The sequence below is a fragment of the Gigantopelta aegis genome, chromosome 7 (assembly GCF_016097555.1).
Source record: "Gigantopelta aegis isolate Gae_Host chromosome 7, Gae_host_genome, whole genome shotgun sequence".
Classification (NCBI taxonomy): Eukaryota; Metazoa; Mollusca; class Gastropoda; order Neomphalida; family Peltospiridae; genus Gigantopelta; species Gigantopelta aegis.
This window is the reverse complement of record NC_054705.1, coordinates 41,676,495-41,734,751: the sequence shown is the minus strand read 5'-3', so window position 1 is coordinate 41,734,751 and position 58,257 is coordinate 41,676,495. Positions and strand designations below refer to the sequence as shown.

Here is a 58,257-nt window from a genome sequence, read left to right as displayed (position 1 = left end):
TTTCAATACATTGTAACAAACAATATAACAAAGGTCTTGGTTCCGAAGAAAATGCTGTTGATAAAATTAAACGCCAGATGGAAAGGAGTTTGTTATAACGAGAGTCTGACTGCACTTGAAATATTATTTGTGTAATGTCCATTCTTGTGTTCACATTCCTTCCTCTAGTTATCTTTGACTGTTTAAATGTAGTGTAATTATAGTTATGTAATACAGTCGCATTGTATAATGTATGCATATAGTAGAGGGTCTCGCAAAGTGTCAAATTTGTGCCCGATTCTTTTGTTCTCAATCAATAAACTTTGTTCAATACTGAACTATCTATCTATCTATCTATCTATCTATCTATATATCTGTCTATAAGCATCTGTCTATAAGCAAGATCCTGTAATGACGTTGTAAGCATCTTTCTTTCTCAGCTGATCTAACATTTAGAAATGGCTAGAGAAAGAAAGAAAGAAAGATTTTATTTAACGACACACTCAACACATTTTATTTACGGTTATATGGCGTCAGACATATTGTTAAGGACCACACAGAGTTTGAGAGGAGACCCGCTGTCGCCACTACATGGGCTACTCTTTCCGATTAGCAGCAAGGGATCTTTTATTTGCACTTCCCACAGGCAGGATAGCACAAACCATAGCCTTTGTTGAACCAGTTATGGATCACTGGTCGGTGCAAGTGGTTTACACCTACCCATTGAGCCTTGCGGAGCACTCACTCAGGGTTTGGAGTCGGTATCTGGATTAAAAATCCCATGCCTCGACTGGGATCCGAACCCAGTACCTACCAGCCTGTAGACCGATGGCCTACCACGACGCCACCGAGGCCGGTCGTTTATCACAAAGAGGCTAGTTTAATATATGTTGATATTTTGTGTGTTAAAAGAGGCTTGTTTAATATAAGTTGATGTTTTGTGTGTTAAATAGGCTAGTGTAATATATTATAAGTTGATATTTTGTGTGTTAAAGAGGCTAGTTTAATATATTATAAGTTGATATTTTGTGTGTTAAAGAGGCTAGTGTAACATATTATAAGTTGATGTTTTGTATGTTAAAGAGGCTAGTTTAATATAAGTTGATATTTTGTGTGTTTAAGGAGGCTAGTTTAATATATTATAGGTTGATATTTTGTTTGCCAAAAGGGAACATGTTCAGGTTTTTAAATTTATATTTGTGCGCCAGTGACAAAAGAAAAATCGCGGCAAAAACAAAAGAAAAATGCCATCGGTAAAGCCTCTGACCCACGGCAATTCACATGACAGCTACGGCAACTTCCGCGAATGCTGTCGTTATGTTCGAGTCCTGCATGATAATTAACTGTAGATAAGACACTCTATATATACTCCAACTCAGTGTTTCGTCGTCAATCCTTGATTTAAAAATAATTTGCACATAGGAAATGTCATGGCAAGCGTATTTCACAGAAATAGCAGCCAGTGATTTACCAATGTTTGCCCAGTACAAATGTGACTGAACCTACATGTATAAAAGTGCATACTAGGATAGGATAGAATAGGACAGGATCAGAGAAAGCAAAACCCATTAAAACTAGCCTGGTGCATCATGAGACCACACTAAATATTTTAGGATCAAACTTCGCTAAGTGGATTAGTAGTGTTCATGTAAGTATACTAATCAAAATATGCATTGGGACCATCTGAATTTTGTCTTCAAATTCAAGATGGCGGCTAAAATAAAAACATGGCCGTTATCCTACATTTGACATGTAGTTGTCAAACAAGGTAAACTTAGTGTCTAGTCATAGGTTTTGTAGTAATTTGTTGCTACATATTGAAATATTGGGTGTAGTCAGTGTATTACAACAAAGGGGAAACCCCCCAATTGTCAGCAAATTGTATCAGACGTTTGGTTCAGATAGTCTGGTGATCGGACAGTCGAATGTGTTTAACACATAACGCTAAAAACGTTATTTCTTTGTAGCATGTTGCTTCAGCCATTTTGAAATGTTGGATCAGCTGTGAAAGAAGGATGCTTACTATGCAATAGATATCCACAGCAATAAAAGTGTACAATGCACGATAGTAAATTCAGAAGGCATAACTTCATTACAGGAGTTTGCTGATAGATGGTTCAGTAGTGGAAAAGTTTATGTTCTGAACCACCAAATTATGAGTTCTAGTAAGTGAAGAATTGACAATCTAAATTAAGGGAACATACACTTGTGCATACGGAATTAATTTCATATATTGACTTAATAAATATATATATAAAATGGCTGCAATCGAACAGATGTTATATATAATAAAAGATATTGCACAAAAGAAAAAGAAAAATCCATAAACAAAATTGCACAGTTAACTAAAAAAAGTGGCTATGGGTTTTGTTTGCAATAAAGTTTCAATACATTGTAACAAACAATATAACAAAGGTCTTGGTTCCGAAGAAAATGCTGTTGATAAAATTAAACGCCAGATGGAAAGGAGTTTGTTATAACGAGAGTCTGACTGCACTTGAAATATTATTTGTGTAATGTCCATTCTTGTGTTCACATTCCTTCCTCTAGTTATCTTTGACTGTTTAAATGTAGTGTAATTATAGTTATGTAATACAGTCGCATTGTATAATGTATGCATATAGTAGAGGGTCTCGCAAAGTGTCAAATTTGTGCCCGATTCTTTTGTTCTCAATCAATAAACTTTGTTCAATACTGAACTATCTATCTATCTATCTATCTATATATCTGTCTATAAGCATCTGTCTATAAGCAAGATCCTGTAATGACGTTGTAAGCATCTTTCTTTCTCAGCTGATCTAACATTTAGAAATGGCTAGAGAAAGAAAGAAAGAAAGATTTTATTTAACGACACACTCAACACATTTTATTTACGGTTATATGGTGTCAGACATATTGTTAAGGACCACACAGAGTTTGAGAGGAGACCCGCTGTCGCCACTACATGGGCTACTCTTTCCGATTAGCAGCAAGGGATCTTTTATTTGCACTTCCCACAGGCAGGATAGCACAAACCGTGGCCTTTGTTGAACCAGTTATGGATCACTGGTCGGTGCAAGTGGTTTACACCTACCCATTGAGCCTTGCGGAGCACTCACTCAGGGTTTGGAGTCGGTATCTGGATTAAAAATCACATGCCTCGACTGGGATCCGAACCCAGTACCTACCAGCCTGTAGACCGATGGCCTAACCACGACGCCACTGAGGCCGGTAAATGGCTAGGGAGACATTCTGCAAGCAAATTCCAAGTTTAGCATTTTTGTTAAACACATTCGACTTTCAGATTACCAAACTAACTAACCTGACCCCGAAAACCTATGACTAGACACCACCTTTACATTTGTATGACAGTTACAAGAGAAATCAATAAAGGATGGCAGCCATTTTGGATTTTGGCGGCCTTCTTTAATTTGAAGATGAAATTTAAAAGCATATTTGTTTAGTATACTCATATGAACACTAATCCACGTACAGAAATTTGACCCTAAAAATATTTAGTTTGGTCTTGGGATGCAACTATTCCTTTGTCTTTCGACAATTGTCTAATACAAGATACAATCGACAGGTTATGAATGGGTTTGATTACATGGGTTGTCAAGACAACAGGCATGTTTAAATTGTCAACATACCACTCGGAAAACGTTCTGTATGTTAAATAGAATAGCACTTGTCGCACACAGCTTGCAAGCATTCAATACAACATAGCAAAACTTTAAATATATACAACTGATATTGCATTACCTTTATCCTACAATACAACAGCCAATATTACATTACCTTTAATATATGCAACAGCTGACATTGCAATACTTTCTATATGAAATTTGGGCGACTGTTGGTATCTCGCAATACTTTCATGACGCAGTACATACTGGTTCTACACTATGGCATTATTGTATTGTTTTAGCCATTTAATTGTGTGAACATGTAATTGTGTCAAACATTCTATTTCCGTGGCAACTTGAAGCTTTCTCAATGTTCCTTCTTAAAAGAAATGAAACATGTTCATGCTATTTTGCTCTTTGATGCATAAGCGCACGATACGGAGAGCAGGGGGAAAATATCCTCAAATTCGGGCAAAAACAATAGAAAAAGTCTGGCTAAATGAACTGGCATGAACACTTTTCATCATGTATTTACATCATTCTACCCACAATATTAGTTCAATTCAATTCTTTATTTCATCCTTGAACCCGAGGTTCATCGGCACAAAAAAAAAACCCCCAACAACAACAGAATACACATTTCGAAAAGAGTCTAATGCACTCAGCCATTAATGAACTAATATCAGAAGTAATTGTAGGGAAGCGTTGTGAACAGAGCATCCGCTGGACTGGAACTACGTTTACAGCAGACATAACATTCGGTAGGCCTATCTATTTTTGTCTTCGGGCGATGCTCGGGATTTCGTTGTGCTAGTGAGGGTTGCCACCGGTGAAGCAGGATATGCTCATCTTTCGCGAACACCTAATATCATCACTGTTTTTACAATGATTCACGAGTGCATGCCATCGCAGCTCTGTATATATTCCACAGAGCTCTATCATGTGTACGTTTGGGTTTTCTAAACTAGTCTTGAGTGGCAGTCTTCCTACAGATGGAAGAAACATGGGATCTATTTCCTTGGGGCGTGGCGGTCCTCCTAAGGACGAACACCTGATAGTGTACCATGGAAGCAATCATGAATTTGATCACGAAAAACGGTGTTGTCATTCAGATTTAGTGATTAGACTCACAGGGTTGTCCCTTTATACATAACGATTGTTTTAACACAAATAGCACTGCAGCGTAAAACATACTTTAAAGTATTTTCATTCGTGGTCTGTTTAATCGATATAGTCATAGAGCACATTGAATTATCAATCATCGGCTATTGGATGTCAAACATTTGGTAGTTTTGACATATAGTCCCAGAGAGGAAATGCTACATTTTTCCATTAGCAGCAAGTGTTATTTTGTTTCGATATAGCACATACCACGGCCTTTGATATACCAGCCGTGGTGTCCTGGCTGGAACGACAAGCGATTTGTCACTGGTCTACTTCCCGTCCACATTATCCGTTCATCGAGTCCCATCAGAGGACGGAAAGTTATGTTATATTTTGGTCTGGCATATGGACGAGATTTTCTGTGTCCACTCAATTAAACCCACTGGATAATTTCCATTCCATAACAATGCTTAACAGCTGGTATATAACGGCTGTGGTATGTGCTAACTAGTCTGTGAGAACTTGTAATTAAAATATAGAATTGATACAGAATACGTCTTGTAGTTGGTGTAGGTTTCTCCCCTCAGATTGTCCACATCAAGTGTCACAATTGCAGTTGTTCGTACAGATAACTCTTGTTATCTTTATTCGTAATTAGTTTTGGCGAGTTGTCTTTCTTGTTGAAATGGCGGACGGGATGTAGGTCAGTGTTAGAGCGCTCGCCTGACTTGTGACGAGTTGTAAGATCCATCGCCTTCGGTAAAGATATTCCGTTTTCCTCCCCCGTCACAACCCTTACTTCCACGGCTTGTTAGTCACTGACTGATCAATGTGATGAGATCATTTTTGTACCGATAACTCGTTCTGCCCTAATTCGTAATTAGAGTATGCAGAGTTGTCTTTCTTGTTAAAATGATCACGATTGTTATTAAAATAACTGACGCAAGATGTGGTCCAGTGGTTACAGCACGCGATGAGACATAATCTGGATTACAAAACTCCAATAATATAAAAACCGTATCTCTGCACAAAGCAAAGTCGAAAGTCGTGATTGCTTCCATTATGTGGGGCGGGACGTAAGCCAGTGGTAAAGCACTCGCTCTATGCATGGTCGGTCTGGGATCGATCCCCGTCGGTGGGCCCATTGGGCTATTTCTCGTTCCGGCCAGTGCACCACGACTGGTATATCAAAGGCCGTGGTATGTACTACCCTGTCTGTGGGATGTTGCATATAAAAGATCCCTTGCTGCTGATCGAAAAGAGTAGCTTAAGGAGTGTCAACAGCGGGTTTCCTTTCGCAATATCTGTGTGGTCCTTAACCATATGTCTGATGCCATATAACCGTAACTAAAATGTGTTGAGTGCGTCGTTAAATAAAACATTTCTGTCTTTCTTTCTTTGCTTCCATTATGCAGGTTGATCATATGAAGAAGCTGTCAATTTGGTTTACAAGTTCTTTTCTTCTAGGTGGTAAAGAGAAAGTTAAAGTTTGTTTTGTTTAACAAGACTACAAAAGCACATTGATTTACTAATAATCGACTATACATATAGTCTTAGAGAGGAAACCCGCTATATATTCCATTAGTAGCAAGGGGTCTTTTATATGCACCATCCCACAGACAAGATACATACATACCACGGCCTTTGATTCGCCAGTCGTGTTGCGCTGGCTGGAACGAGAAATAGCCCAATGGGCTGGTAAACAGAAACTAGATATGTATAAAAAAGGACGTTTTTTGTGACATATATGGGGAGCAGGCCACCTAAAAACCACTGTTCGCAAGCTATGCGTCTGCGATACCTGCCGTATCAGGGTTCGCTCGCCTTAATTCAGACTCATTACTTATACAAATTGCATTGGCACAGTTACTGGAGAGAGGCATTAGTAGTTTTAGTTGAATATTATCTAATTTAGCCATTTTGATCACTCTTATACAAATTGCTTTGGAACAGTTACTGGAGAGTGACAACATAGTTTTAGTTGATACATTATATTATCTAATGTAGCCATTTTGATGAGTGTTATACAAATTGCATTGACACAGTTAGTAGCGAGGGATATTAGTAGTTTTAGTTGATACATTATCTAATTTAGCCATTCGTATGAGTCTTATACAAATTGCTTTGGCACAGTTACTGGAGAGAGACATTAGTAGTTTTAGTTGATACATTATATTATCTAATTTAGCCATTTTGATGAGTCTTATAGAAATTGTTCTGGATCAGTTTTACCCCTGCAAGTACTGTAACCTCACCGTGTTGCAGGGGTGAAACACATTCAATGAGAATTGCTAATACAGTACCACTTCCCTTTTGGGGCACCTTGTCCGCCGTGAGGTGCATCCCGTAATGCTGGATAATGGGATCCTGGTGGTTGAGTTGGGGGCATATCTACGGGTATGTTTTCTGGAAGCACACTACTTTGGCCTGGAGTTCAGCCAGACGGGTGGTCAGGGAGGCTCGACCTGATCAATCGGCTGATCACGTCAAGCTCGAGAGCAAACAACCTTTATTTTGTTTATATTAGCCAAGAATATACATTGTTTATTTATCTTTTGTATTTTCTTGCTCTTGGGGCAGTGGCTAGGGTCAATTGGGTGATTCATGTTTTGTTTATTGCCCAAGTATATCAACCATGTATCCCTGGCATGGATGTCTGCTGGTTATCCACAGCACCATGTCCCCTTGTTGGACTCGGTGGTGGGTGGGAGCACTGATGGGATTCTGAAAAGATTCTGCACCGAGGTTTCAGATTCCTCCTTCTGATGAGGAATCCATGTCATCTAGTTTGACTGTGAAGAAATCAAAAGTTATCTCTTTGGATATTTGGCCAAGGTTCCTCATTATAGAATCTTCAAACGATGGAGCCTTGCAAACATTATCACCTTTTTTGCAGTTGAGAAGGGACTCCAAGGATTGGCTGGCGAGCCGAAGAGTGTAAAGAAGCTACATAATGGTTCTGTGTTTGTAGAATCCACAGTGCTATGTAATATATCCATCAAAGTCCAAGTCCACAAGTCCCTTAATTCATCAAAGGGAGTGATTCGTTCACGACATTTGGAAGGAGTGAGTGAAGATGAGATATGTCAAAATCTCTCGCTTGTTAAATGTGTTCGTCAGAATAATGAATTGGTTCCAAGAAACACATTTATCATAATTTTGAATACACCTCTCCTTCATGAATCCATCAAGGCTGGGTATCTAAACATACCTATTGTATCATTCATTCCAAATCCCTTGCAGTGTTTTAAATGCCAAAAATATGGACATCGTCAAAACACCTGCCGTGGAAAAATCACATGTGCATCAGTTTGACCACGAGAGCAAGACATGTTATATTGATATATCATGTAATAACGGCAAGAGAAACCATTTTGCGCACTCTTGAGAGTGCCCAAGATAACAGTTGGAAAAACGGATACAACAGATTACAGTTGAAAAACGTCTGTCGTTTCCTGAAGCCAGACAGTTGGTGGAGACCAAGTCAACTGTTGCTGTGGATACATCCTATGCTGCAGCAGTTAAGGTCTTTACCAGAAGCACTTCAGTTCAGACGGATTTAACCTCGTCTAAGGGTGTTGATCGATATCAGAAAATACTGGATATAAAGAAGGCTCAAAAGTGGGCAGCAAAGGCTGTTCAGATGCAAACTGCTGTGTCCCAAGTGTCCTCAGATCCTAAGAATCCACCAGCGGTTTCACCAGCTGGACAACCAGGTTATAGCAAACCTGTGACCAAAAAGAACACCAACTCCCACCCCCCAACCAGCACAAAGGTAACTTGTCAGATAGACAGCGATCAGTTTCAACTGGTAATTCATTTGAGGTATTGGATGATCTAGAAGATGAGATGGACATATCACAAGATTATCCAAAAACAAAAAGACCACCACCAAAGCCTAAGATAACCCCCATACTTCCACTCAATGACAAATAAATTTCTACAGTGGAATTACAGTGGGCTTAGGCCCAATTTTGATGAATTAAGTCTTTTAATTCAAAAACATAATCCTCTTGCAGTGTGTCTTCAGTAAACTTTCTTGAAGGACACTGATCATATTACTATTAGAGGATTTAACCTCTATCATAAATTAGAAACTGAAAATAGAGCAGCTCCGCGTGTTTCCATTCTTGTTAATGAAAACATTCCTCAAAGTATTGTGCCACTAAATACTAATTTAAAAGCTGTGGCTGTAAAAGTTACAGCTTATAAAACTATTACTATGTGTTCGGTTTACTTGCCACCTCGTAATCATTTTAATTTTAATCCTAAGGGCCTTCAAGATCATCTTGACCAGCTCCCTACTCTCTTTATTGTTATGGGGGATTTTAATGGTTACCACACTTTGTGGGGATGCGAGGATGTTAATATTAGAGGAAACCAATTTGAAGACTTAATGATAAAAAATGACTTACTTTTATTTCATGATAAAAGTCATACATATTTTCATTCTGCAAGTGATTCTTTCACTTCTATAGATATAACCCTTTGTAGTCCATCACTTGTTGATTTCTCCTGGAACGTTTGTCCAGACCCTTGTGGTAGTGACCACTTTTCCCATTATTTTGGAGAATGATGGACCTTCAACACTTGAAAGGGTTCAAAGGTGGAAGTTGGTGAAGGCAAATTGGGGTCAGTTTCATAATTTTGTCGATTTCCAATATTGATTTAGCAGACACTTTGGAAACTCCTTCATATGGTTTTTTTACCACCTTGGTGTATTTCACCACCTAAAATTGTGTTCGATCTTGCACATCTGAAGAAAGATCGTACAGATGCTGTTGTGTACAAGCAATTTTTGATGAAGTAACGTGATTACATTCCTGTTTATACAGACGGATCACGGGGTAGGGATTCTGTGGCTTGTGCTACATTTTTTCCATCAGACACAATAGTTTCTACGAGACTGCCTGACTCGGCATCAATATTTAGTGCTGAAGTTTGGGCAGTCATTAAAGCCTTAGAAGAGATCAAGGATTCGATTGCATCCAAATTTAGTATTTTTGTCAACTCACTTTCGTGTCTCCAAGCTTTACACAATATGAAGCTGGACCATCGCCTTAATTGGTATGATGATACGAAAGTGTGTCTTTTTATCCATTGCAAATAAAGATATTTTATTTTGTTGGGTGCCCAGTCATGTTGGTATCAGGAGTAATGAAAGTCTGCTTTGGATTTGCCTCAAGCCAGGGTTGGTGTGCCGTATACTGATTTTAAACACAGTATCAACCAATGTATCTTTTCAACTTGTCAACATGATTGGGACGGTGAGGTTGCAAACAAGCTTCATGCTATCAAGCCAGTCTTGGGAGAGTGGCAGTTCTTTTATAGGCAGTGCAGGAAGGATGAAATAGTCGTGTGTCGTGCTCGCATCGGTGATACTTATAGACCGTGGGCCCACTATTTCTGATCAAGGTGAATGTTCCACATAATTTTCAAAAATATTTGAAAATAATTCTGGACTATATCACTGCTTTTTCTTTAAAGCTGGGTTACTGGTGAATGTATTCCACCAAAAAATAATAAATTTTTGGCATCTGAGTAAGCATGGTGAGTCAATGAATTTGAAATGTCCTGAGTATTACAAACATAGTATATGAAAAAACTGCATGGCAATGTTGAAGTTAACATGCATACATATTTTGAACAGGTTTAAGACCAAATTTTTAATGCTATTCATGCTAAATTACATGTTCATAACAACAAACCACAAAACAATGCAATATATGTGGTATGGATATAGTACCGGAGGTATACTCACCAGCAAAAGTTACACAGTTCCCGATATACGTAATTCTCTATGTATATATACATACCGTATCAAAAACATTCTGATCCTTTTATTATTGTATTGTATTTAATATCTGAAGGCAGCATTACTTAAATATGGTGCAGTACATGCTGTCTAAACCATTTGCATGGATATTTGGAATATTTTTATATTACACACAAGACTTACAAACATAAAAAGAGAATTTACATACCATTCTAGGCAAGTCTGCATTACATATACAATTTATCTATCTCACAACAGTTCATCTTACACTAGCTAGTTTTTTGTTGCTTTTTGTAATATTTTAGAATTGCCGTTCTATTTATATTATGCTTAACTTATGTTTTGGTGTATATAATTGATATCTACATAGAATATTGTCATCAGGCAAATATCTATCGCTATAAAAATCTAACTTTAATTCCCAATTCTCAATCATTTTATGTGACCCAAATATGATATATGTGAAGTTTACAATTTTCTATTTCTACATCCTTCCTTTTATTCTATAAAGTAGATGTTAATAACAATTACAAAACAATATAATATGAGGTATGAATAATTATATACTTCTCAAAATAAATTATTAGTAAGCAATGCCAGAAATGTATTAATTTCTATGTATACACATACTTAGGATTGCCTGAAGCTTTTATTATTAAAAAAACAAATTGACCTGGGGGTTTTCTATAACATATTGAAGCTTCATTATTCAAACATGGTTAAGTATATGGAATTTATATTTTATGTTCGCAAATTTATGAAGATGTCCTTCTGTTCTTAGTACCAGCCAATTATAAGTATCTTTCCTAGCCATGTGTGTTAAAACATTTACAATTCATCTATCTCACAGAAGCTTGTACTATTTAAACAAAAATATTTGTCTTTAAATTGTGTTTAATTTATGCTTAGGTTTATATAACTGACATCGGATATAGTCATCAGGCATATCTAGCACTTGACTTTCTTTCCTATTTCAGTCTTATCATCTGACTCAAATATAATGTCTATCATGTTCACAATATCTGTAATTTCTTATTTTTCCTCTGGGTCTTTGCCCATGTTCCTCCCTCAGTATGTCAACAACTCTTGCATTATCAGATCACAAACCATCCAATTCAGCTTCAGTATTTCTTTGGACATTTCTCGGCCATTTCTATGTGGTTGAGGAATACCCTGGACTTTGTGATATGACTAATACCATATGAGACCATGGCAGTTTGCTCTCTTCCAGTTTGCTCTATTGGTACAGCATATATTCAGGGAATATCTACTGGATGGAAGGTTTGCAACTAATCCACAGTAGCATAATAACAGCATTCGTGGTTTGGCACTAAATGTCTCATGTGAAAGAGGTTCTTCCAAGCCACACTTGATCTAAGGAATCCCTACAAAGGTCTTAAGAGACTGGAAGACCTTTTAAATGAAAAAAGAAAACACTGCCCCCAGCTTCTTGGGAAGAGGGTTCTATTTGTGAGACAAAGTACATGTTTCAAACGCAAACCATGTCTGGGGGTGTTGTAAAGTACACAAGAAGATGCAGAAACAAAGATTATACTTCAATATCTGTACATTGCTGCCAGTTCACCATCCCAGATACGAAATGTTTTATACACTCAACTTGGCAACAAGAGGCATCTTATAGATGTGCACAGCATCATTAAGGGTGCGGGGAAGACACCAACTAGCAATTCCAGCTGTGCTTGCCATTACTGGCTATGATACCAACAGTGCTTTTATGCAGAATGGAAAACTGGAGGTTTTGAATATTCTCAAGCAACACCAAGACTTCCTTGAAATGTTGTTAGCTCATGGAAGTTCAGCAAAAATTGATGTTCATATATTTAAGAAGCAGATCATTTCATATACCTTTTCTATGGGAGTGCAGGTGCGAATAACATAAAAAAACATCATGACTTGAGAAATATCTGGAAATGTTTGTTGCCAAACCAAGGATGTTAATATTGAACTACAGTAGAATATAAATCAGCCTTCTCCACTCTACATGTATGTATTCACTAGAAAATACTCTGAGAATGCACATAAAGAGAACAAATTGCCAAGTTGTCATTTGGTATCAGTTATGCCAGGCAGTCCAGGCTATTCCCCAACCAAATTGTCATATGGCTGAGAAATTTCAGAAGGAACACTAGAGCCGAGTATTCAAGCGATAATATAGTCAGAAAAGGGAGCGCTTCCAGATATGTATGCTAAATAAATAATAAATGTGTTTGTACACTGAACGTGATGTGTATTAGGGATGGGTCCATAAATATCGTATAAACAAAGATTGATTATATATATGGTTTAATTGACAGTTTTTGTTGATATCTGTTAAATAGCTCAGTGGTTAACCTCTGTGACTCAAGTGCGGAAGTATTTTCTATTAATTATTATTGTTTTAATTAAATTAATTATTGTTTATTTATTTGTTTTTATTTATTTGCATATTTATTTATTTATTATGTTAAAAACATTTTTCAAGCATCCTCCTTTTACCATTGTACAAGCAGCCTCTATAACCTGCAGGGCGGGCCTGTATAGGTGGTAACAGCAGTTCTGTTAATAACATATTTTGTTTTTGCAGAAACCTCTCTAAAAGATCTTTACACTCATATTATAGATGTCCTCAATTACGCTTTAAAAGGAACCATGTTCTTAGTAAAATATTGGGTGGAACTTAGCCCATTGGCAAAGTGTCCACATGATGCGCAGTAGGTCTGGGATCGATCCCCGTCGGTGTGTCCACTGGGCTATATCCAGCCAGTACACCACGACTGGTATATCAAAGGCTGCGGTATGTGTTATCCTGTCTGTGGTATGGTGCATGATATGCGCATGCATGAGAAGGAATTTAAGTAAAACGGTAATGATGTTCGTCATTTAAGGTAGAACTTTCAGAGAAAGAAATTTAGAATAATAAGACTTAAACACATATAGATTTGGGGACACAACTAAAAATAGAACACACAATGTATTCCAAAGTACACCAACCAGGCACAGATATCACTTTCTTAATGAGTGTGGGGTATGAATGAATGAATGTTTAACAACACCCCAGGACGAAAAATACATCGGCTATTGCGTGTCAAACTATGGTACATGTAATGGGTGTGAGGTAACACCAATATAATGTACTTAAGTTTGATGGCATTAAAGGAGTCTTATCTTCTTATATAAAAGACAAAACTAATTTCGTACCCCCTGCCCAAATCCCGTACCTGTTAACATTCTCCCCCAGAAACGCCTAGCCGACAAATATATTTTATCTTGCCTTCATGTAAAATTCTTTAATCTCATTGGTTGTTTGCCGTTGGACAAATCTCTTATACCCCTGTGGGCGGAGCCAAAATCTCTTATACCCCGTCTGTAAGTTCTAACAGTTTCCAGCCACCCCAGTTAATGCTAAAGTAATAATTAGATTATAAATAACATTGATAATCAATCAAGTATATTAATATCTGTTTCAGACAATTTCGTATTACAAACATTTGAAGTTAAAAACTCGTTTATCGATGAACTATTTTTCGTCACGGGGTAAAAGAACACACAGACGGTACATAAAAAGCCATATACCCCTCGTGATGCTTCTACAACTTATAATACACGTATCTGCACTCACTAAAACGAAATTAATTAATTATATGTTTATCCATTGATCTTTGTAACACTTTGAATATACCCCTGAATTAGCACCTGATAAAGTAAATTATTTTAAAAATATAAATATATATATACTCGCGGAAACAAGTTCTTATGCACCAAATAATTGCATATAGAATATAATTTACTTGAAATCTGGTCATAAACATTTCAGTAAACGAACGTGTAACCACTCCCATCGATATTCCTGTGGTGTCCTGTCAATTGCATGAACTATTCATGCTTTGTGACCACAAGTTGCATTACTAGCATTATTGGTCACGTGCTCCTGTTTGACGTCATTTTTCTTATCATTGGACTTTAAAACTATTGTATGGATTCTCATCACTCAAAAAAATATTGTTGTTGGTATCTGATTGTCGTCAGTGTGATGCCACGCCTCCCACAAAATGGACTCCTTCGAACGATGGGTATGATTGAGGTTGGAATGGCACAAACGCTGTTGCTAGTAATTTTGGTATTCATTGGTGTTCATCAGAACACTATGCAATATCTGCGGAGATGTTCTCGACAGTTTAGGGGTACGAGAGATCTTCCATGTTTAGGGAGTCGACACGTGACACCACGTCAGCAAATCGTCAGTATTAAGCGGGTACACATATGGAATCATTTGGAAATGATACGTTTAACATCCTAATGCATCTCTGAGTTAAGGCCAATCAGTGGAAGAACTGAACGCAACCGATTAGGTCATAACAAAGTACGACCATGACCGTACATAAGTACGTTGTTCTGTTACATCATCACCGACGGCGCACCAAACATTGTGCAAACAGTACTTCAGGTTCAGAAGGCAGGATTGGATCACCGTAATCCCTCCCCTCACCCCCGATATTTCCTGGATCCGATCCTGCGGCCAAGTCAAGCCTGTCCACCCCACTGATGATGAATTGAACTTTAACACCATTGTCTTTCGCTCATATTTAGTACCAGTATTCCAGTTGACCCATGCTCTGGGGGCCTATTTCATGCCCGGTCTCCCCTTCCATAAACCATGTATCCATCTCCGAAGTAGGGAAGCATAAACAGTGGAACTACATTTCTACGTGAATAATAATTACTATCATGATTGCGACTAGCGTACGGAGTTCCACTTATATAGCCTTGGTACAATTAGTTGAAAGTGCTAGCCTCCTAAGACTGAGCAACAACCTTATTAATATACACAATTGCACCAGCTGGGATAGTACTATATATGACATTCAATCGCTTCTAAAAACATTTCCCCAAAGTGAATTCAGCGGATTTTGGATATTTTGTTCTACCAGAAAATACTCTTCGCATGCTATCAACATAAATTTTATACCATTTATTCCCGGGTCAAACCCTTCAACGACCAGGCTAATATTGATTGCAGGATACATGTGACATACCTGCATTACCACTGTAACCCAGAACAAACAGTCGGTAGTGGTCGGTAACAGGACCAATGGAGAAGTTTTCGTACTCGGCATATCGTTTCACTCCCTCCCAATCTTCCATGTCCACTCTCAGCATGTACGGTCTTTGGTGGGTCAGGCGATGGATATTTTCATTACCTGAAATTGTTACAAACAGTGTTATGACGTTTATGGACGATACGAGAGCGACGCGGGCTGTACCTCGGTGGTAAAGCGCTTGGCTGAGTTGCGATAGGTCGTAGGAAATAATCGACCTAATACACTCCCAACCATTGCTCCATGACTGGTAAATCAACAGCCATAGCATGTATTGTCCTATCTATCAGATACTTATTTTTATTGTTAGGAGTCAGACAGATCCCTGTCTTTCTATTAATCAATTAAATGAACTAATGTAAAATAGCCATATTATGTTAGAGATAAAATAACTGTAGATTTAAATGTGTCATGATGTTAAACAGTGATTAGGTCTAGAGATTTGAAGTGAGTAAGTGAGGATCAGATTTGTAAAATTCTTGCCTCATAGGGTCTTCTATTGGTCAAATGGATAAATGTCCTTGGGCATAATGCATTTTTGAACGGTCCGCCGAAATAGCAAAGAAGGGAGCTACGTATATAGTTTTGGAATTTAGTAAGCCGAGAATAGCTTGTTAAGGGGACCTATATGGCGTTGAAGTGTCTCCCTAGGTTTTCCATAGGGCCGAATCGAATGGGCAAAATAGTGGTTGATTCCACGAATCTCTATCTAGTACTTCGTCTATAGGAGGACAGACACCCCCGGGAAGCCTTTACTGGAGATTACATACTTCTTGCACCGCCTCCAGACTAGTTTACTAAATCAAAACTAGCACCAGGCAGAACTCTTTGGAGTAAGTAACAATTGTGTTGGCGTACAATCAGGAATCTCTGTCAAAACAGTGATGCTATCAGGTGTTCGTGAAAGGTGAGGATATCCTGTCTCACCGGTGACACCCGTCATGAGTACTGAAACAACAGCTGTCAAGTCTGTCACTTCATCTAAAATCATTAAAACATAAATGTGTATGAGTTTTATCAAAGAGATGAAAACGTATGCACAAATTCAAATTGTGAACTAGCTCCATCCATCATGTTCGTCAATGGTGCATTATATTTGGTTGATTTAGCCTACAAATGTCTAGTATAAAAACTTTTGAATTCCCTCAGGAGTCCCAGTACCTAATGGCCATGATGGAACAACTTCAGTGCCAGAATCATATGGCGTTGTTTGATTGAGGTAAAGCACCGATCGGGTTTATTTAGTGGCGACACATATCTGGGCGGGTGAGGGATTCGAATTAGGTTTCGTTTTTAGGTATCAATCCAAAGACGCTGACACGAACTGTCGGGTACAAACAAACTCCAAGACAAAGAAGACGTGAACAGTTTGTCTCTGTAAAATGAGGGGCAGGACATAGCCCTCGCTCGATGCGCGGTCGGTCTGGGATCGATCCCCGTTGGTGGACCCATTGGGCTATTTCCCGTTCCAGCCAGTGCACCATGACTGGTATATCAAAGGCCGTGGTATGTACTACCCTGTCTGTGGAATGGTGCATATAAAAAATCTTTTACTGCTAATCGAAAAGAATAGCCCATGAAGTGGCGACAGCGGGTTTCCTCCCTCAATATTTGTGTGGTCCTTAACCATATGTCTGACGCCATATAACCGTAAATAATATGTGTTGAGTGCGTTGCTAAATAAAACATTTGCTTTCCTGTAAAATGAGTGTCGATGTAGAGGTGAAGAACCGTAATAGCACCATCATGTTGTGTTGTGGCACTGAACTGAACATCTGAAAAACCTTATTAAAATACTCTTCAACAAAAGCAGGGGAATAATACAATGTACACAATAGTTTAGTTTGAAATATAAAGCATTATTTTGATATATACATTGGTATTGCCTTTTACCCAATTGGTTTCAATTTTATTTAGTGAATTGAAGAAAATATACATGTACGTGACTGTAGGAAACCAATCAGCAAGTACAAAATTAGACTGACCAGAAATTAACCGAATATGTTAATGTATGTAGCTATATTGTGTTTCTGAAACAAAACGTTATCAAGGCTAGAGGCGTAGAGTGGACCCTTTATTATAATGATTAATGATTTTTGTTATATTTTAATTTCTGCCGAGTTCAACGTCTACGGATAACGTACACAGTCCGTGTACAAGAAACCCCTCTTATGTTGAAGTGATAGCGACACATCCTGAACATTCGATCTAACCACAGCTCGACATAAACGTCGTACAAAGTGAGAAACTAAGTCTGCGTGTTAACAATTCACTTTATTTCAATCCAGTTAGAGCAACAGTAGCTCATACTCATTACAGTTAAAGTGCTCATCGTCGGGGATCGATCCTTAGTACCGTACCTAACAAGTAATACTACGTGTCTGTTTCAGGTGACAGTTTTAGTACCGTACATAACAAGTAATACTACGTGTCTGTTTCAAGTGACAGTTTTAGTACCGTACATAACAAGTAATACTACGTGTCTGTTTCAGGTGACAGTTTTAGTACCGTACATAACATGTAATACTACGTGTCTGTTTCAGGCGACAGTTTCAGTACCGTACATAACAAGTAATACCACGTGTCTGTTTCAGGCGACAGTTTTAGTACCGTACATAACAAGTAATACTACGTGTCTGTTTCAGGTGACAGTTTTAGTACCGTACATAACAAGTAATACTACGTGTCTGTTTCAGGTCAATGTTTCACTACCGTACATAACAAGTAATACTACGTCTCTGTTTTAGGTCACAGTTTCAGTACCGTACATAACAAGTAATACTACGTGTCTGTTTCAGGTCACAGTTTCACTACCGTACATAACAAGTAATACTACGTCTCTGTTTCAGGTCACAGTTTCAGTACCGTACATAACATGTAATACCACGTGTCTGTTTCAGGTGACAGTTTTAGTACCGTACATAACAAGTAATACTATGTGTCTGTTTCAGGTGACAGTTTCAGTACCGTATATAACAAGTAATACTACGTGTCTGTTTCAGGTCACCGTTTCAGTTCCGTACATAACAAGTAATACCACGTGTCTGTTTCAGGTGACAGTTTCAGTACCGTACATAACCAGTAATACCACGTGTCTGTTTCAGGTGACAGTTTTAGTACCGTACATAACAAGTAATACTACGTGTCTGTTTCAGGTGACAGTTTTAGTACCGTACGTAACAAGTAATACCACATGTCTGTTTCAGGTGACAGTTTTAGTACCGTACATAACAAGTAATACCACGTGTCTGTTTCAGGTGACAGTTTCAGTACCGTACATAACAAGTAATACCAAGTGTCTGTTTCAGTTGACAGTTTCAGTACCGTACATAACAAGTAATACTACGTGTCTGTTTCAGGTGACAGTTTTAGTACCGTACATAACAGGTAATACTACGTGTCTGTTTCAGGTGACAGTTTTAGTACCGTACATAACAGGTAATACCACGTGTCTGTTTCATGTGACAGTTTTAGTACCGTACATAACAGGTAATACCACGTGTCTGATTCAGGTGACAGTTTTAGTACCGTACATAACACGTAATACCACGTGTCTGATTCAGGTGACAGTTTCAGTACCGTACATAACAAGTAATACTACGTGTCTGTTTTAGGTGACAGTTTAATGAGGGTTCATCATGGATAGAATTTCAGTGCCAAAAATCTCGATAAAAATAGCTGTGCTCAGTCATATCGTGATGGTGGTGGTATCGTAAATGGCATGATTCTAACCTCAACGGCCTCTACCTAAACGGAAATCAGAGTACGGATGGCAAAGGTGTAAACCGGCAGTCGTTTAGAACAAACTACTACTCGTTGTGCAAAACGGAAATGCAAATACGACCAACAAAGCCTCTTCTTACAGATTAATACAACAGAAGAGAAGATGAAAGCCAGATCAGTACAGCATCTTATTACAGAAAAAAGAAAAAAGACAGAGTATTACCAGTATAAGATGCATACTATTCTTCGTAAAAGAAAAACGTAGGATTAAAGTGACAAATTATGTCATCTAGTAGTATTACAATATGTTGACAGAAGTAAAGGGTTGTTGCAGTTATATTCTTAATTTGAATTCTTTCTTCTTCTTCTTCTCTCTCTCTCTCTCTCTCTCTCTCTCTCTCTCTCTCTCTCTCTCTCTCTCTCTCTCTCTCTCTCTCTCTCTCTCTCTCTCTTTTTCTTTGGTCTCCTTTTTGGAAGAAAGTTTATTATATAAAAAAACCCACCAAGAAACAAAAACAAATGTAGTAATGCCCTCGTGGCCGCCCCCCCCCCCCCCCCCCCCGTTACACCACTGACTGTTAACTACAACTCTAGCCATTCGTCACCCATCATGCTATATGCTATATGTAATGTATCTGTCTACACTGCATTATGTCTTAAAGCGTGAAGACGTGGTGTAGATATTCGTGTTGACGTCAGTCGATCCAAGAGGTGATGAAACGTGATACGTGTTTCTGTATGGGCAATGAACAGGATGCTGTGTAAAACCCACAATATTAAAGGTACTTCGTCCTCAAACTAATTTGTTCAATATTTCTGTAAAATACTTAAGCTCCTTGCTTGAAAACAGTAAGCTCGAGGCAAAGTATTACACAGAGTTTCCTGTAGCCTTCCCCTACATATCAATACCAATAAAGAGAGGGCTAGAGGTCACTCGAACAGTCTCAGTGTTTGTGATGGGGATCAGAAATATAATCAGGCGACCGATTTGCCACTGGACTACGTCCCGCCATTGCATATACATAGTTATACCTATCCTTAAAGGTACCATTCAACTGATTGTTTTTTTTCTCGTTCCAACCAGTGCACCACAACTGGTCAAAGGCCGTGATATGTGTTTTCCTGTCTGTGCGAATGTGCATATAAAAGATCCCTTGCTGCTTTAGAAAAAAAATGTAGTGTGTTTCCTGTGATGACTACGAGTCCGAATTACCAAATGTTTGACATCAAATAGCCGATGATTAATTAATCAATGTGCTCTAGTGGTGCCGTTAAATAACACAAGCTTTAACCTTAAAGGTAATTCACCTGCTATATGATCCCCAATTGAGGGGATTCGAACCATAGACTCACAGAACGAGAGTGCAGCGCTTTACCGACTGAGCTAATAGGGGAAATTCCCACTACCTACTGCCAGTAGGAGCACTTTATACTAGAACTACTCCAGAAAGGTTTTTCACACCTGTACTAGCGCGCGCTATATACTTGGTAGAGTTCCTACAGACGGAATTGGGGACCACACATCACGATCAGCTCTATTCTTTAGACAAAGCTATTGGATGTCAAACATTTGGTAATTGTGGCATATAGTCTTAGAAAGGAAACCCGCAAATAGTTTGTATTAGTAGCAAGACATCTTTTATATGGGGGCGAGACGTTGCCCAGTGGTAAAGCGCTCGCTTGATGCGTGGTCGGTTTGGGATCGATACCCGTCAGTGGGTCCATTGGGTTATTTGTCGCTCCATCCAGTGCACCACGACTGATACATCAAAGGTGGAATGTCCTATACTGTCTATGGAATGGTGCGTATAAAAGATCCCATGCTGCTACTCGAAAAGAGTAGCCCATGAAGTGGCGACATCGGGTTTCCTCCCTCAATATCTGCGTTATCCTTAGCCATATGTCCAACGCCATATAACCGTAATTAAAATGTGTTAAATAAACCATTTTCCTTCTTTTATGTGCACCATCCTACAGACAGGATAGCACATACCTCGGTCTTTGATATACCAGTCGTGGTGCACTGGCTGGGACGAGAAATAGCCTAACTGGTCCCACCGACGGGAATCGATCCTAGATCGATCGCGCATCAGCCCAATGTCCTGCTCCTAATGATATAGATTAAAACAATAGCCGTTCACACTACAGCTCACTTCACCATAAAAAATATCATTTCAGGTCATGGAAAATGCCTTGAAAAAGCCATGATAAAATCATGGAAACTAACAAAATAATCGTCTGAAGCCTGCTATATTTTACTATAACACGAGATATTTCGAATGAGGAATTCCTACTTTTATCTTTTAAAAACATATATTTTTCTTTTATAAATAACTGGAACAATCAGTTCCTATCAACGATATAGGTCCATCTTTTATACAGTATTGTAAAAAGAGTAAATGCATTCCTTGAAAAAGCGTTCCCATAGAGAGTGTGTTTAGTACGACTGGTGTCAGTGTATCGTCTCAAAAAGCCAATTTGAAATGTGGACATGTTAATTCTCCTGACGACGAACATGAAGCAGTAACGTTGTGTGGGACATTTACTGTTTTCTTTTGCTGATGTCAGGTATTCACATCATTTTAGTTTTATTTGCCTACTGGAAACTGTTTTAGAAAAAAAGGAGCGGGATTTAGCTCAATCAGTTGAGTGCTCGCAGGATCGAACCACCTCGGTGGATCCGTTCATCTGATTGGTTGTTTTCTTGTTCCATCCAGTGCACCACAACTGGTCAAAGGCCGTGGTATGTGCGTTCCTGTCTGTGGGAAAGTGTATATAAAAGATCCCTTGCTGCATTAGGAAAAATGTAGCGGGTTTCTTCTGATGACTACGTGTCAGAATTCCCAAATGTTTGATATACAATAACTGATGATTAATTAATCTATGTGCTCTAGTGGTGTTGTTAAACAAACTTTAACTTTAAAAAAAAAAAAACGACAAGACAACAACAAAAGAGACAGATAGCAATTTCTGGTTGTTTGATTAAATGTGAACCCATTTTACCAATTTCAGATTTAAAATATTTTTAAATATGTTCTGTGGTATAATTTACCTGTATATACATACATATAACATACACGTTGCCTTTAGAATAAAAGGTATATCTGTTGCAGCTCATATGACATGTTGTTGTTAACTCCTCTCTATGTAACAGCTGGTGATACATAGGTGCAATATTCGTTATATGGGAGGTGGGCAGTAACACCAGTAAGGCTTGTATTTCAAAAACTCGACAGATGCACGATAGGGACATGACACTGATATAGGAAACAGGTGGGCAGGAGTGTTTCACGAACTGGGTATAAATCGGGGGACTCGACAAATGAAGAGCACAGAATATCTGTTAGCTACAAATTACGTGATCCTACAAGTGAAAGGGAGATGACTCTTAACGTAATACTCATCCTGTTGAGTCTATTTATACAGGGAGTTTCCGGCACGGAGATGAAAAGAAGGTTGCGAGGTAAGATATACAGCAGAATTAACATCAAGATCGTTGAAAATATTTTTTCTGATTAACCAAGAAAGGACGTTACATTTATTTGTATTTTTAACTAAATAAGTTGTGTTTTTATAATTATAAAAATTGTAATATGTTGGTCACTATATCGATATATAACAGTCGCAAATTTAGTATAAAACAGGCCCGTATGCAGAGAAAGTTATATGGGGGGTGCGTAATCGGAGCCGGAGTTGCTAGGGGGGTCTGGGGGCATGCCCTCCCCCCGAAAATTGTTTTAAATCTAGAATGCAGGAGATGCATTTTCTTGCATTCTGGGAAGTAAATTTGAAATGTTTCTTTGCCTCAAAATATGTCAAATATATTTTTTACACATCCACGGACGGACCTCGGCAGACTATGTGGGGTGCGTACGCACCCCTCCCCCTCCCCCCCCCCCCCCCCGCGTACGGGCCTGTAAAATAACTTATTTACTTACACTACGTGATTTTATACATTTTGAGACTATAATACATCGATAAAATCACATACATTAGCTAATCTTATATACAGAGAGTAATGGGAATGACATGTTAGTCTACATCAAAACAGTAAATTAAAAAACAAAAAACGATCTCTGCAATTCTTTTTAAAGCCATTTCTTTGTTTATAAAGCTGTATAATTAGATATAAAAAAAATAAAGTTTCATAAATGACACTAAAGACGTAAAATAGTGTAATACGATTTAAAATATATCAAGTATAATTGTATGTTAACCTTTAATTTCATTAACTGGTTAAAATATGGTAATTTTGGTTGTTGTTGGGCATTGGTGTTTAAATACTTAAAAAATTATATTCGTGAATTTAGCTAATAATAATGAAATTCGTCTCCTATATCGTTTTCATCGCAAATAGTACAGTCTAATAGAACTGTATTCCAACGTCCAGTCTCAACAGGTAAACACTGGTTAGAAGTCCTAAATTTTATCATAACGGTCCATAATTTTTCAGAAATAATATTAAGATAATTTTCAAAAAATTAATTGCTCTTTCGTAGGTTTTACCTCTCGATGACTCTGAAATATTATTGTTCCATGTTTGCAAATACTGATCGTTTTGTCTTATGCTAATTTGTTGTGATAGCCATTTTACAGATAGAAATGTTTGTGATAGCCATATATTAGTCATTTCTTGATGATCTAAAATATGTTAACAGAAGTAATCCAGTTATAGTTGTAGTTATGGTCTCTCATCACTGATTTGTATAATAATAGAAATAGTTTAGGTTTGTTTTAGTTTCCCTGATATAAGACGTGCCTCAGTAACAATTTGATATTGTGTGGACTGTCAACTGGACTGGCATTCTACCAAATTCATCATATAACATGAAAAATGGGGCCACTAGAATATGTCTAATAAAATTGATTTGAATAGAGTTATAGATGTCGTTGTTTTTATATTCCTATATTTCACAGCCATATAATAATATTGACAGAACCATCGAGTTACACATTTTGAGTTTACACTCTATTGATAGATGCCGATCTTTTGCTTCCCCTGGGTGTGCTGTAACCTCACCGTGGTGCAGGGGTGTAACATTCTCTTTGAGAATGGCCAATACAGCACAAAATTGAAGTTTTGAGTTTAATTCAGTATCCGTAAAAAGTCTGTGATATTTGTGTTTTTGCACAGTTCTTTACACTGTTTTTGCTTGAGTCTTAAATTTTTATATTGATGTTGATCATCACTTTATTTGTTTGCATTACCATAGTTTGACACCCAATGGCCGATGTATTTTTCGTGCTGGGGTGTCGTTAAACATTCATTCATTCATTCATTCATCTTTTGCTTTTGCCAGAGCGAAATACATAGCCTTTGTCGCCTGTTGTTTAAGTCTGATCTTGGTATTTTAAAAGTTATTTTGTTCAGTAAAAGTGGCACCTAAAGCTTTGTATTCTTTGACATTTCCGAGAGGGGTTTTTCCAATCTTAAAAGTACACTTATAGTCTTTAGAATTTCCATCAAAAATTAATACCTTTGTTTTTATAGTATTTATTTTAAGTTTCCAAATATTACAATATTGATAGAATATATTTAACGTGTGTTGTAAATTGACCGCATTTGTTGCTAGGAAAGCAGTATCATCAGCGTACAATAAGCAAAGAAGATGTATTCCAATGTCTAGTGGGTTATTTTTATTATCTGTGATAGACAGGTTAGAATTTGACGCGAAGCTTGCATTAATTGTCAGTTAATGAGGTGATTTTAAATTCACAAAATAATGACCGAATTGTTGATCGTGCCAGCAAAGATTGAGCTGAGTATACGGGATTGATTAGATGTGACGCTGACAAAGCAGTTTGATGACAGACACTTGCCACCACATCGTTTTGTGTTCGACCCAAATATAACAGCCTATCTTATAACAATTGCATATTTCGTAATGGTACTCTTTTAAATTACAGTATTTAGTAACGAACACGGTTAGATACGTTAATAATCTCTGTAAAAAAAAAATCATAATTAAAAAACCAAAAAAAACACAATTTTGCACTTAATGTTTTCTAGCGTTTATAAAAAGGACGCGTCATGTACCCTGTTTATTTTATTGCAGGGAGATGCAAAGTGACGTAATTAAAATTTTAAAAAACTACCGCGCTTGTCTTCACGTGCCAATATTACACTAGTTAGATATTGATACTAATATTTTACACTGGCCGTTATGAACAGGTGGCTGTTATATACAGGTAAAGGAAAACACATATAAAATAATTTACTATAAAAAATATTACTAAACTGGAATGCATAAAGTATAAACAATGGTCACAAAATTATAAGTAGAGAGTAAAATAGTTTTTAAAACATAAAAATATTATTCAAAGAAACTATTATTCAAAGCATAAATTTCATACGTTTTGTTTAAACTCACTCTATTACACACTATTTGAAAAAGTCATTATATTTGATTGCTTTTCACTACATTCTGTTACCTGTTAAATTAGTGCACGACACACAAAAGGTTGATGGTAAAAAGGTCAGTTTGCCAATGTGCAATAGGTGAACAAACATCATGGCATACTGTCGCAATTGTTTGTCTGACCAGCAGCAATCACACAACTTGGAATACACTGCCAGTCAGTGTGGATAGGTGGAATATATATGTAAGTTCAATACAAACCTTATTTCAACCAATAACACGTCACCTTACAATTTAAATGACTGACCATATAATAGAGATATAAGATGAAAATACGACTGGAGCATAACTTTATATTGTGACTGGCACAGGTCAATACAGGTGACAGCTATAGCAAGTTCAACTCCAGTAGGGACACAAAATAGTGGTCATTGTAATTTTGTGGCCGTTATATCAGGTTTTACCATTCATTTTGGTCAAAATCTTTTCGTCAAATCTCCGATTCATTATAGTGATTTACGTACGGTATTATAAATTTTAATTTTCTGAATCAAATGTGGATAAAAAGTTCTAACATTTAAAATAACTGTACATCAACTGATAACGTAGTAGTAGTAGTAGTAGTAGTAGTAGTAGTAGTAGTAGTAGTAGTAGTACTAACTACTACTACTACTACTATTACTCAAGCACGGCAGAGCAGGGGGAGGGGCTGGGGAGTTCGGAATCAAAAATAGTATTGGTAGTAAATCTTAAGGCAGAGATTAATTATTAGTGGCGTCGCAGTGTTAACAAGAATAGTGTACGACTTGAGGTTGCCAGTCACCTTTCAAATTCACCTGTGAAGGACATTTTCGCAAATACAACAAATATGAACAAAAAAGTAGTACAGCCTTGATTATACTTGTAGAATGCAGGGAATTGTATTTCAGGGCATCTTGTTTTCAAAATTTTACTTGGGAGCATACCCCCGAACCCTCCTAGAAACTTCCCTTTGCACGCACGATCTGTCAGTCCCCCCATGTCTACTACTACTACTACTACCCCCCCCCCCCCCCCCATGTCGTCTACTACTACTACTACTACTACTTCTACTACTACTACTACTACTACTACTACTACTACTACTACTACTACTACTACTACTACTAATAATAATAATAATAATAACAATAATAACATAATTGCTAATAACAATAGGTTAGGCACTTGTACTAAACCTGCAACCGGTGCCGAATAGCAAACGTAGGCTAATTGCGGTTTATACAAAATATATAAAATGTATTATTTCAAACTGTAGCATAGTCAACATTGTCAGTGGTGAACTATCATCATCACTGTCGTCTTATTCCGATTCAAGTACCATGACTGCTGCAGCAGCCACTTCCTCAACAGAAGCAGCCATGTTGGCGAAGTAACGTCCTGTTCCAAACTAATTCCTTTGGCTGTCTAGGACAGAAGAGGTGAAAGGAACGCGCTCATTGTCACTTACAGTGCAGACGATATTGGGATAAAAATAGAAACGATGGAATCCTCGGGGATTCCGTTGTTGACGTATTTGATAAAACGTAGTTCCGGTAATAACATTCTGTTTTATATTTGTTTACCGAAAAATGCAGTTTTTACGTTCATGCAAGAATGAACATTGGTTTTTTAGATCATGTGGTAGCATTTTAACCACTCCAGACGCCTATTACAAAACAGTAATTATAAAATGGAATTATATATATATTATATATATTAGTATAGAATAATAGAATAAAATGTGAACTACCAGACATATTAGTTCTACTAGAAACATTATAGTATAAATATATTGATATTTACCGGTAATATGTAATTTTAGTGGTGTAAAGGACTATGTTAGACTGCAATAGCAGCATTTTCAGGACAGTGTATTTAAATATTCGCAGGAAAACTGAGACCCGAAGATTGTGACGACATAAAACTCTTAGGTAAAACAAAAAGTCGAGTGTACACAGTCTATCCACGTGACAGGAAGGATCCAATCAGAGTGTACTGTGACCTGACAACTGATGGCGGAGGATGGTTGGTAAGTGTACGTTCGATATACTACCACTGCACTCACACACAAACTCACATACAGACACACGCACACGTGCAACCACGAACATGAAGTGTGCCTGTCGGATTGACTGGAACCATTATATAGTTCTGGGAACTGACCACTGCGATTGCTTTTGGTGTGTCTACCTTTAGCTAACCATGTCAGAAGTACTTTTGGTTTCCATAATGCCCAAATGAGCAGCATTGCTGACGAAAATGTTTTTAAAGCTTGTTTTGCTTCACAACACCACTAGAGCACATTGATCAATTAGACACCAACTATTGGATGTCAAATATTTGGTAATTCTGACACTCAGTCATCCAGTAGCCGTTGATTACTAAATCAATGTGCTCCAGTGGAGTGGTTAAACAAAAACAAACACACTTTCATACTGACGCAAATGACATTGCTAGTATGAAAGCGTAATCCCATTTACGAAGTGGTTTATCTAGAGAGATTTCCTTTAAGTTCTTATGAGTAGATGGTAACAACGTAAAGAAGTCATTTGTCGCGGAGCACGACTGATTCAATACAATTTCATCTGGTGGCGGACGTAAGATCTTGGTGACATACCGTCACAGCCAGTGCACCACGACTGGTATATCAAAGGCCGTGGTTTGTGCTATCTTGTCCGTGGAATGGTGCATATAAAAGATCCCTTGCTGCTAATCGGAAAGAGTGGCCCATGAAATGGCGACAGCGGGTTTCCTCTCTCAATATCTGTGTGGTCCTTAACCATTTGTCTGACGCCATATAACCGTAATTAAAATGTGTTGAGTGTGTCGTTAAATAAAACATTTCTATTCTGGTGGCATACAAAAGTAAATCGTATTAGGTTTCAGGTTGAAACAATCCGAAGGCCATTCTTACAAATTCTGCCTCTGTCAGGGTAGATATTCGAAGCCTTGTTTTACATAGTTTGCAAATTTTCTTATTACTTTTATCATGAACAGAGCTATTACGCAATAACGGCCCAGGTTGGTAGGGTAAATTGGACTGCGAATCATACAAAGCCATTTAAAGGTTCATTATCGGCACAGCATTGGAATTCGTTTCTCGTTACCGCTATGTAGTGGTTACACGCAGAATTTACAACAATAGCTGTTGTTCTAAACAATATTGCGCAGATAACGTAAAATTAGGGAGTAATTTTTCACCTTTTGAATTGAAATTGGTTCATTATGAACTTAATACAGATCACAAGTTCCACCCACGCCGAGCAGTCAGCAATGGAATACAGATTATCACTACACTATGACCTCCCTCAAGCACGGTAGCACATTTCAATGACCGATCAAATTCCCAAAGGTCAGTGTTGGGATCGTTGGCTAGTCCGTGGATTGGTGTTAAGTGCCCTGCAATTTCGAGTAGTAGTTGTCACAGGTTTGATGTGGTTTATAACCATACTTACATTATGGCTAGCTCTTTTATCTTAGTCCAGTGCGTGTGTGTAGTGCGGATAAATGTTTCAATGGGACAAGAGAGGGCTCCAATGCAAGTCTGCATCGTACACAATACTTATGACGTATGTTGGTCGAAACAGCTCATCCAAATATTTAAGCATAACAAGCATAATATGAACTAAAAGGATGGACACTGCATTAACACAGCACACTACTGATGGAGGTGGCATTCGTCTTGTTGCAGTACCACCATCTACCTAAACTTCAAGTCTCATTCAAACGTTTGTGGACAGAATATATACAGTATCATATGAAATGTACTCATAACAGAATTCCAATGTTTCAAACTGGCGAGTGATGTAGATATGGCCATAGATAGGCAGAAACTAATTTCAAATAGAAATAGTGTAGACCCGAAATTTGCACCTGGACCACAAGTTGAGAGACACGATATTGACGGCATATTACATACAGACATCACTACTTCGTTCACCAAACGATTTAGTACTGGAGTCTACGCCGTGTAGTATTTGTCATACGGGAACATGTCTATTCAACATTCACTGCCACCATTATTTTGTTAGTCAACGAGCATCTACTGACGAATATCAGATTCATTCCAATTATACGTAATTCGGTTACTGAGTACGATGCCATACATATCTGTCTGAAAACTTTTCAGGATAGTTTCATTTAAAAACAAATCTTTAAAATATACTGAACAGCAGATATTACAGCAGATATTACACCTGGAATTGCAACTAGTTGGGTAGAACCTAATGACTTTGCTGTAGGGTAATTGATCAAATTTGCTGTTGATGATCTGTCGATTCAAATGTTGTGTTTCTCAAATATGCAATAAGCACACACACACACACATACACACACACACACACACACACACACATATATACATATGCATATGTGTGTGTGTGTGTGTGTGTGTGTGTGTGTGTGTGTGTGTGTGTATAGATAGAGAGATAGATAGATAGATAGATAGATAGATAGATATAATGACTAACGTAATGCAAAATATAAACTATTTCTACATAATTATTGCATCCGGACTTCACAGATCGATCAGAGTTCTCTGTCGAAATTTAATTGAATTTTTTTGCTTGCTTACCCCTTCCCTGTAAAACAGGATGCAATATATTAAGGCAATTCGTTTTGAAAAATTATATTTGGTTTTCATGCTTACCAATGACAGCACTAATGATATTTTGGGTTTCAAAAAGTATATCATTTGGGTAAATGTAAAAACGTTTTCTTTTCCACGGTAGCTCGATGTGGCCCCTTTACTATCTACAAAAACAAACAACACTGACGGTCGACTTTTGAGTGCAATTTTTGTTATCTTGTGGCAACAATCCGTTGTTGTTGTTTTTACAATACCTTGTCAGTTTCCCTGTCTCGTGGCACTGAGAAACACGACAAAGGCATTATTTATAGAACTTTGCCAAACGTTATAGATGCAAATCGTTTAGGACAAATATCCCCCCCCCCCCCCCCCCTAACGCTAAGCCTAACCATAACTTAACCCTAACCTTAACCCTAACCCTAACCCTAACTAAAAATAATAAAGGGGGGAGGACCGGGCGGATATTATACCATCGTTTGCTTCCTGGTTTTTCGTTAGTGTCATTTGGGACTCTGTTGTCGTGAAACTACACCTATTGGTGAAATGGCGAACAAAGTTTCTTAATTTCTGTCTTGATTATTTCATTGCATGGTACGGTTTTGGCGTTCATTCGTTACTATGGAGCAGCCAATCGTATGTCTGAAAATCGATCTTCCACTGCTGTGTAATAATACGTCTCACACGGTGCTATGGGTGTGTATGAAATGCGCAGTGTCTAATTGCAGCGATTGTATAGTAAGATGTTTATTTGTTATTTATTTTAGGTCTTTCAACGTAGGCAAGACGGATCTGAAAATTTCTATCGAAATTGGGAAGACTATCTCGTTGGGTTCGGTAACCTGTCCAGGGAATTTTGGTTAGGTAAGACGAGACGTAGCCAAGAGGTAAAGCGCTCGCTTGATGCGCGGTCAGTCTGAGATCGATCCCCGTCGATGATCTGATTGGGCTATTTTTCTTTCCAGTCAATGCACCACGACTGGTATTTCAAAGGCCATGGTATGTGCTATTCTGTCTGTGGGGTGGTACATATAAAATATCCCTTCCTACTAATGGAAAAAAGTAGTGGGTTTCTATGGACCCAATGTCGAAATTACCAAATGTTTGACATCCAATAGCCGATGATTAATAAATCAATGTGCTCTAGTAGTGTCGTTAAAGAAAACAAACTTTTTTTTTATATACCAGTCGTGGTGCACTGGCTGGAAGAAGAAATAGCTCAATGGGCCTATCGACGGGAATCGCATTACGAGAGCGCTTTACCACTGAGATACAGCCAGCCCCTCGACAATACAATAACCTGGGTTCAACTATACTCAATCAGCCAGTTTCTTCTGTTGTTTGAGACGTTGTATAACCATACAACTTTACTAACTAATCTAACTTACAACGGTAATTATATTAATTTTATTTTTGATGCCAGATTTACAAAATATGAGTAAATAACTAAGACTGCTCAAAAGTACATTCTTTATTCGTTTTTTTTTTTTTTCTGTAGCCAGTAGGATAATACCAAGTCTGGTGCTTATAAACTTTTACGGTCTAGACTCGAGACTCTAATTAGCCCAGGCAAAATAGTGAAAGATCCATCACAAATTGCAAAAGTTTTAATTTCAACTGTATTCAACTCTGTGTGTAGGGGGGCATACTTTTAGTACGTACGCATTTTATTTTTATTTTTTTATTTTTTTTTGGGGGGGGGGGGGATCTGAAGATTTCCATTTTGCGTACGCTTGCGTACGGCAGGGGGGGGGGGGTAGCTAAGAGGTATTTTTTGAGGCCCTTGGTGTACCTTGGGAGGCATTGGATGAATAACACTACAAATTTTCTCATTGATCTAGGCAGTCCAATTGTTTATCAATATTTTGTTGTCATGTGCCCCAAAAAGTTGTACCTACTGGTACTAAGTTCCGACTTTTAGGTTTATAGTTCCGAGTTAGTTCCAGTTTTATAGTTTTGTGATTAATAATTAAACATGATTTGAATTGTTTTGTAATTAAAACAGAGCAGACATTCCGGTTTATAATACATTTAGAAACATTTTATTCGTCGTCAAGCGTTGTTTAATACATTTGTACAATGAGCAGTATTCATTAATTATAGTATACCATGATGACATCGACGGTGGCATTCTCTACATTTACTGGTACTGACTGACGATCTTTTGCGTATGTACGCAAGGGGGGGGGGGGGGGGGGGGTATGGGCACTGGCGTACGCATGCGTACGGGGGGGGGGGGGGGGGGGCAAAAAATCGGAAAATTGTGCGTACGTACTAAATGGATGACCCCTAGTACAAAATAATATATAAAACATGTAGAACAAGATAATCAACGTTGAGAATACGCTTGCTAAAATAAGTTAGGGGACACTAACATGTTAATGTTATGCTTCTGTATTCAACTGGTAACTCAATTAAACATTATAAGAATAACTTTAACAGTTATCTAACACTTCAAAAGGTTTAAAATTCAATGGTATTAACGTATTGTAAACCGTTTTAATATGCAGTGTCTTAGCAAAATATGTCATGTTTTCTACTTCCTACTTGCTTTGATTTCCATTTCATTCTCAGTATCTATTAAATACTGGATGTAATGATATAATGGTTAAGTCATTGGTCTAAAGGCTGGTAGGTACAGAGTTCACACTCCGGTAACGGTTCCTACCCAGTGTTTTAACAGCCAAGGAAGAGTGTAGGGCCACAACACCGACCTATCACCAACAATTAATTATTCATCCACTGTCCTTTAGAGACAGCCTGGATAGCCGAACCATGTTCAGGATATCGCACTTGAACCTTAGTTGGATAAATGCACGAAAATCAAGTTAAAATAAATGAAACGAATAAATAAGTCTTTAGTATAAAACAAATGCACACTGTTAAGGCATGTGAGAAAAACGTCAGTAAATGTTGAAAATGTTGCTTTATGTGAGGTGATAAAATGTTAAACAGCATCTCACCTGATCAAAGTTCGAAGTGCGCCTAACTTTAAAGAGCGTAATAAATATGGTCATGCCCGTCATTGGTGAGATCTGTGAAAGAACCTGTTGTCATAAGTGTTGTTTTTTATGTGGCCAGTAAATACATTTATTATATTAATTTATATTGGTATCATTGTACGTGTAAAGGTACTATTAATTCAAAATATGTGCAGAATGGAAAAGGGTAGTCAAGGGCGCTTTCTAGTATATCTCAAATTAGCATTATAACCCCATATTTTTCTGATTTAAAGATTGATGGAAATGTTGCATGTAGCAGCTTTAGCCACATTTGCTATTGTCGTCTATGGTCTTTGATTTGGTGCTGTAAACTTTGAAATAATATAGTCATCATCTGCTTTTGCACGTGTACCTTTTCAATCTGTCACTTAGCACATTCATGGAACTGTATCTGTATCCCCAGCACATATAGCCATTTGTTATCAGTCCATTATAGATGGACTAGCTTGGTATCCCCAAAAAGCAAAGAAAGAATTTCCAAATTTGTGTGGAAAAATACTAAAGAAGAAATTGTCAAAATAATCAGACATTGTTATACAACCCATAGCAATTTAGAGAACATATAAACTTGAACAAAAATGTAAACCTGATATATTTTGATACTAAACAGTGGATGTATGTTATACTTTTAGATGTATGTGGCTCCTCTTTTAGTTGACTGATGAGGAAAATACTGCATCTCATTTGTTTTTAATTACACATGCAAATAGATGGCATTAGCAATTAACGTATTGACCCATAATGCATGAAAATGCACCACATTTTCATAAATAATGGATATCTAGAAAATTGAGGTATAAAACTGGCTATTTGGTATAGACCAGAGATATATGAATTCATCTACTGTTTCTGGTTTGGGATAACAAGCTGACTCACAAAGTAAAAAAAAATGTGGATCATGTATTATAAGGAAACAAATACATAAACTAATACTGTAACGTTTTAATGTGGGTCAGTATATAAATAAATTAATAATACTGAATTATCAATGAAACTATCAAATATAAATAATAGTACTTTATTCTGGCATTGCAACATATTAATAATAGTGCTGATACAAATAAATCTCTAAATCTTTTTGGTACGTCGTTAATTGTTATGGCTGATGTTATTGCATTTGATATTATACTTCATTTAGTTAACTTTATTTTTGCAAAACAACAAATCTTGGTCATTGTCAAGTCCTCTAAAATATATCTTATAACTTAATGTGAACCTGATATTGAGGAATCTCTCCCAACCTAGGTTCATATTATTAACTTTGTTATTAATTAATCATATGTATTATTGTGAAAAAGATTAATTACATTTACTTTATTAAATCTGGTAGAATACCCTCCTAAATCCCGTATATATGTACAAGATTATTTAAAATGTCTTTAAAGATGCATTATAACAACACTTGACGCATTTTGTGTCTGAAGTGGAAAGTCATTTGATCTTAAATAATTTGAGGGTGCTGAAGAAATGTTGCCAGCTCATATTAAGCTATTTCCATTACATTATTACGTTATGACTGCTTGGTTCCAAGGCTATGTCAAATGAAACGGAGAAAACATAGCTCTAACAGCTACTTTTATGTCATATTTTATGGAACCCACAATTATTTAAACAAAATGCCATAAAATTATCTATAGTTTTTAATACATTGTTAATTTCTGTGCTTATGCTAATTTTATGTAAATTTGACTGCTTAAAACATTACAGACTAATCACATATCAACCATGTCATATAGAAAACATTAATAGCCACTAATATTTGAATGTATTCCAGTTAGAAGTCAAGATATTGCATTTCCTATTTCACTTGATTCATGTGGCCATTTCATTATAATATTTCATAGATCCAGGTTAAAAGGTATCTCAATCCAACGAAACAGAGATTAATGTATTTATAAATAACAATGTCACCTAGACAGAAGCTTAAATAATGATGTTTTGTAGAATTTTGTTACAGTTTGTTGGTTATATTGGCAGCCATATTGAATGTATTTTATATATAAGTATAATATTGAACTAAAACACTCCAAAGCTATCATATATCAATTCTTAGACATACAAAACATAGAAATAACTATTAATATTATGAATATATATTCAGTTAGAAGCCTCGACATTAAATTTCATGTTTTAGTATATAATGTGGTGGCCATCTTGAATTTGTAAGGATAAATAATGGAAACATCAGCTGGTAACATATATTTTCTTTAAATTAGAATCCTCAAATTAAGTAAGATCAATTGAGTTGCCAACATGCTCTGGGAAATTCGTTTTTACACAAGATGGACTAATCTAATATTGATTACGTCAGTGCTCACACTACCCTAACTTTAAAGCCAAATTACTACCTGTTCCACTAATTATATACCGAACAGCGTTAAAACCGCACCACAAGTTTATGATAACAAATGTGAATGGGGCGTATATCAGCTTTAAAAACATCAATGAATAAGTACCGTACTACCTTATAGACCATGCATGACGACGAATAACTTACAAAAACGATTGCCTGAACACTCCATGTAACACAACACCAAAACACAACATATTGCATGCATAGCATGAAAAACGTAAATTGAATGTGCAAATCATGCTGATTTGGGGCTATAAAAGATGGTATCTGAAAAGCCACTTTCATTTATGAAGTTTTGAGGGAACGTTAAACAAATGATGGCATGGTTGACAGCTGAGGAACGTGAACGTGACTTAGACATGCTTCAAGTTGGCATTTCAAGTAGAGTCATCGCACAGCGGTTTGGATGCCACCATTCAACAATCACTAGACTCCATAGGTTATACCAGCAGACAGGAACCACCAGGGACCGTCCACGTCCAGGCCAACGACACCACGACAAGATCGCCATATTGTTCGCCTCCATATTCGTGATCGAACGCTGCCAGGACGGCACCAACTGTTCAAGGTCGACGAGGGGTTATCAACGCAGACACTGTGCGTCGCCGTCTTCGCTCTGCTGGGCTGCGTGCTCAACGACTATAAGTTGGACCTATCCTGACTGATCGACATCAAAATGAGCGCCGACGTTTGGCAGGAAGGTATCGTCATTGGAGATTACAACGTTGACATGGTGTGCTATTCTCTGACGAATCCCGTTTCCATTTAAGGCATGCTGATGGTCAGTTGCGGGAGTGGCGTAGGCGTGGAGAACGTAATCACAATGACTGCCTTGTCCAGACGGATCGATGGTGTGGAGGCAGTGTCATGGTGTGGGGCGGGATCAGTTATCATCACCGAACAGCACTCCATGTTTGCCATGGTAGAATGAATGCCATTTACTACCAGGATAACGTCTTGCAAAATCACATCATTCCCTTCTTTCATCAGCATCGGGATATGGACACATTTCAGCAAGACAACGCCCGAGCGCACACAGCACGTGTTACAACACAGTTTCTAGCGAACAATAATGTCCCTTTGCTTGATGGCCAGCACAGTCCCCTATTTTATTGCCAATAGAGCATCTTTGGGATTACCTTGGTCAACGCATCTCACGTCGTCCACACATGAATAACCTTAGAGAACTGGAAAACGCACTACAGCAGGAGTCGAATACTATCCCCCAGAATACTATTCGCAGACGTATCGGGTCGATGAGGAAACATTGCATGGCTTGTGTTGCTGCAGATGGTGGTCACTTTTCATTGTGACCCAACGTGTCTTTCATACGTAGATGAATTAAAACTAATCAATGGTTATGCATCCTTGTTTGTTTGTTGTCATTATCAATCATCCATCTATTGCTGTTCACAACAAAAACATCTATTGCTCAGGTATTCTTTTCGAAATCCAAACATTTCTTGGTGGTGCGTTTTCAATGCTGTTTAGTATATTTTTCTACATTTTCAATATGTTATTCCTGACTAAATTCTGAACAAACACTTAATTTCATTAGTTTTGCAATTTGTGATGGGTATGCCATATACTTTGCCATAGATTGCCAGGACTAAATAAGAGTTTAAGACACTAATGTCATGACAACACCATACATATTGCATGTGTGTGACGTCATTAGAGATTGAGTTTTATAAGTACGGGCCCAGGACAATCTACGGTGAGTGGCTACTGAAGGCAGGGAAATACCAAACCATAAGATACACCTTTTTGAACGAACCATGTAGATAGTAGACCAGCCTGTATTTCCATCCCTCTACAGAAATGGGAGCAACCCTGTTTGATAGTATGCTCATATGAATAAATGTTGTTATCCAAATTAGGACATTTTCGTTTAATTCGGACAAAAGCCAGCCTGCCCCTCTACAGAAATGGGAGCCCGTACACCTATGTCTGAAAGCCAGCCTGCCCCTCTATAGAAATGGGAGCCCGTACACCTATGTCTGAAAGCCAGCCTGCCCCTCTACAGAAATGGGAGCCCGTACACCTATGTCTGAAAGCCAGCCTGCCCCTCTATAGAAATGGGAGCCCGTACACCTATGTCTGAAAGCCAGCCTGCCCCTCTACAGAAATGGGAGCCCGTACACCTATGTCTGAAAGCCAGCCTGCCCCTCTATAGAAATGGGAGCCCGTACACCTATGTCTGAAAGCCAGCCTGCCCCTCTACAGAAATGGGAGCCCGTACACCTATGTCTGAAAGCCAGCCTGCCCCTCTATAGAAATGGGAGCCCGTACACCTATGTCTGAAAAGCCAGCCTGCCCTCTATAGAAATGGGAGCCCGTACACCTATGTCTGAAAGCCAGCCTGCCCTCTATAGAAATGGGAGCCCGTACACCTATGTCTGAAAGCCAGCCTGCCCCTCTACAGAAATGGGAGCCCGTACACCTATGTCTGAAAGCCAGCCTGCCCTCTACAGAAATGGGAGCCCGTACACCTATGTCTGAAAGCCAGCCTGCCCCTCTACAGAAATGGGAGCCCGTACACCTATGTCTGAAAGCCAGCCTGCCCTCTATAGAAATGGGAGCCCGTACACCTATGTCTGAAAGCCAGCCTGCCCCTCTACAGAAATGGGAGCCCGTACACCTATGTCTGAAAGCCAGTCTGCCCTCTACAGAAATGGGAGCCCGTACACCTATGTCTGAAAGCCAGCCTGCCCCTCTACAGAAATGGGAGCCCGTACACCTATGTCTGAAAGCCAGCCTGCCCCTCTACAGAAATGGGAGCCCGTACACCTATGTCTGAAAGCCAGCCTGCCCTCTACAGAAATGGGAGCCCGTACACCTATGTCTGAAAGCCAGCCTGCCCTCTATAGAAATGGGAGCCCGTACACCTATGTCTGAAAGCCAGCCTGCCCCTCTATAGAAATGGGAGCCCGTACACCTATGTCTGAAAGCCAGTCTGCCCCTCTACAGAAATGGGAGCCCGTACACCTATGTCTGAAAGCCAGCCTGCCCTCTACAGAAATGGGAGCCCGTACACCTATGTCTGAAAGCCAGCCTGCCCTCTACAGAAATGGGAGCCCGTACACCTATGTCTGAAAGCCAGCCTGCCCCTCTACAGAAATGGGAGCCCGTACACCTATGTCTGAAAGCCAGCCTGCCCCTGGGAGCCCGTACACCTATGTCTGAAAGCCAGCCTACAGAAATGGGAGCCCGTACACCTATGTCTGAAAGCCAGCCTGCCCCCTCTACAGAAATGGGAGCCCGTACACCTATGTCTGAAAGCCAGCCTGCCCCTCTACAGAAATGGGAGCCCGTACACCTATGTCTGAAAGCCAGCCTGCCCTCTACAGAAATGGGAGCCCGTACACCTATGTCTGAAAGCCAGCCTGCCCTCTACAGAAATGGGAGCCCGTACACCTATGTCTGAAAGCCAGCCTGCCCTCTACAGAAATGGGAGCCCGTACACCTATGTCTGAAAGCCAGTCTGCCCCTCTACAGAAATGGGAGCCCGTACACCTATGTCTGAAAGCCAGCCTGCCCCTCTACAGAAATGGGAGCCCGTACACCTATGTCTGAAAGCCAGCCTGCCCCTCTACAGAAATGGGAGCCCGTACACCTATGTCTGAAAGCCAGCCTGCCCCTCTACAGAAATGGGAGCCCGTACACCTATGTCTGAAAGCCAGCCTGCCCCTCTACAGAAATGGGAGCCCGTACACCTATGTCTGAAAGCCAGCCTGCCCTCTACAGAAATGGGAGCCCGTACACCTATGTCTGAAAGCCAGCCTGCCCTCTACAGAAATGGGAGCCCGTACACCTATGTCTGAAAGCCAGCCTGCCCTCTATAGAAATGGGAGCCCGTACACCTATGTCTGAAAGCCAGCCTGCCCTCTACAGAAATGGGAGCCCGTACACCTATGTCTGAAAGCCAGCCTGCCCTCTACAGAAATGGGAGCCCGTACACCTATGTCTGAAAGCCAGCCTGCCCTCTACAGAAATGGGAGCCCGTACACCTATGTCTGAAAGCCAGCCTGCCCCTCTACAGAAATGGGAGCCCGTACACCTATGTCTGAAAGCCAGCCTGCCCTCTACAGAAATGGGAGCCCGTACACCTATGTCTGAAAGCCAGCCTGCCCCTCTACAGAAATGGGAGCCCGTACACCTATGTCTGAAAGCCAGCCTGCCCCTCTACAGAAATGGGAGCCCGTACACCTATGTCTGAAAGCCAGCCTGCCCCTCTACAGAAATGGGAGCCCGTACACCTATGTCTGAAAGCCAGCCTGCCCCTCTACAGAAATGGGAGCCCGTACACCTATGTCTGAAAGCCAGCCTGCCCCTCTACAGAAATGGGAGCCCGTACACCTATGTCTGAAAGCCAGCCTGCCCCTCTACAGAAATGGGAGCCCGTACACCTATGTCTGAAAGCCAGCCTGCCCTCTATAGAAATGGGAGCCCGTACACCTATGTCTGAAAGCCAGCCTGCCCCTCTACAGAAATGGGAGCCCGTACACCTATGTCTGAAAGCCAGCCTGCCCCTCTACAGAAATGGGAGCCCGTACACCTATGTCTGAAAGCCAGCCTGCCCCTCTACAGAAATGGGAGCCCGTACACCTATGTCTGAAAGCCAGCCTGCCCCTCTACAGAAATGGGAGCCCGTACACCTATGTCTGAAAGCCAGCCTGCCCCTCTACAGAAATGGGAGCCCGTACACCTATGTCTGAAAGCCAGCCTGCCCTCTACAGAAATGGGAGCCCGTACACCTATGTCTGAAAGCCAGCCTGCCCTCTACAGAAATGGGAGCCCGTACACCTATGTCTGAAAGCCAGCCTGCCCCTCTATAGAAATGGGAGCCCGTACACCTATGTCTGAAAGCCAGCCTGCCCCTCTGGGAGCCCGTACACCCCCTCTATAGAAATGGGAGCCCGTACACCTATGTCTGAAAGCCAGCCTGCCCCTCTATAGAAATGGGAGCCCGTACACCTATGTCTGAAAGCCAGCCTGCCCCTCTACAGAAATGGGAGCCCGTACACCTATGTCTGAAAGCCAGCCTGCCCCTCTACAGAAATGGGAGCCCGTACACCTATGTCTGAAAGCCAGCCTGCCCCCCTCTACAGAAATGGGAGCCCGTACACCTATGTCTGAAAGCCAGCCTGCCCTCTACAGAAATGGGAGCCCGTACACCTATGTCTGAAAGCCAGCCTGCCCTCTACAGAAATGGGAGCCCGTACACCTATGTCTGAAAGCCAGCCTGCCCTCTACAGAAATGGGAGCCCGTACACCTATGTCTGAAAGCCAGCCTGCCCCTCTACATGTCTGAAAGCCAGAAATGGGAGCCCGTACACCTATGTCTGAAAGCCAGCCTGCCCCTCTACAGAAATGGGAGCCCGTACACCTATGTCTGAAAGCCAGCCTGCCCGTACCCTCTACAGAAATGGGAGCCCGTACACCTATGTCTGAAAGCCAGCCTGCCCTCTACAGAAATGGGAGCCCGTACACCTATGTCTGAAAGCCAGCCTGCCCTCTACAGAAATGGGAGCCCGTACACCTATGTCTGAAAGCCAGCCTGCCCCTCTACAGAAATGGGAGCCCGTACACCTATGTCTGAAAGCCAGCCTGCCCCTCTACAGAAATGGGAGCCCGTACACCTATGTCTGAAAGCCAGCCTGCCCCTCTACAGAAATGGGAGCCCGTACACCTATGTCTGAAAGCCAGCCTGCCCTCTACAGAAATGGGAGCCCGTACACCTATGTCTGAAAGCCAGCCTGCCCCTCTACAGAAATGGGAGCCCGTACACCTATGTCTGAAAGCCAGCCTGCCCCTCTACAGAAATGCCCGTACACCTATGTCTGAAAGCCAGCCTGCCCTCTACAGAAATGGGAGCCCGTACACCTATGTCTGAAAGCCAGCCTGCCCCTCTACAGAAATGGGAGCCCGTACACCTATGTCTGAAAGCCAGCCTGCCCCTCTACAGAAATGGGAGCCCGTACACCTATGTCTGAAAGCCAGCCTGCCCCTCTACAGAAATGGGAGCCCGTACACCTATGTCTGAAAGCCAGCCTGCCCTCTACAGAAATGGGAGCCCGTACACCTATGTCTGAAAGCCAGCCTGCCCTCTACAGAAATGGGAGCCCGTACACCTATGTCTGAAAGCCAGCCTGCCCCTCTACAGAAATGGGAGCCCGTACACCTATGTCTGAAAGCCAGCCTGCCCCTCTACAGAAATGGGAGCCCGTACACCTATGTCTGAAAGCCAGCCTGCCCTCTACAGAAATGGGAGCCCGTACACCTATGTCTGAAAGCCAGCCTGCCCTCTACAGAAATGGGAGCCCGTACACCTATGTCTGAAAGCCAGCCTGCCCTCTATAGAAATGGGCCTGCCCTCTATAGAAATGGGTAGCCCGTACACCTATGTCTGAAAGCCAGCCTGCCCTCTACAGAAATGGGAGCCCGTACACCTATGTCTGAAAGCCAGCCTGCCCCTCTACAGAAATGGGAGCCCGTACACCTATGTCTGAAAGCCAGCCTGCCCCTCTATAGAAATGGGAGCCCGTACACCTATGTCTGAAAGCCAGCCTGCCCCTCTAGCCTGCCCGTACCCTCTAGAAATGGGAGCCCGTACACCTATGTCTGAAAGCCAGCCTGCCCCTCTATAGAAATGGGAGCCCGTACACCTATGTCTGAAAGCCAGCCTGCCCCTCTATAGAAATGGGAGCCCGTACACCTATGTCTGAAAGCCAGCCTGCCCCTCTATAGAAATGGGAGCCCGTACACCTATGTCTGAAAGCCAGCCTGCCCCTCTACAGAAATGGGAGCCCGTACACCTATGTCTGAAAGCCAGCCTGCCCCTCTACAGAAATGGGAGCCCGTACACCTATGTCTGAAAGCCAGCCTGCCCCTCTACAGAAATGGGAGCCCGTACACCTATGTCTGAAAGCCAGCCTGCCCCTCTACAGAAATGGGAGCCCGTACACCTATGTCTGAAAGCCAGCCTGCCCTCTACAGAAATGGGAGCCCGTACACCTATGTCTGAAAGCCAGCCTGCCCCTCTACAGAAATGGGAGCCCGTACACCTATGTCTGAAAGCCAGCCTGCCCCTCTACAGAAATGGGAGCCCGTACACCTATGTCTGAAAGCCAGCCTGCCCCTCTACAGAAATGGGAGCCCGTACACCTATGTCTGAAAGCCAGCCTGCCCCTCTACAGAAATGGGAGCCCGTACACCTATGTCTGAAAGCCAGCCTGCCCCTCTACAGAAATGGGAGCCCGTACACCTATGTCTGAAAGCCAGCCTGCCCCTCTACAGAAATGGGAGCCCGTACACCTATGTCTGAAAGCCAGCCTGCCCTCTACAGAAATGGGAGCCCGTACACCTATGTCTGAAAGCCAGCCTGCCCTCTATAGAAATGGGAGCCCGTACACCTATGTCTGAAAGCCAGTCTGCCCTCTATAGAAATGGGAGCCCGTACACCTATGTCTGAAAGCCAGCCTGCCCTCTATAGAAATGGGAGCCCGTACACCTATGTCTGAAAGCCAGCCTGCCCTCTATAGAAATGGGAGCCCGTACACCTATGTCTGAAAGCCAGCCTGCCCCTCTACAGAAATGGGAGCCCGTACACCTATGTCTGAAAGCCAGCCTGCCCCTCTACAGAAATGGGAGCCCGTACACCTATGTCTGAAAGCCAGCCTGCCCCTCTACAGAAATGGGAGCCCGTACACCTATGTCTGAAAGCCAGCCTGCCCCTCTACAGAAATGGGAGCCCGTACACCTATGTCTGAAAGCCAGCCTGCCCCTCTACAGAAATGGGAGCCCGTACACCTATGTCTGAAAGCCAGCCTGCCCCTCTACAGAAATGGGAGCCCGTACACCTATGTTTGAAAGACGACTGTCACACCAAGTAAGATGTATCCTTCCTCCTTCGTGCTTAGAGTTGCCCCTCATTAGGACGACACAAATACAGCGGCTATTTGCGTTTAAAAGCTGGGACAATACATAACTCCTACGTAGTCGATGAGAAGGAAGGAAGTTAATGGTTTATTTAACGATGCACTCAACACATTTTATATATGGTTATATGGCGTGGTTAAGGACCATACAGATATTGAGGGAGGAAACCCACTGTCGCCACTTCATGGGCTACTGTTTACGATTAGCAGCAAGGGATCTTTTATACGCACCATCCCATAGATAGGATAGCACATACCACGGCCTTTGATGCACCAGTCGTGGTGCACTGGCTGGAGCGAAAAATAGCCCAATGGGCCCACTGACGGGGATCGATCCCAAACCAACCGTGCATCAAGCGAGCGCTTTACCACTGGGCTATGTCCTGCCCTTAGCCGATAAGAGGACTACGACTTCTAAGTGGTTTCCCCCCTTTTGTGTACGTCCATAACATGATGTATATGCGTGTGTGTATTGTACGTTTACAGGTTGGCAGCCACACTCCAAGAGGACTACGATCTATGGTCCCTTTTGTGTTCCTACTTAGTATATGCGTAGTGATTGGTTTACTGGCAGCCCACTCCCTACGAAAGTTCCCTCCCTTTTGTGTACGTCCATAACATGATGTATATGCGTGTGTGTATTGTACGTTTACAGGTTGGCAGCCACACTCCAAGAGGACTACGACTTCTAAGTGGTTTCCTCCCTTTTGTGTACGTCCATAACATGATGTATATGCGTGTGTGTATTGTACGTTTACAGGTTGGCAGCCACACTCCAAGAGGACTACGACTTCTAAGTGGTTTCCTCCCTTTTGTGTACGTCCATAACATGATGTATATGCGTGTGTGTGTGTTTGTGGCAGCCACACTGACTGTCTAAGTGGTTTCCTCCCTTTTGTGTACGTCCATAACATGATGTATATGCGTGTGTGTATTGTACGTTTACAGGTTGGCAGCCACACTCCAAGACCATATATCCTTCCTACTTAGTATTTAGGAGGACTGCCACTCCCAAAAGTAGTTGTGTGTGTATGTGTGTATTCGTGCTTTTGCTTGCGTGTGTTTCTTGAGTGTATGTGCATGTGCTTTTTAATATTGGCTTGTGGAAAATACCTATTAACCGTATATTGATTTCTGTGATTAAAACATTTCAGGTAATGAAAATATCCATCGTCTGACTCACCAAAGGCCATATCAACTGAGGGTGGACCTGGAAGATTGGGGAGGAAAGAAAGCGTATGCTATCTACGACTACTTCTCCATCGGTCCTGTTACCGACTACTACAGACTGTTTGTTATTGGTTATAGCGGTAATGCGGGTAAGTATTTCATTTCATTTCAACTTATGTACGTGCTTATATCCAATTGAGGTTCAAGCAAGCTGTCATGGGCACACACATCAGCCCTCTGGGTTGTCTGTCATGGGCAGTCGGTCAGTTGTTAGGTTTTAGTGGTTAGTGAGAGAGAAGGGGGTGTAGTGGTTTTAGACCTTCCCATTGAGTCGTTAAAACTCGCTCTGGATGGGAGCAGGTACCGGCCTGCGAACCCTGCACCTATCAGCCTTATATTCGATGGCTTAACCACGACACCACCGAGGCTGGTGCGGATACGTAACGCGACTTACATATTTACTTATGTTTAAGTTGAAAGAATTTATTGTTAATCATTTCAGAAATTAATCTTTCATATCCAAAAAAATATATATATTGATGAGCGGTAAAGTTTGTTTAACGACACTACTAGAGCACATTAATAGATTAATCATCGGCTATTGGATGTCAAACATTTGGTAATTTTGACATACAAGCTTAGAGAGGAAACCTGCAACATTTGCTCATTAGTAGCAACACAGCAAGGAATCATTTATATGCACTATCCCTCAGACAGGATAGCACATACCACAGCCTTTGATATAGCAGTCGTGGTGCACTGGCTGGAACGAGAAATAGTCCAATGGGCCCAACGAAGGGTAACATGGATGTCATTCAAATTACTCGGTCTCTATTTCAGGAGATAGTTTTTCTGATCATCATGGATACCAGTTCAGTGCGAAGAATCTCGATAAAGATACATGGGATAAAAACTGTGCTCAGACATTTGATGGAGCGTGGTGGTATCTTAATTGTCACAATTCTAACCTCAACGGCCTCTACCTAAAGGGATATCACAGCAGCTACGCCAACGGTGTAAACTGGGAAGCGTTTAAAGGTGACCACCATTCGTTAAAGAAAACAGAAATGAAAATTCGACCAGCGAAACGCCTCCTCACAGAATAACAAAGTAAACAACACGATGCAAATCCAACTGCTGCAGCACATCCTACAAATTAACGAAAACAGATAAAACTCTTACTAAAGCGGTACCTCGTAAGAAAATACTTGAACAATCAACCCATATGAACAAAAACTAAATATCTTCAGATAATAAAACGTAATGAAACAAAATTACTTGTTTTGTGTGTTGTTATTCAATATGTACACTATGTACATATGGTTTCTAGAATTGCTATAAAATACCACTAGCCATGGGATCAGTGATTTAAAAATATACTAGCCATGACCAAATCCTACGTTAAATAAATACAATTTTACTAATTGGAATAATCGGATATGCCACTTAAAGAAAGAGATAGAGTTTTAATATCATTAGATTGGAGGGGGGGGGGGGGGGGGGGGGGAGGATATTCAAATGTTTACAAAATAGACTATAATACAGCATTTGACAACCCTTTTTTCACAAGCCATCGGGAATGGCGATAGTAATTATTTACTAGCCCAACATTGAATATCACTAGCCATGGGAGTGGGCCTACCATAATCTAGAAGCCCTGGTACAATTCTGTATTTTTGAAAAGTAGGTTTAAGTGCAAAGTTTTGTCATCTTAAATGAGAATTTTGCCTGATATGCAGTCGGTCTAAGATCGATCCCCGACGTTGGCCACTTTAACCGTAATAAGTAAGAACTGCTATTGCTTTAACTGGACTTCGTTTCTCACTTTGTACGACCTTTATGTCGACCTTCAGTTAGATCGAATGTTCAGGATGTGTCGCTATCACTTGTTTCTTGTTTCTTGTACACGGACTGTGTACGTTATCCGTAGACGTTGAACTCGGCAGAAATTAAAATATAACATGATGACGAACAAAAGTGGTTTTTGTTTTCTATTCAAGTGACTGTGGGCCGTACTTACAAAGCCTGTTTATGACTTACACGCGTGTAACTACATACATTACAATGCTTAAACACTCACGTTTGGGAAAAACAGGCTTCGTAAATCCGGCCCATGGATTTCAAATAAATTTTAAAATATATTTTTCTCAAAAAATATATAATGAGCTTGACCTTGAACTTTGTTAACATGTCCCTATACCAGTAGAGTTTCAGACATGTCCATCCTGGGTCCGGTCTCTTGTATGGCCAGTGGCCGAAATAACTTGAATGGGACAATTTTTATACTTACGCTAAAAAGGGAAAGGGAAATTAAGTTTATTTTTAAAGCGCCGATCTAAAATAATTATTCCAGTACTCATTGATAAAAAACAAAATAAGGTGCAATAAAATACTTTAGAACAGGCATTCCAACAGTTTATTTACAGTTAAAAAAGTAAAATTAGAATTAAATTTAAACTATAAATTTTAAACCCTTGAAGGTTAGGATAAAGAGTTTGGGCCTAACCCTCACAGGGAAGAGTATTTATTTAATTAAGAAGAACACCAATTATATTCGGAACTTTGGCGTCCACTCCCTCCCCCCCCCCCCTCCCCCAGCCGTCCAACCGTCGTTCCGTCCAGTCATGCTTCTCCTCAACATATTGTTTAAAGATTAATAGTTCAAAGTTATGAACTCAAACAAAAGCCATTGATCTTAAAGGGACATTCCTGAGTTTGTGGCATTGTAAGACGTTTCCGAATAATAAAATATGTCTACGATTAAACTTGCATATAAAATATATTTTCTTGTTTACAATATCAGTGTTTGTATATTCAATGTGTTTCTGGTCATCTTAATATACTAAAACGCAAAAGAAACGCAGGTCCTGAAAATGCGAAAGAATTGCACTTTGTAAAGCAGTATCTTTGGTGGAATTGAACCTCAACTGTGTTAAAGGACATGGCACACACCCACACCGCAGTCCCACCTGCGTGTCAATTTCATTACCTGTGTGATGTCACGAATTCTCAAAACACATTGTTTGCACGTGCTGGATCATCCGTATCATGAATCCAGTGCAAACACACTCATTGAAATGCTTATAAAGCCTACACACCTGGATTTAATCGCATAAATTCAATTTGAGTAGTGACAGACAACAGAATCACATTTTAAAAATGCCGCGACTGACGCAACTCCAGCGAGGGATGGCCATCGGGATGTTGCAAGCCGGACAGACCCGTACTGCTGTAGCCAGACAATTGGGATGTCATGTTTCGACAATCGCACGCCTTTCTCAACGTCACCAAATCACTGGATCTGTGAACGATCGACCACGCACCGGCCGCCCGAGGGTGACAACCGCAGCCCTAGACTGGTACATCCGGGTGACCCACCTTAGGAATCGGATGCTGCCAGCAGCTAACACCGCTCACCAGGTGCGTGGTCCACGTGGTCCAGTGTCCGCCGATACCGTCCGACGCCGTCTGAGGGCAGCAGGACTCCGTAACCGCCGTCCTTATGTGGGACCAATATTGACCCCTCGGCACCGCCAACAACGTCAACAGTGGGCGCAACAACATCAAAGATGACGACGTGGCCAGTGGCAACAAGTTCTGTTTACTGATGAGAGCCGTTACAATCTTTCCAACGCTGATGGCCGAATCCGAGTATGGCGACGTCGACATGAACGTTACTCCGACTGCTGCGTTCTGCAGGCCGACCGATGGGGCGGGGGTAGTGTGATGGTGTGGGGTGGGTTCTCATTCAACCACAGAACACAACTTCATGTGTTCAGACAACGCGTTAATGCCGCCGTGTACCAAAATGACGTCATCAACAATCACGTCGTTCCCTTCTTTGCCGCTCACCCACGTGTGCGCTTGCTGCAGCAAGACAATGCCAGGCCGCACACTGCCAGGGCAACACAGGCGTTGCTGGCTCAGCACAACATCCCAACGTTGCCGTGGCCAGCCTTATCTCGGACATGGCGCCTATCGAACACGTCTGGGATGAAATCGGACGTCGCCTTCAGGCTCGCGGACAACCTCAGAATATGCAGGCGCTGGAGGCAGCATTGGTCCATGAATGGAACTCACTCCCTCAGGCATTCTTTCAACGGCTTGTCAACTCAATGAGGAGACGTTGCACTGCCTGTTTGAATGCCCAGGGTGGTCACACGCGATACTGACTTTGACAATGCTACAGGTCGTCTCTTTCACATTTTTAACATGGACCCCCACCCTACTTTATGACATGAAACAATAGCCAAAAAGGAATTCAATCAAAAATTTCCAACACCAATGTGTGCCGAATTGGTGTAGCTCCAAAATAAATGTTGAAATCTTCATTTCGTTTTGTTTTTTTAATATTTTATATCCAATTTAATGAGAACCTGCGTTTCTTTTGCGTTTTAGTATATTAGTAAGAAACCCAAACTGGATTCTGTCTTCAAATAATTTCGTACGTACAAAAAAACATGTTTAATATACAGCCACTAATATTTTATGCACAAAACTATATTTGATATGTAATTCCAATCGTTAAAAAGGCTCTGTTAGTCGATAACATATTAAAAGTTGTAGCAAACTCAGGAATGTCCCTTTAATAACAACTGTGATAATGTTTATAAGAAAGACAACTGTGAAAATTTACGAATTGGAACAGCAAACAAATGTTATCGCCTTGCCGAGTCAGTGATTACTGCAAGCTGTGGAGACATTGGTTTTAATAGGATTAGATTCGATCTTACGACACTTCAAATGTCAGCGAAGAACTGTAACATTGACCTGCAAGAAAGATAACTCGCCGAACTAACTACGAATAAAGATAACAAGAGTTATCTACACAAAATACGTTGTTAAATCATTAGCTGTTACCAGTAGGTGTCAAACACAATTAAAGAAAGAAAGAAATGTTTTATTTAACGACGCACTCAACACATTTTATTCACGGTTATATGGCGTCAGACATATGGTTAAGGACCACACAGATTTTGAGAGGAAACCCGCTGTCGTCACTACATGGGCTACTCTTTTCGATTAGCAGCAAGGGATCTTTTATTTGCGCTTCCCACAGGCAGGATAGCACAAACCATGGCCTTTGTTGAACCAGTTATGGATCACTGGTCGGTGCAAGTGGTTTACACCTACCCATTGAGCCTTGCGGAACACTCACTCAGGGTTTACCGGCCTCGGTGGCGTCGTGGTTAGGCCATGGGTCAACAGGCTGGTAGGTACTGGGATCGGATCCCAGTCGAGGCATGGGATTTTTTATCCAGATACCGACTCCAAACCCTGAGTGAGTTCTATTCTATAACTTACCCATGATATCCATGTCATAAACCCATGTGATAATTTACTTTATTAACCCGGTTAATAATGGTATGCAAATTTACAAAAAAAGTAAAGTTTGTTTTATTTAACGACGCCGCTAGAGCACATTGATTTTTTATCTTATCATCGGCTATTGGACGTCAAACATATGGTCATTCTGACACTGTTTTTAGAGGAAACCCGTTGTCGCCACATAGGCTACTCTTTTTACGACAGGCAGCAAGGGATCTTTTATTTGCGCTTCCCACAGGCAGGATAGCACAAACCATGGCCTTTGTTGAACCAGTTATGGATCACTGGTCGGTGCAAGTGGTTTACACCTACCCATTGAGCCTTGCGGAGCACTCACTCAGGGTTTACCGGCCTCGGTGGCGTCGTGGTTAGGCCATGGGTCAACAGGCTGGTAGGTACTGGGATCGGATCCCAGTCGAGGCATGGGATTTTTTATCCAGATACCGACTCCAAACCCTGAGTGAGTTCTATTCTATAACTTACCCATGATATCCATGTCATAAACCCATGTGATAATTTACTTTATTAACCCGGTTAATAATGGTATGCAAATTTACAAGGTCTCTAGGTAATGTGTTGCAGTGGATGGGTCATTTGCTTACAAGCCAACAAGACGCGTGTACCTGAGTGTAACGTTTTCAAAGATTTGTTTAAAATGCGTGACGTCAAACTAATCTGTGCTAATCTTGATGATGTCATATTATCGATGGCGGCGACTTTAGTACTGTGATTTACTAAAAAAAAAAAAAAAAAAATTATTTTAGAAGTGTTATAGGATAAATAGAATTCGCTACTCGTATTTTTTAATATGTAAAATATCAACCTTGTCCAGTTAATGGGTATTTGTCTCGGCAGAGCCTCGACAAATACCGATTAACATAGTCTCGGTTGATATTTTCCATATTAAAAAAATATCTCCGGGACATGGCGCCTATGAAAACGTTTCTTGGGGGGATGAAACGGGACGTCCGCCTTCAGGCCTCGCGGACAAACCTCAAATATGCAGGGCGCTGGAGGCAGCATTGGGTCCGGAATGGAACTCCCTCCCTCAGGCATTCTTTAAACCGGCTTGTCAACTCAATGAGGGCGTTGACTGCCGTTTGAATCCCCGGGTGGTCACACAGCCGTACCTGACTTTGGACAATGCTACAGGTCGGCCTTTAATTTTTAACATGGACCCCCACCCTACTTTATGACAGGAAAAACCAATGCCAAAAAGGAATTCAATCAAAATTTCCAACACCAATGGTGCCGATTGGTGGTAGCTCCAAAATAAATGTTGAAATTTCCCAATTTCCCTCCCTTTTTTTTTTAATATTTATAATCCAAATTTAATGAGAACCCTGCGTTTTTGGTTTTCTTTTTTGGGCGTTTTTTTGTTTTTTTTGGTTTAAGAAAACCCCAAACTGGATTCGTCTTCAAAAATAATTTCGGTACGTACAAAAAAAAAATGTTTAAACATACAGCCACTAATTTTTATTCACAAAAATATATTTGATATGTTAATTCCAACGTTTAAAAAAGGCTTCGTTAGTCCGATTAAACAGATTAAAAGTTGTAGGCAAAATCAGGAATGTCCCCTTTAATAACCACGTGATAAGTTTATAAAGAAAGAAAAATTGAAAAATTTACGAATTGGAACAGCAAAAAGGTTATCCCCCTTGCCGAGTCATGATTAGCAAGTGTGGAGGACATTGGTTTTTAATGGTTAGATTCGATCTTACGACACTTAAATGTCAAGCCCGGAAACTGTAAACCTTGACCTGCAAGGAAAGATAACTCCGAGGCCGAACTAACTACGAATAAAGATAACAAGAGTTATCTCCACAAAATACCGGTTGTTAAATCTTAGCTGTTACCAGTAGGTGCAAAACAATTAAAAGAAAAAGAAATGTTTTTATTTAACGACGCACCAAAACATTTTTTAAAATTCACCCCCGGGGGTTTTTATTTGGGCTCAACATATTGTTAAGACCACACAGATTTTGGAGGAAACCCGCTGTCGTCATACATGGGCTACTCTTTTCGATTAGCCGCAAGGGATTCTTTTTTATTTGCGCTTCCCCAGGCGGATGGCACCCAAAACCATGGCCTTTGTTGAACCAGTTTGGTCAATGGTCGGGTTGCAAAGTTGGTTTCCACCACCCATTGGCCTTTGCGGAAACACTCACTCAGGGTTTCCGGCCTCGGTGGCGGTCGGTTGGTTAGGCCCTTGGGTCAAACAGGCCCTGGAGGTTACCTGGGATCCGGATCCCAGCGAGGATGGGAAATTTTTTTTATCCATATACCGACTCCAAAAACCCGAGGTGAGTTACATTCTTAACTTCCCCCATGTATCCCATGTCATAAACCCATGGATAATTTATTTATTTAAACCCGGTTAATAATGGATTGCAAATTAAAAAAAAGAAAGTTTGTTTTATTTAACGACCGCCGCTAGAGCCCATTGATTTTTTATTTATCATCGGAATTGGGACGTTCAAACCTATGGTCATTTTGACAACTGTTTTTAGAGGAAACCCGTTGTTCCGCCAACCATGGCTACTCTTTTTAACGACAGGCACGGATCTTTTTTTGCGCTTCCCCAGGCGGGATTAGCCACAAACCAAATGGCTTTTTGTTGAACCAGTTATTGGAAACTGGTCGGGGCAAGTGGTTTACCCCCCCCCCCAATTTGGGCCTTGGGAGCCACCTCACCTCAAGGGGAACCGGCCCCTCGGGTGGCGTCCGGGTTAGGCCCATGGGTACCGGCTGGTAGGACTGGGACGGATCCCAGTCCAGGCTGGGATTTTTTTATCCGATACCGACTCCCAAACCCTGGGGATTTTTCTATAACTTACCCTGATATCCATGTCATTAAACCCTGTGTAATTTCTTTTAAACCCGGTTAATAATGGGAGCAAATTTACAAGGTTCTAGGTAAGGTGTTTGCAGTTGGATGGGTCTTCTTACAACCAACAAGAAGGCGGGGTACCGAGTGTAACGTTTTCAAAGTTTTGTTTTAAAATGCGGACGGGCAAAAATAATCTGGCTAACTTGATGTGTCTATTATCGATGGCCGGGGCGACTTTAGTACTGTGATTTACTAAAAAAAAAAAAAAAAAAAATTATTTTAGAAGTGTTATAGGATAAATGAATTTCGCTTCGTATTTTTTAATGTAAAATTCAACCTTGGCCAGTTAATGGGTTTTTGTTCGGCGAGCCGGACAAATACCGAATTTAAACTAGTCCGGTTTGATATTTTTCCATAATTAAAAAAATACTTCGTGACAAATCCCCCTCTCCTTCCCTTCTCTTCTCTCCTTCTCTTCTCCCTTCTCTTCCCTCTCCCCCCTTCTTTTCTCTCTCTTCCTTTAAATATATATATATTATATATAATATATAGAAACCAATATATTACATACATAAAATATATATCCTAATATATTAATATATTATATATATATATTATATATTATATAATATAAAGAAATTTGTTTCTCATTTTTTAAGAATTTAGGATGATAAAATCACCAATGGTATAAAACGCGTAGCGAGCGAAAGCGATTTTATATAAATTTGTGCCTTTTTACAATCGATAAATTCCTAAAAAATTGAAACAATTTCTTATATTAACAAACAGTACAAGAAGTGTACCTTAAAACACCCAAAATAATTTTTTCCTTTTTTCGGTTTCTTACCGTCAAAACCTGTTCTGTAAATAAAGCGTGGAATACATGTATACATACTATTGGAAATTGTCCGCTAAAAATAAAAAAGTATTGAATCCAACAAAAACCGTGTATATTTTTTAAAATTCTTTTAAAACAATGAACAATTTCATGTTGCAGGAGTTGGCTTGGTTTTTCTAATCGGCAAAGGGACCTTGTATTAACCTTTTGTTTGTTGAGTAACTTGGTGTTGTGCGGTTATTTCCGATCTTGGTCTTTCCGTGATGACGTTTTTTATGAGGGTTTGGAAGGATAAGGCTTGGTTTTTTAGTGAAGGTAGCCAATCAGAATACAAGTAAATCGATAAATTCGGAAAGTTTGTAATTATATATAATTTTAATATACAGATAATAATAATCCCCCTACCCACAATTTGAAAAACTATGGTCGGAAATGGACAAAAAACCAAACAAAGGTTTAAGGGTTTGGTCACGGAGGGGTAAATAGGGTAGGAATTATTTTTAAATCTAAACAACCCACCACTAAAAAAAACCTACCAACCTACTTGTAACTTGGTTTGAATGATTCCAGAAAAAACAATAGTATTTTTTTTATTATTTATTATTATTAATTATTATGCCAATCTCGGTAATGAAGCCTTAACAAATTTAGTGAAAAACTTCATACGTTTTCACCCTGTAGAACTTAGTCCCAATGAAACCTAGAAAAAAAGGGTTTTCTTAAGAAAAGTATTTTTAATGTGCGTCCGGCACTATGTAAACTGTCTGGCGCTTTATACACGTAACTGAAAAAACTAGTGATAAATGGTTTCTTCCCTGCAACCCTGCACCTGATGTGGTCTTGTTATAAAAACAAAATATATATATAACAAACACAAATTTAGAAAGTAAACGTATTTTGTTTCCAATTTGTAAATAATTTTCAACATAATTTCCTAAACTTATGTCATAATTACAAAAACAAATTTTAATGGATATAACTTACTAAGGTAATCTTTAAAAGTCATTCCCAATTTGGAATTTTTCTAGTCGATTTAAATTTGGTTATTGGCTTTAGATAAATTAATTTTTGTGGCCCAAAAACAAACCAAAAATTGTACTCGTTCGCTTTGAATGTCTGTGAATACTGCATAGATTGGTAGCATTTGGTGAGTGCCGTTTGACGGCCTTCCTTTCCATAATTTAAGTGTGGTTTACAAACCGTAAAAAAAAAAATGGCCCAAGGGATTTCGGTGCAAACGGATTCGGTTCTCCACGCTTTTTCTCACATAAACCATCCGAATGTTTTACGGAACCGCCGGTCCCTATTTTTGCTTTGGTTTAGAGAAGACCCCGGCAGTTTATTTAACCAAGCGTTCCTTTGGCTTCTTCATAAGTAGGACGTGTTTTGTTTTCTTAAATAAATTCCTGGGTTTTAAATTTCTTCAATAATATTGGACCGTTTTTTTAATATACGGTTAAATTTAATAATATTTTTATTTAAATACGCATAGTATAGGGTTTAATAAAACGATTAAATAAATTAATTCCTTCAGGAACAATGCTACTAAAACTAGGGGTTTGTACGTTTTCTGGGGAAATCAAAAAAAAAAATCACTTTAATTCGTTGAAGACAAATGTTAATAGCCAAAGCCAAAGCAGGTATAACCACGCTTCAATTTAATGCATTCGAAGCGACCACTGAGGCCACATATAAGGTAAAACACGTTGTAAAAAAAATTAAATTTGTGGTTAGCGACATAAAAAACAAAATCGTTTTTCTGCATTTGCCGTGGTCAGAATTCGAAAATATTTTTGTATCATGATAACCATAGATCCAATCTTCATACTTTTTTCTCTAAAGGGAAAAAAGTAAATAATTAACGGCCCATGCGTTCGAGAGAAAGCGATTTTTCCAAACCCTTAACAATTCGGCGTTTTTGGCCCTATAGGTTATACAACATTTTGAATTTAACATTTGGTGCAATACAAACATAAAGAAACACTGACCTAAAATTTATTAACAGTTGTGGCCAAATTGACAACCAACTATGTGTCTAACTTTTCAAGATTTCTTCCACATTTGTTGAACACTTGATGTGGACTTGAGGGGGAAAACCTGCCCAACACAAGAAGTTATTCGTATCAATTTTGCTCAATAGAATCAAATAGAAAGTTTCTGTTTGGGACAAGATACCTTTCAAATTTCAATTTTAAATTTAAAACAAATCTTTAAAACAAATTTCAGAGCTATCAATGAAAAACTGAGGAAAAATTTAATGTTTCAGTTTTTTAAATTCCTACTTTAAAATTTAAAAATTTAAATTAAAACAAATTTTCAACATTTAAAATTTTTCAAAAATATCTTTTCTTTAGGTTGTGAATAATGCCCATGGGAATTATGGTTATGAATTTAAGAAAATATATTAAAAAAACGGAGAAGTTTTAAAAATTATAAAAATTTAAACTTCTAAAATTAACCCAGTGAATCCAGTACCAAATCAAAGGAGTTCTGCTTAAGGCAATAACAAATCCTAGTTTGACGTTAAAGGCGCTTGTCACGGATGGGCTGACCTAATTATTGGCCTAAAAAGTATTATTTTAAATATATACATTTGATTTGTCGCTAAAAAGTACTTTATTTAACCTCTACATAACCCATAACTCACTTACACTGATATTTTTAAAAGTAATTGAATTATGTCAACGGTCCATAATTCAGGAAAAAATAACGGCTATTTGGAGAGAAGAGGTGTGACGTATATTTTTGTAGCCACGTGATGAGCAACCTCCGAATAACCGCAATATCAAAACGATTTGTAAAAGCTCGTGTAACGAGAATGCTTAACCGTCCTCTGCGACGTAGGGTAAATCGAAAGAAAAACAATGAAAGTAAGTTATAAAAAAATATATATACATGTACTGAATGATAATAAGCTTAACATTAATTTTATTTTAGCAAACAGAAGCATTTTAAACGAAGACGATCCCACTAAAATAGTTTAGGCCTTGGCTGTATAGGTAAATTTTACGTTTGTTGTAAGCGGAAAAATCTAAAAAATGCTTCATTTTTCACTTTGTCAAATTTATTATTTAAAATATTCCATAATTCCTAAACCAATTACCGCTGGCTTGGGATAGGAATTATTAACATTTTTTAAGAAATACTGTGAAATAGAACGGTTGAAGTGGAATATTATACGAGGCCGTGTAATGGCTTCCCGCTTAAAAAATGTATATAGGCGGTTAAATAATTATTTTGATTTATCCAATATACCGAAACCACTTGGAAACAGGAGGAACAACTTAAGTACAGACCGGGGAATGGGGGTTTGAATTGGAATCTAGCTGACCTTTTTGGTGTATTTTTCCATAGACCCAACCCATTTTCTAACCGGTATGTATCTACGAAATTAAATTTTACCATGTGGTTTTCTGAATGCAAACTAGTTGATGGATTAGGGTGGGTTAAGGTTTATGGAAAATTAACAGTAATAATAAAGAGTCGTTTAGCAGCCAGACATTTTTTGTGCAATGCCTCTCGTCGGGGAAAAAAAAAATGACACTTTTCCTGTTCTTACGTGGTGGACAAAGTGATTTATACGACCGGGATTCAAATCACCTACCGAACGCGTTTAAAGCGAGACTATAGGGGGTATAGTACCGACGCGCCTCAAGGGGGGGTAATTCTGGGCGTTCGCCATTTGGGAATCTTTTCAAAATTGTGTAAATGGATTTTGAACTTTCAGATATACTACTGATTTCAAATTAATGTGTTTTTTGAATAAACGCCCTTTTCAACAGAAAAAGACTTTCCCTCTTCAAAAACATGAATGGTTTAACTAGACTGGAAACAAATTCCCATTAAACTTTTACAATAATAGATACAATTTTTTTTATTTGAGTTATTGCAAAACGAACGCTAATGCTTTTTTCCCCCCCGGAAAAAAAAAAATCCAAAATAAAAAAATTTGGGTTTTTTTAATTTTCCCATTCCAACTTACTCTAACAGATTTGGGTCAATTGAATACCCCCAAACCAAATTTCTATATCTTTTATAAAGTTGATCAATGGATTGAAAATTTTCAAAACTGCATTTCCCACTAAGTGGTTTTGCAAAAAACGCCTTTTTCAACAGAAAAACGACTTTTTCACATCTAAAAATCACGAATGTGTTTAACAGCAGGGGGACAAAATCCCATTCCAATTTTATCAAAATAGATACAATTTTATTTTTTGGTTTATTGCAAAACAACATCCTAATGCATTTTTTCAAAGTGTCGTTTTGCAAATAAAGTGCCGAATTCAAAAATATCTTTTTTTCAAAATTTTCCGATTCAAAAAACCCCTTCTTAATTATCCCCCAATTTAAACCACAAAAAATTTGTAAATCCTTTTAAAAATTGTTGTTCAAGGGCTTTTTTTTCAGATAAGGCATTTTAAATTCCTTTTTCCGGAGGTTTTGGTTCCCGGTTGGGGGGAGGGGTATGTAACCCGACTCTTATATAAATGAAAATTGTATTCGTCAAAGGTTATAGGCATTTGTGTTAAATTGTCCATGGTTTAA

The 58,257-nt window shown here is 39.6% G+C and overlaps 1 protein-coding gene across 1 annotated transcript; it reads left to right on the top strand.

Annotated features, from left to right (window-relative positions):
* The first annotated feature begins 22,593 nt into the window (after positions 1 to 22,593).
* Positions 22,594 to 45,987, top strand: LOC121377395 (fibrinogen C domain-containing protein 1-B-like). The gene is made up of 5 exons (XM_041505378.1): positions 22,594 to 22,746; positions 27,553 to 27,692; positions 31,016 to 31,112; positions 44,698 to 44,862; positions 45,554 to 45,987. The coding sequence occupies exons 1-5, from the start codon at positions 22,665 to 22,667 to the stop codon at positions 45,817 to 45,819; spliced, it is 750 nt and encodes a 249-aa protein (XP_041361312.1). The 5' UTR covers positions 22,594 to 22,664; the 3' UTR covers positions 45,820 to 45,987.
* Positions 45,988 to 58,257: the final 12,270 nt, after the last annotated feature.

Excerpts from the sequence above, each read along its gene's own strand:
- LOC121377395 (XM_041505378.1), top strand. The coding sequence starts at position 22,665 with ATGACTCTTAACGTAATACTCATCCTGTTGAGTCTATTTATACAGGGA. Across the intron at positions 22,747-27,552 it reads GATGAAAAGAAGGTTGCGAG|GAAAACTGAGACCCGAAGAT; the intron begins GTAAGATATACA and ends AAATATTCGCAG. Across the intron at positions 27,693-31,015 it reads CTGATGGCGGAGGATGGTTG|GTCTTTCAACGTAGGCAAGA; the intron begins GTAAGTGTACGT and ends TATTTATTTTAG.